At 40.0% G+C, this 58,762-nt stretch overlaps 1 protein-coding gene across 1 annotated transcript; it reads left to right on the top strand.

Annotated features, from left to right (window-relative positions):
- Window positions 1-25,513: 25,513 nt before the first annotated feature.
- SLC26A3 (solute carrier family 26 member 3) lies at window positions 25,514-56,616 on the top strand. The gene is made up of 20 exons (XM_049893061.1): window positions 25,514-25,644; window positions 26,170-26,309; window positions 27,578-27,688; window positions 27,939-28,111; window positions 29,412-29,576; window positions 31,462-31,614; window positions 32,271-32,353; window positions 36,423-36,570; window positions 36,681-36,794; window positions 36,911-36,988; window positions 43,738-43,833; window positions 45,536-45,642; window positions 47,322-47,391; window positions 47,485-47,577; window positions 48,904-48,999; window positions 49,305-49,538; window positions 51,214-51,268; window positions 54,547-54,689; window positions 54,817-54,882; window positions 56,593-56,616. Exons 1-20 carry the CDS (start codon window positions 25,514-25,516, stop codon window positions 56,614-56,616), a joined length of 2,280 nt encoding a protein of 759 aa, XP_049749018.1.
- The last annotated feature ends 2,146 nt before the right edge of the window (window positions 56,617-58,762 follow it).

Consider the following 58,762-nt stretch of genomic DNA (forward strand, 5'->3'; position numbering starts at 1 on the left):
TGCATTGATAATTCCTGGTGATTGGAATGTGAAAGTTTGAAACAAAGAAAGATTGGTAGTTGGAAAATGTGGCCTTGATGATAGAAACAATGCCGGAGAGCGAATGATAGAATTTTGCAAGACCAACGACTACTTCATTGCAAACACCTTTTTTCACCAACATAAATAGTGACTGTACACATGGACCTCACCAGATGGAACACACAGGAATCAAATTGACTACATCTGTGGAAAGAAATGATGGAAAAGCTCAATATCATCAGTCAGAACAAGGCCAGGGGCCGACTGTGGAACAGACCATCAATTGCTCATATGCAAGTTCAAGCTGAAACTGAAGAAAATCCGAGCAAGTCTACAAGAGCCAAAATACGACCTTAAGTATATCCCACCTGAATTTAGAGATCATCTCAAGAATAGATTTGACGCGTTGAGCACTAATGACCGGAGGCCAGACGAGTTGTGGAATGACATCATGAGGAAAGCAAGAGGTCATTGAAAAGACAGGAAAGAAAGAAAAGACCAACACGGATGTCAGAAGAGACTCTGAAACTTGCTCTTGAAAGTCGAGCAGCTAAAGCAAAAGGAAGAACTGATGAAGTAAAGAACTGAAGAGAAGATTTCAAAGGGCAGCTCTAGAAGACAAAGTAAAGTATTATAATGACATGCAAATTGCGGGAGATAGGAAACCCAAAGGGAAGAACACACTTGGTATTTCTCGAGTTGAAAGAACTGAAGCAAATATTCAAGCCTCAAGTTGCAACAGTGAAGGATTCTGTGGGATGCAGGAAGCATCAAAAGAAGATGGAAGGAATACACAGAGCCATTACACCAAAAAGAATTAGTCGACGTTCAACCATTTCAAGAGGTAACATATGATCAGGACCGATGGTACTGAAGGAAGAAGTCCAAGCTGAATCCTGGCTATGGCAGAAACAGCACGATATATTAGATACTGCTTCAGAGCACATACAGCCTCCTGCAGAATATTCCCCCAACCCTGAAAGGCATTGACACCTAGCTGGCAGCGTACTTGTGTCATTAGAAGGCCATTCCATCGTTATATCAAGTCAGCTGCTTCACGATGATGGGGAACATAGTAAGATCAGTGAATTGCATGAGCCTGGGCCTATTGCAAACTTCCTTTGCTGTGAAGTGAGTTCCTTGATCCGAGGCAATGCTGTGTGAGATATCATGATGGTGGATAAGGCATTCTGTGAGTCTATGGATGGTAGTTTTGGCAGAAGAGTTGCATGCAGGGAAGGCAAATCTGTATCTGGAGTGTCTATCCCAGTAAGAACAAAAATGCTGTCCTTTCCAGGATGGAAGCAGTTCAATGTAATTACCTGTCAAGACATTGCTGGCTGATTACCTCGAGGAATAGTGCCATACTGGGGACTCAGTGTTGGTTTCTGCTGCTGGCAGATTGGGCACTCGGCAGTGGCAGTAGCAAAATTGGCATTGATGAGTGGAAGTCCATGTTGCTGAGTCCATGAATAACCTCCATGCCTGCCACCATGGCCACTTTGTTCATGAACCCATTGGGCTATGACAGGAGTATCTGGGGAAAGAGGATGACTGGTTTCCACAGAATGTGTCATTCTATCCACTTGATTGTTAAAATCTTCCTCTGTCAAGATCACCCTGTGGTGGGAATTTACATGCGACATAAATATTTTCACTTATTTGGCCCACTGAGGGAGATCTATCCCCACATCTCTTCCCATCCTCCTTGGCACCGATTTTCCAGTAACATTCCTTCCAAGTCCCTCACCATCCAGCCAAAACACTGGCCACAGTCTATGAATCAGTATACAATCACACATCTGGCCATGACTCCTTCCAAGCAAAGTGAACTATCAGGTGCACTGCTCAAAGTTCTACCCATTGGGAGGATTTCTTCTCACCTGTGTCCATCAGGAAGTTCCCAGGAAGGGGTTGCAGTGCTGCTGCTGTCCACTTTCAAGTGGTTCCTGCATATCACATAGAAGCATCTGTAAATCAGGCATGAGTTTTCTTTTCCTCAGTCAAATGATCATAAGAACACCCCATGAGGCCATACATGCAGACTGTGAGAGGCATGGTAATGTGACAGGAGTGGAGATGAGGGGCATCTGGGCCACTTCCTCATGTAACTTACTTGTACCTTCAGGTCCTACTTGAGATGAATCTAGTATATACCACTTTCATTTAATGATGGAGTGTTGCCATCCATGTCCCACTTTATGGCTCTGTGGATCAGACAACACCCAGTTCGTGATGGGCAGCTCAAGCCAGATGATGACTTGGTGGCTGTCTTAGGCTGGGTCCTCTAGAGAAGCAAAACCAGTAAAGCATATAAATACATATAGAGAAAGATTTGTGCCAAGGAAATAGCTCACACAGTTGTAGAGGCTGGAATGTCCCTAGTCCATGGTTCAGGACAGTGGCTTCTCCTGATTCACGTAGCTGTAAATGGCTGACGAACCCAAGATTGGCAGGTCAGGGAGCAGAACTCTTGCTCACAGGCAGGAAAGATCAATGAATCCCAAGATCCACAGTCAAGATCGCAGGTAAGCTGCTAGCTCAAGTCCCAACAACTGGAGATCAGATGAACTGGAGCCAGCTGCAGGATTCAAAGCAAACAAAAGCCCCAGAGCCTTGCCAGAATGTCCATGTATATTCAACACAGCCCACATGCCCAAGGAAACTCCCTTTCAACTGATTGGCTACTCACAGCAGATCCTATCATGGAGGTGTTCACATTATATCAAATTTCATCATAGAAGTGATCAAACCGTGATACGACTGCCAAACCACTGAGAATCATTGCCCAGCCAAGTTGACACACAATCTTATCCATCACAGTGGCCCATGGTTAAGCATTCAGTCTCTACTAAGGCCCAGTAACAAGCCAAAAGTTGTTTCTCAAAAGGAATGTAGTTGTCTGCAGATGATGGCAGGACTTTGCTCCCAAATCCTAAGGGTCTACACTGTAATTCACCAATGGGGCCTGCTAAAGACTCCAAGCAGCATCTCTATCTGCCACTGACACTTCTAGCACCATTGGATCAGCCAGATCATATGGTCCAAGTGGGAGAGCAGCTCGTATGGCTGCCTGAACCTGCTGCAAAGCCTTCTCTTGTTTTAGGCCCAACTCAAAACTAGGAACTTATTGAGTCACTTAGTAAATAAGCCAGAGTAGCACACCCAAATGAGGGATATGTTGCCTCCAAAATCTAAAGAGGCCCATGAGGCACTGTGCCTCCTTTTTAGTTATACGAATGGGCTAGTGTAACAACTTACCCCTCACTTTAGAAGGAATATCTTGTCATACCCCCACACCACTGTACCCCTAGCAACTTCACTGAGGTAGAAGGCACCTGAATTTTTGTCTGATTAATTTCTCACCCACTAGCATGCAAATGTCTTATCAATAAGTCTAGAGTCATTGATACTCTTTCCTTACTAGGTCCAATCAGCATAATTTCATCAATGTAATTGACCAGTGTGACACCTTGTGGAAGAAAAGACCATCAAGGTCCCTTTGGGCTAAATTAAGATGGGGCTGGAGAGTTGATATGCCCCTGAGGTAGGACAGTGAAGGTGTATTGCTGGCCTTTCCATGTGAAGGCAAACTGCATCTGGTATTCCTTTGAAACCAGAATGGAGAAAAATGCATTGGACAGATCAATAGCTGCATATCAGGTACCAATAAATGTATTAATTTGCTCAAGCAATGAAACCATATCTGGGACATCAGCTGCAGTTGGAGTCACCATCTGGTTAGTTTTATGATAATACACTGTCATTCTCCAAGATCCATCTGTTTTTTGCACAAATAGGTGAGTTGAATGGGGATGTGGTGGGAATCCCCACTCCTGCATTCTTCAAGGCCTTGAGGGTGGCACTAATTTCTGCAATCCCTGTAGGAGAATAGTATTGCTTTTGGTTTACTATTTTCTTAGATAGAGGCAGCTCTAATGGCTTCCACTTGGCTTTTCCTACCATAATAGCCCTTATTACACATGTCAGGGATCCAATGTGGGGGTTCTGCCAGTTGCTGAGTATGTCTATTCCAATTATGCATTCTGGAACTGGGGAAATCACTATATGATGGGTTGGTTTGGGGACACACTGGACACACTGTGAGATGGACCTGAGCTGAGACTCCATTAATAACATGACTTCCATATGCCTCTACTCTGACTGGTGAGGCACAGTGACATTTTGGGTCTCCTGGAATTAGTGTCCATTCAGAGCTAATGTCCAGTAATCCCTGAAAAGTCTGATTATTTCTTTTTCCCCGGTGAACAGTCACTCTCATAAAAGGCCACAGATACCTTTGGGGTAGGCTAGGAGCAAGATCAACAATATAAGTTTTTTGAAATTCAGTGAGGTCTTTCCTCGCTTTCATTCAAGGGGTTGTGAGTTTGTAAATTGGTTCAAGTCTGGGAACTGATTGAAGGCCCATGAACCCCTATTCTGATGTTTCAAGTTAGACTGCCATTCACTTGACCTAGAATTCTTCTACTTGTTCAGATCAAATGAAGTATTTGGTAGATTTTCCATCTATATCATTCCTAGGATCACCATGACTAAGAAACCAATGCCATAAGTCCATATGAGTCACACTATTCTGATTACTGCTCTGAGTCTGCTGTCCATTATAGTAACCACGCCCACCCTGTCTTTGTAGATTGAGTACCACCCCTTGGCCCCTACCGCCAGGGGGTCCAATCAGCCCCATTGTAGTTAGGTGTCTGAATTTAGTTACGGCAGTTCCCACTGTCAAATCTGACTTACATAAAATAGCAATCCTAGCAGTCTTCAAGGATGCTATGGCTCCCTTCACAAATTTGTTCCTCGCCGTTGTGGTAAAATGTGTGTCCTCTGGACACTTCCATAGGTGGGTCTGTGGGTCCAATCTGATATATCCACTCTAACGTGCCAATTTCCCTAAGCCTTGGATACCTTCTTCTACAGTATCCCAAGACATATATGGCAGTTCAACTTGATTTAGTGTAGGCCACCACTTAATCCATGCTTCAGTGAACCATCCAAATAAGCTATTAGATCCTTTTCTAACCTCTCAATCTGAAATATTGAATGAGGAATCTGTGCTCAGTGGGCACATATCAATAAAACTTTGACTGATCCAACTTTATATTCTTTGTACCATTATCCCACACCCTTGATGGGCATTCCCACACATATTCCCCAGGTTGCTGTTTATACATATTAGAAAAATCAAGCAGTTCTTTTGGAGTGCAGCATGCCTTTTTCTGGGTCACACTTTGTACTTCACCTCTTGGGGCTCACTGGGATGTAAGCCAAGTTATAGGTATAGAAGAAAAAAAAATGGGTGGTGGGAGTTAGTCCTGGGAACATTCAGGAACGTCTTGCAAGGCAGGTGCCTTCAGTGATGCCCTAGGCAATGCCCCAGACACCACCCTAGGTGATATCTCAGGCAAAGGCTCTTCAGACACAGCTGGGTTAATCTCATCAGATGAGAGTGGAAGGAATAATGGTTTTACTAGGGAGGGTGGCTTATCCAACGAAGACAGAATAATCTCTTCAGATGGTAGTAAGAGAGCTGATTCTGTTGGCAGGAGTGATCAGTGTTCCCAGGTTCCTGATTATCTGCCCATATATCCCCATCCCAAGCTTCAGGGTCCCATTTCTTCTCAATCAATGTCCTTACTTTAACTTCAGACACGATTAGAGGCTGAGAATTCAAGTGGCATTGTAATTCAGCCAATCTTTAATAAGGCTCTGTGTTTGTTTTCAGCCATATCAGCTTTGTTACTACAAGAAATGAGACTTTCTTTCAGGGCACAAGTGGCAACTTTTGGGTTTTTTATGCACTCTTGAACTGTGACTCTGAAGCCCTGAGCTCATCTCTTTCTTTTACCATTTTGTTTAGTAAAAGCAGAACAAACCAACCAGCTTGTTTATAATTTTCATTCTGACAAACTTGTTGAAAAGTATCAAATAAGCAATCACCCAGAGCCTTGTTCCTCACAAATATTTGATCAATTTGTGGTGAAATTTTGCTTATTTCTAGTGCCACCTCATGCCATAGATTAGCAGTGCCCTCTTTACTACTGGAAGCAGAGTCATCAGTGCATTTAAGACTAGCCAGACTTGGAAACCCATTTAGAAAACTCATCCTTATGATTTTGTTTCTCTAGAACGACTCTTGGTACCAAACGTCTTAGGTTGGGTTTTTTAGAGGAGCAAAACCAGTGAAACATGTATACATACCTACATACACACACACACACACTTATATATATGTAGAGAGAGAGAGATTTATCTCAAGGAAATGGGTCACATAGTTGTGGAGGCTGGTAAGTCCCAAATCCGTGCATCAGGCTGGAGGCTTCTCCTGACTCGCATGTTTGCAGGAGCTGACAAATCCAAAATGGGCAGGTCATGTGGAAAGCTGCTGGCTGACAGGGATGCAGAAGCTGGCGAATCCCAAGATCTGCAGGTCAGATAACAGGCTGCTGGCTCATGTCCCAAGAACCAGAGGCCAGAGGATGACCAGTCAGATGCAGAATCCAGAGCTAGTGAGCTTTACCAGAACATCTGCACATATTGGATGCAGGACACACTCCCAAAGAAACTCCCTTTTTAGCTGATTGGCTGCTCACATCAGATCACAAAATGGAAAATGATTACATCATTACATAACTGACAAATTACATCATTATATAACTGCCAAACTACATCATTATATAACTGCCAAACCACTGAAAATCATGGCCCAGTAGTTGACACACAAACTTAACCATCACCATATCTCTTAAATATTGGTAAATACTGGCCAATTCACCTTCAAATAGTTTCTACTAATAAATATCTGTACTCACAGAACACAAGGGGGGCTGTGTTATTCGCTGTCATTAGAATAAATATTTTCAAAGGTTTTGCTTCGCCAGATTCACATATGAAGAATGTTGCTGTATTATTGTTTCAAGTTGCTGTGTAAAATTTTAGACATTCTGAGTTGGAGGAGCTGCAGGGTCACTTAAAAGGAGCATTTTTTTAAATTGTTGTTGAAAGTATACACAGCAAAACATACACCAATTCAATAATTTCTACATGTACAATTCAATGACATTGATTACAGATTCCAAGTTGTGTAACCATTCTCGCTCTCCTTTTCTGAACTGTTCTTTCCCATTATTATAAACTCTCTGTCCCCTAAGCTTCCTGTCTGACCTTTCAAGTTGCTGATGTCAATTTGATCCTATATAGTTGTTCTTCAAAGGAGCACAATGTTAAAGGCAAACATCCTTTACTAAATAAGCTAACTTATTTTTTGGTTTAAAGAAGACTTCAGGGGATGTTTTTGGTTTAAGGTTTAAACATTATCTTGAGGCAACATTTTCAGAGATTTGATCCAGCCTCAATGGCTCCAGAAAGTCTGGATTACATGAGAATTTGGGATTCTGTTTTGCATTTTTACCCCTCTTGATCAGGATTCTTCTATAGTCTTTCATCAAAATGTTCAGCAATGGTAGAAGAGCACCATCCAGTTCTTGTCTCATGGCAAAGGAGGCATGTGTTCATGGAGGCAAGTAGCCACACATTTCATATCTCCCTCCAATTCCCGACTCTCCTTCCTCTGATGATTAAAAGGAGCATTCTTATAGGCATCTGGAAACACGGGATCTGTGTTGGAATAAATGGGGAGGACTATTGATGCTGATTTGCAATCAAGAGCGTAAAGAAAATACAGTTTTCTAAAAAGTGAGTGTACATTTAGAAGAATGGAGGGACAAAAATAAGCCCTGGGAACCAGCGGTGACAGCAGAAAGCAGAGGAACCAGCTATAGGGAGACCGATGAGACAGGAGAGTCAACGGAAATTAAGATTACAGAAGGCAAAGGAGGAGAATTCCAGGATGAATGTGAAAAGTGTTAACATTTTGCATCAAAATTAGGAGAAGGCTGGAAAGGAGTCATTTGATTTGGCAGAGAAATGAAAATGGATTAATTCAGTCTTATTATTATCCAGATGTCAGGATTCATGTGGCTAATAGCCTATGTTAGAAATTTTACTAGAAATTTCCACCTTGATGGGGCTGTGAGAAACAGACAGCTCTTTAAACTCCCCCAAAGATGAAGTTGGCCCACTTCCAAAATGTTAAATAATGTTGACAATGAAGTGGAAGGTAATTTCAAAATGAGCAGTCCAGTCATCCCATCCCACTGTACTCTGCACACCCATTATTTTCCTGGGAGTCCCACCTTTTAAATGAACACTCTAGAAATGGGAGAGGGCCTGAAATGATGAAGGCAAAGGGTTATAATGTTATATATAAACATATAAAATTTCATCCTTCATTCCAATATTGCTGTAAGAAGTCTTATCGTACTGCTACACACAATAAAATGAATTGAAATAACAAGAAGCAATAAAGGTAATTTGATTTGTTTGGAATGAGAGTCATGAGCCCCAGGTGACTGTTTTCAAGATTGTACAAGGTGTACTTCCTGCGAATGTTTCAGCAACACCTTCCACTCCCTCCCTCATCGAGTCCTCCCATCCCCTTCACGTGCATCTGAGGTTGACTTATAGTCCACTAAAAAAAAATTATTGCCAATGAGCTGATTCAACTCATAAAGACCCTATGAGTAATCTTTATGGCATCAGACTGCCACATCTTTCTGCTGTGGAGCAGCTTGTGGGTTCAAACCCTCGACCTTTGGAGATCACTGTAATTTAAACTCTTCCAATGGATGGGGAATGCCTTAAAATTGTGTTCTACAGAGTTGTTTCTTGTTTTCCCTTTGCACTCATTTCTGAATCAAGACTCAAGTTTGAACAAAATAAATGAAATCAGTAAGTTTAATTTGTTTCCGATTGGTGATTACTGGCTCTTTTTTCTCCATTCTGAAATTTGAGTTTCTATTTGATGTACCTGGGATCATCTTGATACTAAGAGGAGTTAAAAGAAATTCACAATTAAACTGGAGAAGAACTTTCCTTGATGACTTGGAACCCTTTTGGGATCAGTTTTATGAAGTGCTGCTTGTGTGTTGGATCACTTTCCTATGGCCTTTCTAGCCATGGTCTTGAAACTCCCACCAAATGATCGAGTTTTTTTTTTGTTTTTTGTTTTCTGTTGCCATTGAGTCGGTTCTGGCTCATAACGACACTATAGGCAGAGTAGAACTGCCCCATAGGGTTTCCAAAAAGTGGCTGGTAGATTTGAACTGCTGACATTTTGGTAGCAGTCAAGCTCTTAACCACTGTGCCACCAGGGCTCCCTTTTGGGGATAGGGCCATGCAAGTAAGGTGTAGGGCATTGCTAGGCTTAAAATGAGCCATCCTGAGGGAAAACAGGGGGATCTGAGGGAAAACAGGGGGATCTGACTACCACCAAGAAGAAGAACCAGAAGTAGAGCACATCCTTTGGACCCAGGGTCCCTGAGCTGAGAACCTCCTACACCCAGGAGACAGAGAGAGTTGTAACATTGGAGATGGCACAAGACATCGAGAAACAGTGGCAGAGAAACAACGGCAACAGAACCAGGAGACCAGTGCAAGATGGTACTTTGGGCTCTCCAGCCCAGAAACAAGGCGGTTATAGCAGGCTTGCTGACCAACAGAGAACTAAATGCCTTCAGGCAGGTGGCTTCCTGGCAGAGTGGGATGCCTCTGGGCACTAATTAGCAGACCTAAAGAGCTTTGTAACACTTGCCAGAGCAGGGGAGAGGCCAGCCTGATGGGCCTAGGGCTGAAGGAGAGGCCTGCCTGTGGAAACAGCCGAGGAGCTGTCCCGACCAAAGAACTGTATCTTGAGTCGTTCCTGATCCTGAGTTGTAACCTGTTTTTTCTTACTTCCCTAATAAACCCCATAATCATGAGTATGGTCTGTGAGTTCTGTATGGTCATTGCAACGAATTATTGAACCCAGCAGAGAAGTAGATAGTGCTGTGGGAGGGATGGCTGTTGTCAGAATTGGTAAAAAGATTGGAGGATGGAAGTATATTTGACCTCTACATCACAGGGATCAGTCTTAGGCTGATGTTCATGGTGATTCTCTCTTCCACATCTGTGAGGTTAGAGGAGGAGGTTGATGACCCTGCTAACACGCCATTTTTACAAATACTTAAAAATAACTGTCTCATTTCCTAACTTCTCAAGGAAGCAGAAAAAGAGGCTCTGAATGGGCATAATTGGCCTTTGAAAGGGCAGCCTGGGGTCTATTAGAAAAATCGGTACAGTTTGAAGTCAATATATAAAAGTAAACCTAGGAGACGTGAAGTTTTGTTGATATCTCCATGACTGAGAGATTTGCCCCTGGTGCAATTTCTGCCCATTTTGTCAATGATGTCTGGGAATGTACCTGCGTTATGCCAGGAAATTTGTTTTGATCTATTCAAACACTGAATGGTCAACTCAGAAAGAAAAAAAGAATATATATCAAGTTAGTTATTTAAATGAGTCCACTGATTTTTTTGTTATATGCTAATTGTCATGCACACCCATACACACATATGTGCAGAGCTTAATAGATTCTCTGAATTGTAAATAGGCACTTCATTTACATTTAAATTACCTCTGAGTCATGAAAATTTTATCCAGAGGTTCTTACTCGGAACAGAATCCAGTACAGCTGGGAGGCTATGCTTTCTAGTGGCAAGGACGAGGAACAACTGGAATTCTCATATATTGCTTGTGGTAGTTTAAATTTGTCCAACTACTTTTGGAAAATTGTTTGGCACTTTCATATAAAATGAAACATCTCTATCCTATGACCCAGCAATTATTCTAGGGATTTACCCAAGAAAAATTAAAGCATATACACAAAAGATTTGTACAAGAAAGTGTGTAATAGTTCCAAACTGGAAATTCATCAGCAAGAGAATGTATAAAGAAACTTTGGTATATTCACAATAGAATACTACTATTTAACCACAAAAAAGAATGGGCAACTGATAGACGTAACAATATACGGGTAGTCCGCAATTTAGGACGAGGTTCTGCTCTGATGACTCTCCTTAGTTGTTTCTGACGGAAGTCGAATACCTCTTTTTTTTTTTTTAGTTTTCGTTATTATTGCCTTTATTATCAATATCTTTATAAATCCTGTCTTTATTTGTCTTCGGGGGTTAAAAACATTACATATAAACTTACAAATATATTTTAATAATACATACATTAAAAAATATACAAATCATAAAAATTTACTCCAGTGATGAAGAACAGTTGGATGACACTGGCATTTTTTCGGTTTCGATAATAACTACACTTGTGGAAGGTTCTGGATCACCTGGATTGTCCCTGGGATGGGGATGACATTTCTAGTTAGAAAATTACTGGGAGTTGTCTGTATGGTCCTTTTCTTTTTTTCTTCATATATTTCACATTAACACCTCATTGCTTCCCAAATCTGCCTATCAACTGTAGCAAAGCGGTCAGCGTTTGGGTCCACTTTTTCAAGCAACTGAAGCCCGTGATTTAGTTTAGAGAAAACTCCAGCTAATGCTTTCACTGTAAAATCTTTTGACAACTCTCTTTCTTCTTCCTCATTATTTCTTTCTTCTTCAGCATTTCTTTCCTCTTCGAAATCCGTTAAGTCCTGTTGTGTCAATCCCTATCCTTCGGGATTGTTGATATCAAGTTCTAAATTCAGCATTCTTGCCATATGAATGATTTTTCCACCGGTCTGCTCCATCACGTTATCCTTAAGATTGTGTTCACATAACTCAGCAATTTTTTCCATATCTCCTGCATGTATTTTCCCATACCTTCCTCCCAGGAAGAGGCAATGTTCCAGATACACTGACAGTCTCCAGAGCAGTTCGTCATAACTCATATACGTCATAAGTCAGGGACTGCATGTAGATGAAACTCAAAAGCATTATGCTGTGAGAAAGAAGCTAGATCAAAAGAGAACATACTGTATGTCCCATTTATCCGAAGTTCTAGAACAGGCTAAACTAGTCAAAGATGATAGAAATCAGAACAGAGGTTGCCTCTGGGAATGGGCCAGGGTTGACTGAGAGGAGGCACAAAGGAATTTTCTAGCAGGGTGGAAAGGTTCTAGGTCTTGATGGGATGGGTGTTATACAGTATAGTAGACAGTAGACAGAATAATGACCCCTAAATACATCTGTGATTTTTTCCTTGGAAACTGTAAATATGTTACCTTACATGGAAAAAGGAAGTTTCCAGATGTGATTAAGGTTAAGGACACTGAAATAGAGAGATTATCTTGAATTGTCTGGGTAGGCTGGATTTAATCTTATGAGTTTTTGAAGTGCAAAATCTTTCCTGGCTGTGGTCAGAGAGAGGTTGATGACAAAAGAAGGGACAGAGAGATGTAATGTTTCTAGCTTTGAAGATGGAGGAAGGGGTCATGAGCCAAGAAAACTAGGTCATCTCTAGAAGAAATAGATTCTTCCCTAGAGCCTCAGAAAGCAACACAGCTCTGTCAATACCTTGATTTTATCCCAATGCTACCCATGTTGGACTGCTGACCTCCAGAACTGTAAAATAATAAATTTGTACTCTTTTAAGCCACTAAGTTTGTGATAATTTGTTGCAGCAACAATAGCAGAATAATTCACATGAGTGTATGCATTTGTCAAAGCTCACTGAAACATATATTTAAGGCCTATGTATTCCACTGCATTCACCGCATGTAAATTATACCTCAAATATAAAAAAAAAAAAAAAAGAAGAAATCTGCAATAATGAAAAGAAACATTATGGATATTTGAAGCCCCCTCCAAATAGTTATCCCCAGTAAATTTCTTCCCTCTCTCCAGGTGGGCTATCACCATCCTGAATTTCTGATTCCATTTCATATTTTTATTAGAAAGCAAATGAAACTTAAGTTTTAGGACGCTTCATTTATAATTCCGTTTTCTTTCTCTTAGAAGAAGCTCCCCAAATTGCATAATTCAGGCCCTACCAAATCTGGCTCCACACATGCTGATGCATGTGCAATGTACTTCTCTGATTACTATGGAAATTAATCATCTCTTCATATATTTATTAGCACTTCAAGTTTTCTCTTGTGCCAGTTGACAGTTCATGTTGAGTTTTGGCCTTTTTTGTCTTTTATTGATTTGTATAAATTCTTTATATTCTCTGTGTGCAAATCCTTTTTAAGACTTAATTGAAAGTAAATACCTTGTCCAGACTGGAACTTGTCTTCATTATAGGGTATCTTTCCATTTTTTAATTTTAATGATATGAGATTTATAAATCTTTTCCTTAATGATGTGTATATTTTTATGACTTGTTAAAAAGTGCTTTTATCCCAATATTATGATGGTATTTTTTTTTCTTCTAAATTTAAAATTTTTTCCTTTTTAGATGTGGTGATCTGCTCCTGTAAAGATTATAGCCTAGAAAACCCTATAGAGCAGTTCTACTCAACAGCACCTAACACAACCACTGTAAGTGTGGTGGAATAAATTGTTTTATATGGCCTTTCTACGTGTGGTTTTCTAACTCCCACAGAACGATTAGGTGGGACTATGCAAATAAGGTGCATGGAATTTCGGGAATTGGACAGTCTGCTAATGCAAATAAAGTGCATGGAAGCCTTGCAGGGGGGGTGAGGGCAGGTATGTAAATGAGGTGTCTGTGGCCCACCAAGGAGATTGGTCATTTTTGCCATCCTGCTAGGCTTAAAAACAGCCAATCCCAGAGGTTGAGGGGGGACCTCACTGCCATCAAGAAGATGAGCCAGGAGTGGAGCATGTCCTTTGGACCCAGGGTCCCTGCACTGAGAACCTCTTAGACACAGGAGACAGAATTGTAACATTGGAGACAGCGCAAGATGGCAACAAGCAGCAGCAAGCACGGCAGAGTTCAGCAGCAGAGAAATGGCAGCAGCAGAACCAGGAGACCAGCAAGAGACGGTGTGATGGACTTCCAGGCCAAGGAGTGAGGTTGCTACAGTGGGCTTCCCAGCCCACAGGGCAAGAGAGGTGAGCACCTTCAGGCAGAAGGCTTACTGGTGGAGTAGGGTGCCTCTAGGCACTTATCAGTGAGCTGAAGAGCTGTAACACCTGCCCAAACAGGGCAGAAGCCAGGCCTGAGCAGGACCTGGCAGCAGAGGCCTGCTTGTGGGCACAGCCAAGAAGAAGCTGTCCTGATTAAAGAACTGTACTTCCAAGTTGATCCTGATCCTGAATTGTAACCTGTTACCTCCCTAATAAATCCTATAATCGTGAAAAAACAATTTTTTTTTCCTTTTTAAATATAGGTCATTATTCAACCTTAAGGGGCCCTGGTGGCACGGTGGTTAAGTGCCTGACTGCTAACCAAAAGGTCAGTGGTTTGAACCTATCAGCTGCTCAGAAGGAGAAAGACATGGTAGTTCGCCTCCCTAAAGATTACAGCCTTGGAGGCCTTAGGGGGCAGTTCTACTTTGTCTTATACGGTCACTATGAGTCAGAATCAACTCAATAACATGTGACAACAACAGTCAACCTGAAATCTTTTTTGTGCATATGGTGTGAGATAGGGATCTAAATTTTATTTTTTCTATGTGAATAACCTATTTTCCCAGCACCATTTATTGAATAGTCCATCCTTTCTTTACTACGATGCAGCCTCTATCATATATCAAGTTTCAATATATGTTTCTGAGCCTTCTGTTCTTTTTTTAAATATAATTTATTTTATTTTTTGTTGTTGAGAATATACACAGCAGAACATATACCAATTGAACAATTTCTGCATGTACAAGTCAGTGATATTGACTACATTCTTCAAGTTGTGCAACGATTCCCACCTTCCTTTTTCGAATTGTTTCTGGGCCTTCTATTATGTTTCATTGGTATATTTGTCTCTTACAACACAAATATAGCACTGTCATAATTACTATAGCTTTATAATAAGTCATTATATCTGGCAGAGGAAGTCTTCCTAATTTTTCTCCTTCAAAATTGTCTTGACTATTCTTGGCCAGGAAACTCTGGTGGTGTAGTGGTTAAGTGCTATGGCTGCTAACTAAAAGGTCAGCAGTTCAAATCCACCAGGCACTCCTTGGAAACTCTATGAGGCTGTTCTACTCTGCCCTATGGGTCGCTGAGTTGGAATCAATCCAATGGCAATGGGTTTGGTTTGTTCTTGGCCAAAATCATCTTGACTCTTCTTCCATTCCAAATGTTAGAACAAGCTTGTTCAGTTTCCATGGGGGGGGGGGGGTGTGGCTGGAGGAAGACTTTTAGATTTTTATCACAATAGCACATAATGTAATAGACTTATTTGGGGAAAATATTTTTATGACATTGAGCCTTTCACATCCAAAAGGATAGCATAGTTTTGCATTTTTTTCTGGTCTTCTTTTTGCCTCTTAATGACATTTTGCAACTTTCTCCATAAAGTTCTTATACGTCTTTTCATAAGACTTATTCCCAGTTATCTTTTAGCTTTTTTTTTTTCCCCCAGTGTTAACAATGGTATCTTTCTCTCTATTAAATTTCCTACTTGGGTATTGTTAGTATATAGGAATGCTATTTGTCTTTGTTGAGCTTATATCCATGAACTTTGTACAACTCTCATTTTTTTCTAAAATAAACAATTTTAAATCTGATCAGTGATTCTGAACTCTACCTTTATACACATTTTTCAGTTCTTTCAGAAGTCAGACTTAAAAACTCGATTTGATCAGTGCACCATGGTTCTGAATAAATGCTGTATATTTATTAAAATAGACAAAAGCAGTATTACATAGTAGTTAAAAATGTGACAGCTGGAATTAGGTTTTCTGGGTTTTAAGTGACTCTACCACTTGGAGCAAAACTCCATATACTCATTTGTAAAATAGGAATAAAATACTATATTTTATATGGCTCTTACAATGATTCAATGAGACAAACCCAATAAAGTACATTGCACAGTTCCTGGTCCATAGTAAGCACTGAATTAAAGTTAGCTGTTATTAATAAAAGTATGAAATAAATGCTGCCACAGCTAATTCAATTACACAAGTCATTCATGTGTAGGTCAGATTTTAAAATATATTATATTTATTTATAACAAACTCTAGTTTTGTCCAAATTCCTTTTGGAATTGTGCTGTGTCAAATATAATTCATTCATTTATCCATCGTTTAACAAATACTTATTGAGTGGCTGTTGTGTCATAGATTCATTCTAGGTACTAGGTAAAATAGTGAATGAGAGAGCAAGATATTAAAATAGTTGCAAAAATCATGTATTATAAAATTATGATGCTATGTTAGAAAGACACGAGATGCAATGAGAGAATACCACTATTGGGGTTAATTTAGACTGGGAAATGAAGACAGTTCTCTCTGAAGAAGTTAATCTGAGTAACAGCCAGAGAGAGAGAGAAAAAAGAACATTTTTAAGCAAAGAAAACAATGCATGAAAGAAGCTTGGCAAATTCAAGGGACTAAAAGGAGACCACTGTTGCTGGAGTTGAGAAAACAATAGTGAAAGTGGGGCCAGATGAGGTTGGAGAGTTGGGCAAGGGGATATCACGCAGGACTTTGGAAGCCTTTTATCCTAAGTGTAATCATTAGCCCCTGAAGAGTTTAAAAGAGGAGTAACATTTAAAGATCATTCTGTTGGGTGATGAAGAGACTGGGAGAGCTAAGAAAGGAAACAAGAAATACAACAAGCAGCAGTTATTATAAGAGATGGTGTGAACTAGGCTAGGGAGGTAAGAGTGAAGATGAAGAAAAGAGATGGCTTTGAGATATATTTTGGACATAGATTCAACAGGACTTGGTGATGGATTGGCTGGAGGTGGGGAGAAGGTTCTGATATGAGTGAAGGGGGTTGTGTTCTTTATTGAAACGAAGAAGACTAGAGATCAGCAGACTGGCCAAGAAAGATCAACAGTTCAGATTTGGGTGTGTCATGTTTGAGATGTCTCTGGCATCAAGCAGAGATGTTGGGTAGGCAGTTAGATACATGGGTCTGGAGCTGGAGACATCATGCCAGGACTGGAATAAGAAATATACACGTTCTTTGAACTGTGTGATAGGAAGCTTAGGGTGAAGTGAGTTTATGCCAATGGCAAGGAAAAATTCAGAAAAGGAGGGTGAGAATGGTTACACAATTTGAAGAATGTAATCAATGTCACTGAATTGTGCATGTAGAAATTGTTGAATTGGTATGTATTCGGTTGTGTATAATTTCAACAACAAAAACAATAAAATAGATTTTAAAAAGAAAGAAAGAAATATACATGTTTCTGTGAGCCACAGCTCTTAATTAGGGTAAGAAGGTAGGGAGAGAGAAAAGAAGGGAGCCCAGGACAAAAATTTGGGAAATGCCAAGGAAAAATAAGAAATGCTGGATAGAGGAGGAATTGGCAAAGATGTATGAGATGAGAAACCAAGAGAAATTTGGTAAAATTTCTAAAACATTTTGGAAAGAGAAGATTTCAAAGAAGAGTAGTTAGCAGAGTCCAATGCTTAGAGGTTAAGATCAGAAATTGGCTTTAGCGACATGAGATTTATTGCTCTTAGCAAGAGCAGTGGTGGGGACAGAAATTAGTGTGCAAATAGGAGCCTGTTGCCTGGAGTTGGGAAAGCTTTCCTAAAAAGGACCTTTATCATACCAGAATTTAACCTGTACACCACTCTTTTGCAGCTCATAGGGGTTCCATGCAGTTATCCAGCCAAGAAGCAATTCCTCTGAACTCTCATCTAAACTTGTAATACTGGTAGGTAAAATGTCAGGGACATAACCCTTGCTGAGATTTTTTTTTTTTTGTACTTCCATGTACACATCTGCTGCATAAATCTCTGCAAACCAATGAAATCCACACACACACACAAGTGCAATGAGTGGTTTAATCTCACAAGGAACTTGAGGAAGCTGTTGTCATCATCACTTCTGCTGGTCAGAGTCTCAAAGGTCAAGACCACACTGGAGTCTTTGCATTGTTGTAAAAGTTAATGAAAGTTAATTATTAAAGCTGACAGAAAGGTAATTTCAACCAATGCCTTGCATACCCTATATATGGAGAAGCTTATATATATGGATGCATTCAGAGTCTATATATCTGAGTGGATTGACTGTCTCTTAGCAATACTGCGCTACTTTATCTTGAAAATTTTCCACTGTTGTGAAGGGCCTCACTGACCATGTATCAGGTAGGAACCAATTTTATGAACATTTTATTCAGACTTTTTTTTTTTATTATTTCTTTAAAACAGTGTATTTTCTGAAATCAAAACCTACTTAGAAGTTACTGGTATATGAGTCAGAATCAACTTGATGGTGATGGGTTTGGTCTGGGGTTTTATTGTTGTTGTTGTTGTTGTTTTGGTGTGTTTTTAAGGACCCATGGTGGCACAGTGGTTAAGCACTTGGCGGTCTGAACCCACCAGCCACTCTAGGGAGAAAGATGTGGCAGTCTGCTTCCATAAAGATTTACAGCCTTGGAAAGCCTATGGGGCAGTTCTACTCTGTCCTATAGGTCCTATAGGGTCACTTGGAGTCGGAATCTACTTGATGGCAGTGGGTATGGTTTTTGCTGCCTTCTTGAATTTATCCCATGAGCATTAGATTTTGAACCATTCCACTAACAATAGGTTAAAATTTTATGTCTGGAGCACTAATAATGTGAAGTAAATATTTGAGTAGTCTTTAATTGGACCAATTAATAGTTGTATGGATTGTTTAGGCTTTAACAGCCTTTTCAAAGATAACAAAGGTTTTTGCCTTCATTATTCAAATAATTCTTTTAGTTCTCCAACTAAATCTGCCTTCATAGGTAGATCATCTGTCCTGAAGTTTGAGAAACAAAGCAAACTTTTTGGAAAAGGTTTCTGCAGGAAGAGAATCATCTGTTAGAAGGGCCTTAGAAAGGCCATCTGGTCCAGAAGTAAGAGACTTATCTTCCAGATACCTCTGAAAGTCCAAGTTAAGAAAAAAGGGGGAGAGGAGAAAAAGGAATAGAAGCAAGAAAGACAGAGAGTGAAAGAAAAACAAGGAGGAGAGAGAGAAAAAAACAACTGTCATTGGAATATGGCAGAGTACCCTATGTCCACAGTAATACTAGATGATGCAGGGATACCTATCCCATAGATTAACAGCCCTCACAAGATAATTTATTTTGTTCTTTAAAATGTCAAGAAAAGACTTCACAATGTTCTTTAAATGTGCACGTGACAAACGATTTATAAATCGTTGGATTAAATAATTCTCTTTTCTAAGATAAATTTGCACTTCAGAAAAACAGAGTAGTGAAAGTTGATCACAGAGAGATTATTCCTACTGAGAAATTATGAGGCAACTATCTGATGTTCAGAAACAAGTAGTTTGCAGTGATTTAATAAATGAACAAAGCACAAACCTACTAAATAACCTATGCTTGACAAAGAACATGGGTTTACACAATGAGAATGAATTTTTTTAATTACTGAAATAAATAATAACTTAGTCCAGCTTCTCTCCACAGTGAAGGACTTTGATTCTCCAAACAAAGAGAAAAGGGCCTCCTCTGGCCTCTCTTTCACTTTGGAAAGAAACGAAGGGAGAATAATCCATGTCACATCAAACAGATTGAGCCCCAGGTTATCCAGGCTTGTATTTTGTGTGTGTGATGTTTAGAATTTGAGTATGGGTAAGGGGATGCTTATGCTCAAAGGAGACGGCACTGAGGTTCCTCATTTGTGGCTCTTTTCTCTTGCCCGTCTCTCTTGGGGATCAGGGCTAACAGGTCCCCCACATTAACACCCCAGAACATAGCAGAGAAGAGTGGATGGTGTAGAGTCCGACAGTCTCTCACAAGGTCCGGCTTCTACTCCTGGTTCTGTGACTTGCTAGCTGTGAGACTTCTCTGAGCTCCATTTCTTCACCTGGAAGGTGGTGATAATAATGCCTACCTTCTCTATCTTGTTATTATTGTTAGGTGCTGTCAAGTCGGTTTCAACTCATGGCAACCCCATGTAACACAGTAGGACTGCCCCATAGAATTTTCTTGGCTGTAATCTTTAAGGGAACAAATCACCAGGTCTTTCTCCCGTGCAGTGACTGGGTGGATTTGAACTGCCAAACTTTCTTTTAGCAGCAAAGGACTTAACTAATGTGCCACCAGGGCTCTTGCCTTCTCTACTTCTTCATGAGAAATAAGCGAAAGTGACTTGAGAGCCATAGAGGCATACAGAAATGTAAGAGATTCTATTTATTCTTACATGAGCCTACTAGGTCGGAAGCACCTTGCTATGGCACATCTTACCGTTTCTTTAATGGTCTAGCCTCTTCTCCAACAAAGCCTTCTGGTCCAGTTTTTGGATTCCTCACTACTATAACATGGAGTAGAGTTGGCAGCAGTAAAATTTTCAGACAGTTCACTTTTGTCATGTAGGCACGGTTGTAAATAGGGTCTACATAGTCAATATTAAACTCAACCCTGGAGTCCCTAGGTGGGACAAATGGTTAAATGCTTGGCTACTAACTAAAAGGTTGGAAGTTTGAGTCCACCAAGAGGTGCCTTGGAAGAAAGGCCTGGCGATCTGCTTCCAAAAAATCAGCCATTGAAAATCCTACGGAGCACAGTTCTACTCTGACACTCATGGGGTCCCGATGAGTAAGAGTCAATGGGACGGCAACTGGTTTGAGGTCATTACCTAGAAAATCAAGGTTAAGAAGGCTCTCTTTACACATCTTGCGTTCAATCTTGACAACAGCCCTACCAGGAGGGTAATGGCATCCCACTTTTACCATTAGGGAAACAAAGGCTTGAATCGCTTGCCTATTGCAACACACCTAAGCAGTGGCAAAGCAAGGATTAGAAGCCAGGTCCACTTAACTGCCAAATTCTCCCTTTATTCTGTTGTGCCCTAACTAAATTAGGCTTGATTTGGTTTTACATACTATGGAAATAGTAATGATAGTAATAGAATTGACTTTGAAAAAATTTAATGTCTGAACTAAGATTAGGCTAACAATGAGCTAAATTCCTAGAAGATGTTATATGGCCACTATAAATTAAATAAGCCACACAAACAGAGTTCTTGAATTAGCAATGCAGGTCACATTTTATGTTCCTGCCCACAATGGCTGTGAACTAGAGCTGTGTGAAGTATCCATGTTATTTTGGGGGGAAAAATCCTAAACTTTTCCTTTTACCACCTTGCCTTGGGACTCTGTGGGGCAACTGCCTCCACACCCTTAGGATCTTCACCCCAGTCCCACCACTTGTGAACCCTTTCTACAAGTCAGCTTATCCTCTCTCTCCAGGGAAAGACTCTGGCTTCAAAAATAATCTGGAAGGGCTTGTGAGGATGCTAACAGCTTCCCAAAATCACCACTACCAAAAACCAAAACCGTTGTGCTGCTAGGTGAGTCTAAACTGCCTACTTTTAGCATAGGGAAAAACAGAAGTGTTTTTCATGTTCTAAACGATTATGGGTTCATTTATTTCTCCTGTGTTTTAAAAGTGACTGAAGCACACGGGAAATCATTGCCTGCCCAGCCCTAGACCCCTTCTGACCTTTCTTCATCAGTATCAGCACTGAGACCCACTTCACCCTCCAGTTAGCCCTAATCACCACTCTGGCCTGCTCTGATTTTGGTACAAGGGTTTCCCTGCTTTTAGCCAGCTTGACACCAACGAGAATGTAGGGCTTTTTGTGCCCTTGATTTCCAATCTCTCTTCAGCTTCTGTTTGGGGTCTCTCTCAAGGTACTCAAGGGAATAATTTTGTTTGTTCTCCTACCTTTCACCCCTTCCTTCAAGTACAGTTGTCAGGAGACTGTTGCATTTCTCATTGTCCAAGGACTTATTCATGAATAGAGTTGGCTGACCTCTTGTTTTTCCTGACTGGCACAGGGGAGTTCTGAGATCCATCAAAGGAGTAGTGTTTTCAGCAGATCTCCAACATAGCGTGGCATTTTTAGTGGCGTTTCTATGAAGACCCTCCTTAACTTGAAGAGCTAATGAGGGGTGGTGTCTTTGAGAGGCCACCTGCTACAGGAGCGGTGGACGTGTCTAAAACAACTAGGGAAGGGCTCGGAAATGCTCTTCTGCGAACCTTTTGGCCTCCTGGTTTTAAATTACAATTAATTAAAGACAAACGCTAATTATCAATTATGAGCATCTGGGCTCAAAATAGCTGTTTCCCAGGAGAAAACAGACCCCTGAAAGACTAGAACACTGAATAGATAAATGTCGAAGAGCAGAAAGGTCAGGGCCATAAGACACTTCTCAGTGGAGTGGGGCCAGCAGAGTGGAGATTCTCAGGCAACTGGAGGCCAGGCTTGGGCCGTAGGTTGGAGATAGGTGGAAATTGGAGTGAGTGGTATGTACATGGCCATCCCTAGAAATATCTAAAAGTTATTGGAATAGTTAAGTTGAGAAAACCAAACTTCAGAAATTAATCCCAGGATTAAATTTCTGCTCAGGAGAAAAAAAAAAAAAAAAGCAGAGAAAGACAAATGTGTATGACTAACCCACAGCACCGAGGTATATATGTATATGTATATGTATGTGTACGTGTATGTATATGTACATAGATTCACACACACACATATATATATAATCATAAAAGCTAAAAAAATTAAAACGAGCACATCATAGGAAATGAAATAGAAGTGGGAATATGTGCAAGAAAGAAAATAAGCCTTGGACTTCTAAATCTCCCTGAGGGTAAATTTCAATCCCCCCAAAGTCACTAACACACTAAGGACACCAGAGAAAAATTTAAATCAAAAAGATAAAATAGAATATGAAAAGGCACACATTAATATGGGTGTAATAATTGAAAATGGAGTTGTGATTCTAGAAACTGGAAAAAAAAATTTTTTTTCCCCAAGAGTTGTTGGGGAAAGATAACTTGACCAGATGAAAAAAAATTAAGAAAATCTCTTTGAATTCCTAACTAAATTAGGTCATTCCCAAGAATCCCAGAAATTATGAAACGGAGAGTGACATTAATTTATGACCATCTGGAGCTTCTCTTTGGCAGAGGCACCACCAGGGTGGTCACTTCAGGGGCTCGCTTGTTACACATGGAGGATGAGGCAGCAGCTTTTAGGAACATGGATGGGAGCTAGGAAAAAATTAAAAAGGACTGGAAAGTGGCCCTTAAAGTTTCTCTCTCCAAATTCTGGAAAGATTTCTAAACTGCCCTTTGAGCCCTTTCCTTTTAGGCAGTGCTTGAGCACAAGGAGGGGGTTTGTCCAGGTCTCTGCCAGGATAAGCAGAGCTCAGGCCCTTGTTTCAGCTGTAGGCATGAGGGGCTCCCTAGAGAGTAAGCTATGGTCATTCTCAGAGAAGGAAGTTAAATAGAAATGGAGTTATTCCTGCCATCACTGTCACTGGCAAAAAATTAGACCATGACTTAAAACACACAACAGCAAAAGGAAGAAAAGAAATACCTTCAGGGCCTTTTATTAGGAAGAAAACTGATGAGTTTACTCAAATTCCTTGGTGAAAATATGAGCAAAGCAACCAAGGAGTGGAATCTTTTTGATGTTGTTGTTCATGGCAGGTATAAAAATATTCAGGGCTTCTTCACCTTGAGGTTGGCTAGGTTGGATACCTCACAGAGTTAAAGCTGATCTTGAAAGATACTCTGGAGAGCTTTAGCAAGATATCCAAGATGTCAGGAGTCATTGACACGGGTTAGATCGAATGTTAATGACCCAGCTGTATTGCTGGTAATTGGTAAAAAAAAAAAAAAAAAGGGCAAAACCCCAGGCCATGCATAGTGATGGGCAAGCCAACTCTACTTCAAGAACAAATTCTTCTGATAATGGTAAGTGCTATAGAGTTAATGGAAGGTGGCACCTGGATCTAGGGGTGGGAGGGAGAGGGGATAGAGATGGGAGACAGAGAAGACTAGCAGCTGGGGGCAGGAAGCTCCTCAGAAGGAATAGCTAGCCAACCAGTGTGGATCTAGATGTCATAACAAAGCTCAGAGGCTCAAATTCTGGAGGTCAAGCCAGAGGGTGGGGCAGAAGCACTACAGTACTGTCCAAGACAGGCAGCGCAGGGAAAGCTAGAGGAGGCTAGGGAATGGAACTGCGGAGAGAGGTGGGTGGTCAGAGAGAGATCAGGCAAGGCCAGGAGTTGGAGCCAGCTTCTGATTCCTGCCTATAACTTTGAGCTCTGCAAACAAGCTAAAAATCCCTTGATCTATGAGAGAGCACCGAGTAACAAGGGGCGATCTAGTGTGAGATAATTTAATAACTGTGGTGGAGGTCAGGGAACAAAACTCTGGACATTATTGGTGGTAGGACAGAACCAGGATTTTTTTTTTTTTTAATGGTAACAGTTGGAATGTTCCTCAATTATATTCATGTCAGTAAATAGAAAAGCCAGGTGTTATAGAAAAATAGCAAAGGAAGTCTGAAAATAGAGTTTCATTTTTGACAGCTGTATGACCTATATGAAAAATTCCTTTTTTTTTTTTTAGGTGGGGGGAGTGTGGTAGGATTTTCTCATTTGTGAGAAGAGGAAAATAATAATAATGATGTATAGTAAGTGCCTCAAAGAATTGTGAGGGCTAAACAATAATGTGCATAAAAAGGTTTTGTCATACTTTGTAAAAATGAGTTTTTTAAGTATAGTAGCAACAGAATTGAGACAAGAGTAAAAAAGTTAAACATTTTGTGCAGAAAATGCTAAGAGTTAAAATAATAACTACCATTTAGTGAATGCCTGTATTCACTTCATGTCATAGTTTCCTCAACTAGAAATTGTAAAACTTTCTAACTCCCAGAAACAATAGGAAAATAACTCAAATGGATGATATCTTTGAGTTTCATGAGTTAAAAGTATTTTATAAGGTATGACAAAGATTGTTGTGGTTGTTAGGTGTCAATTTTGACTCAAAGCCGCTCCACGAGACAGAGTAGAACTAGAACTGCCCCACAGAGTTTTCTAGTCAGTAATCTTTATGGGAGCATATCGTCAGGTCTTTCTCCTTTAGAGCCACTGGGTAGGTTCGAACCACCAACCTTTCAGTTAGCAGCCAAGTACTTAACCATTGCCCTACCAGGACTCCTTATTACAAAGATTACAGCAGGTAAACTGGAACACCTTTGACTGGAATTAGGGGCAGTGACTAGACTTTAAACCTAATCTGTTCCAGTACTCCAGTGCCAAACTTTGGATACTTTTCTAGAAAAAAGAAATTAAAAGCAAATGCCTTTTCGTGATGAGAAGAGCTCACTTTACAAGCAAAAAAAATTGACTTAACCCAACCCAGTGCCGTAAATGGAGTCCATTTTTTTTTTCTTTTTGGCAATCCTTTTTAAAAAGTAAAATAAAAGCTCTTTCTTACTTACCCAAAGGAGCTCTGTCCAGCTCATTGGAGTAAAAAAGTCCTATCACTGTGGCAAAACACAATCTAGGTCCCTTAATCCTTCCTCTTTTGATCTCAAAAGGTGGTAACATTCAGTTCGGAGCTCACTCATCTGTAAATTGCATCACATTATCTCTGAGTTATTTAAGAAGCAAGCTCTGTTTGGTTTCAGGCATTTTAACCTTCCAAAGGCAAGAAGAAGTGTTCACAATTGTTCCAAGGGTCTTCCACTCGCACAGCCACCAGAGAAGGCAAAATGATTGAACCCTTTGGGAATCAGTACATTGTGGCCAGGCCAGTGTATTCTAAAAATGCTTTTGGGGAAGAACATAAGAAGAAATGCAGATCTCATAAGACATTTCTGGATCATCTCAAAGAGTGTTTTAGGTAAGACATTTTTTAAGATACTAGCCTTAGGAATAAATGAAGCACTTTCTCCTGAATTTTCAAGATTTCAAGCTCTCCTTCCTGGCTCTAGCCCACAGCCTACAGATTTTGCTGGTTTCCCACAGATTCTTTTCATCTTTAGTTTCCAAACCTTCCCCTCCCTACCAGAGTTGGGAAGGTAGTCTCTAAAACGAACACAGTCTTTTCAAATCAGAAGACTTACAGATGGGGACAAATTCTCAATTGAAATATTCCACAATTCAAGCTGACAAATCAGCTCTGTTACAGCTGAAGACAAGCAACACTTTTCTTTAAAAAATCCTTTGGTGGTATCCAGGGAGCGATTGACTTGGGTAAGGAGGTGAATGTTTGTGTGAGTGAAAGTGCTAATTAATGTATTAATCGTTAATATATTATACTCTTTACCAATGCACCTACCAATTCTTCCAGTTTTCCACCTACAATTAGGTACTAAACTTAAAATTTAATATTAGTTGGCTGATCTGTGACTTTCGATGTTTTCAGCTGCTCCTCAAAAAAGGCCAAGAGAATTGCCCTGTCTTTGTTCCCCATAGCATCTTGGTTACCAGCATACCGGATAAAGGAATGGCTACTCAGTGACATTGTTTCTGGAATCAGTACAGGGCTGGTGGCTGTACTGCAAGGTAATTTTTTTTTTAATTGAGATATAATTCACATACCAGAAAATTCACCCTTTAAAATGTACAGTGGTTTGTAGTATATTCATAAAGTTGTACAACCATCATTACCATCTAATTTCAGAACATTTTCATGACCCTCCCCCAAAAACTTTTACCCATTAGTAGTCATTCCCCATTTCACCCCATGTGTCCATCCCTGGCAATCACTAGTCTACTTTTTATTCTATGGATTTGCCTATTCTGAACATTCCATATAAATGAAATCATACAATAGATGGCCTTTTGTGTTTGGTTTCTTTCACTCAGCGTGTTTTCAAGATTCATTCGTGTTGTAGCATGTATCAATACTTCATTCCTTTTTATGGACAAATAACATTTTATCATAGGGAAATACCACCTATTGTTTATCCTTTCATCAGATGATGGATTATTTTCTTTTGGAGGCTATCATGAATAACGCCATTATGAACATTTGTGTGTAAGTTTTCATGCACACACAAGTTTTCGATTCTCTTGGGTATACACCTGGAGTGGAATTGTTGAGTTATGTGGTAAAATTTTGAGCAATTGTCAAACCGTTTTCTGTAGTGGTTGCAGCATTTTGCATTCCCACCAGCAGTATATGAGGGTTCCAATTTCTCCGCATCCTCACCAACACCTGTTATTCTCTGCCTTTCTGTTTATAGCTATCCTAGTAGATGGGAAGAGGTATTTCAGTGTGGTTTTGATTTGTATTTCCTGATGACTAATGATGTTGAATAACTTTTTCATGTGATTATTGGCTGTTTATATATCTTCTTTGAAGAAATGTCTATTGAAATACCTTTGTCCATTTTTAAATTGGGATATTTGCCTTTTTATTGTCAAATCAAAAGAGTTCTTTATATACTGTAGGTACTAGACCCTTATCAAATATTTGATTTGCAAATATTTTCTCCCACTCTGTAGGTTGTCTTTTCACTTTCTTGGCGGTGTCCTTTGAAATACAATTTTTTATGAAGTCCTATTTATCTGTATTGTTCTTTGATTGCTTATGATTTAGATGGCATATCTAAGAAACTGTTGCCTAATCCAAGGTCACAAAGGTTTTTACCTATATTTTCTTCTAAGAATTTTATTTTTTTTGCTCTTGCATTAATGTCTTTAATCCATTTTGTGTTAATAAGGTAACCTGTTTTTAAGACCCAATCTTAAATACTTTAAGAAAGAAGAGGGAACTTTTCTGATTCCCCTTGCACAAAATAAGGACTCGACTGCTTGTGTGTTTACAGGTCTGGCATTTGCTCTGTTGGTCAACATCCCCCCAAGCTATGGGTTGTATGCAGCCTTTTTCCCAGTCATAGTCTACTTTTTCTTGGGCACTTCTAAACACATATCTGTGGGTAAGTGAGTTACTGAGCTGATTAATATTCACATTGCTTTTTCTTTATGAATTTCATTAGCCACTAATGCTATCAACTCCAAATCCAGGAGAAAAGTCAAACATTTCCTGTAAGAATTAGGACCGGAGTTTGGGAAAGGAGGGCAGAGTTACAGACAGCAGCCTTTTTGCATGCTCACATTGTGGCTGGAAGACAACTATGCTTTAGGAAGGCATATACAGACCACGACTCATCCTCCGATGTTAATTAGGTCCATTTCCGGTTCTGAGTATGATGGTGGGAGCAGTAGTTGTGAGAATAGTCCCAGACATCAGTGAATCTGCTGTGGAAGTCCCTAATAACTCAACGAGTAATGGCACAACACTAGACGAACAGAGGGTGTTGGTGGCTGCAGCAATCACAGTCCTTTCGGGTATCATCCAGGTGAGTACTTTATCATGAAATCTATCACCCCCAATCTGCTTGTCCTGACTGGTACACATCTTTCTGATTTTTTCCCCCTCCTGCTAGCCCTCCCATTCTTCCTTTTGGTTGGTATCTCTTTTTTGGTGCCCTACAGCCAAGTAATTTAAGAAGGGTCACTCACCACTACCAGAAGTAGAGGGGCAGATCCACCACATTGCAAAAATGAGTGAATGCAGGTATGGATAGGAGGAAGAATGGGAACAGGGAGGCACATATGGTGAGGAGGAAATGCCCAATTCAATAAAATACCTGAGGATTGATGGTCACTAAAAATAGCTATATGCAGGTAATAGTGACAGGGGAGGCTTTGAAATGTTTTTCTCTCTAATTCTTTAGAAACTGTAAACTAAACGAAAGGGGTGAGGACTTTGTACTTTAAGCTACGCACATCAAAGATTTGGGAGAAGCTGACAAGGACTGTGGAAGAAATTAAAGCCTCACTTCCAAGCCACACCTGACACAGTAGTTGAATAATGAAAATTTCATAGACACTTTAGGATGTGGCCTAAGTTTATGGTTAGTGATATTATTGCATAAGATAGTTCCCTAAAGAAAGAAAAGGTCAATTTCTACAAGGATATAGTGTGGTTTCCTATTGACTAAACAAGTGGTCAGGTCTTCAGAATACATTTCTGGACCTAGTGCTTTTGTGTCCCCATAGCTCCAGCTGCATTCCATGAGACTTGAGTGGAAAGACAGGCCAGGTATCCACGATTATGGCAAAACACCAATATTGTGGGGGAATTAACCACCTCTGTCCCCCAGTTAAAACTGAGTACTTCTAATCTCCAGAGTACACTTAATGATGTCCAGAGTACACCATTAGATATCTCATATGCAAGTCAGCAACTTGTTTGAGGGAATATGAATGGACACTTGCCCACACATGCTACAACAGCTAGAGAGTGTAACTTAACATCATGTGGGCAAATGTATGAGGGCCGATGCTAGATAAAATTCTGCTATACAAGGTTTATGAATGAGCTTCTAAAGATATTGCACTTCAAAACAAAAGAGGGGTGGGAAGAATAAACTTGTTACTTCTTGGGGCCCTACTAGATTTACATCCTACTGAACACCATGCAACATTCTGTGGGCATGGGGAGAGCCCTGAATAGGACTCCAGGAGGCAGGGGACCTGCTTCTTCAAGGCATATAACTGCAGGTTGAGCTTTTACATTTTAAATCATTTAAATTGCCTATCCTTGGCTTTGCTTAAGTGTCCTCATAACAACGGCCTTTGTCCTTCTCTTCCCAGTTGATCATGGGGGTTCTGCAGATCGGATTTGTGGTGATATACCTATCCGATTCCCTAATCAGTGGCTTCACCACAGCGGCTGCTATTCACGTTTTGGTCTCCCAACTCAAATTTATGCTTCAGCTGACAGTCCCGGCACACACAGATCCATTTTCAATTTTCAAAGTAAGTATTCCTTTCCCTTAAAAAATATTGAAATATATGAAACTTACTATTTTGATTCTGAGGACCTTTCCTTAAATGGTTTTCCTGTGGGTCTCACCTACAACCTGCAAGAAATTAATGGGTCGTGAAATTTTTTCACATCAAGAAAAAGTAAGTGGCAAAGAGAACAACACTGAAAATCAACCACCTCTACCATACAGCTAATGGTAGCAACAGCGATTAAGTGGCACTTCTTAGATTTGACTCTTAAGTACTTTAAAAATGTCTAAGTACCTTGTTAAAAGCTTTAATATTTTGTCCCAATTTTTAAAAATTTTCCCGTTTGAAAATTTGAAATAATTTTGCTAATTGCGTTATAATGTTTTCCTACATCTCAAAAAGCAGGTCTTGTTATTTTAGAATTGAGGTTCTTCTGAACCTTGCACAAGTCCCTGTTTATGAAGCAAAAGGAAACGGGCCAATGTGTAAATGGAGCAGATCATGTTCTTAGCACTGCTGTCAAATAGTCTCTGGGAGTTTGAGCGGAGCTTGCTTCAGCCTGGAACCAACTTTCTGCTCCCATCCAGAGCTGCTCCAGAAGCAATTTGGGAGTTAGCTTGGACCTGCCTGAGGTGTCCTGGGCCCCAGGGGTATGGAAGTCAACTGGTATCTAGAAATCAGACTATGCCCAGGGTACAGTTAGCCAGAAAATCATTTCCAAAGGTGACAAGGAGTGTCAGCTAAGAAATACAAAGAGTCTAGACCTAAGAGGCCAGGAATTAAGGGGATGCATGCTAAGAAAAAAACTATCAGGGACCAGAGGTTATTCCCTGGACAGAGCAATAGTGATTACTGTGAAATAAAGAAATGATGACTCTCTTAGTTATTTAGTGCTGCTATTATAACAGAAATACCACAAGTGGATGGTTTTATCCAACAGAAATTTATGTCCTCATAGTTTAGGAGGCTACAAGTTCAAATTCAGGGTGCCGACTTTAGGGGAAAGCTTTATCTTTCTCTGTTGGCTCTGGAGAAAGGTCCTTGTCTCTTCTGAATTTCTGCTCCTGGACAATTGTCATGTGGCCTGGCATCCCTCTTCCCCCATCTCTGCTTACTCGCTTGTTTGTTTGATCTCTTTTATACCTCAAAAGATATTGACTCAGGACACACCCTACATTAACCCTTCCTCATTAACATAACAAAGACAACCCATTCCCAAATGGGATAATAACCATAGGTATAGAGGTTAGGATTTACAACACATATTTTGGGGCAACGCAATTCAATCCATAGCAATGACCAAAGGGACCTAAGAGCAGAAGAGACCAGTTGTAAAAATGGGAAAAACTATCCAATAAAATTTGGCATTAGCCTAAGAGATTCCCAGTGAAAATGCCAGAAGTACCCTTAAACCAGTGTGGTGCCCACACTATCTTTACTTTGTTGTTGTTGTTGCCATCAAGTCAGCCTCCACCTCATGGTAAACCAACGTTGTGATCCGTAGGATTTTCCTCGACTGATTTTCGGAAGTAGATTGACACACCTTTTTTCCTAGTCCTTCTTAATCTGGAAGCTTCACTGAAACCTGTTCAGCATCATAGTGACACACAAGCTTCCACTGACAGATGAGTGGTAGCTGCACATGCAGTGCATTGGCTGGAAAGCAAACCCTGGTCTCTCACATGGAAGGGGAGAGTTCTGCCGTTACCCACCACTGCCCTCTCTGTGCTTGCTTAACCTGCTCACAACTACATGCTGGTCGCTACGATCTCACATTCATGGTTAACGCGAGCAAAACTGAATCGCTATCAAGAGTTAATTTTTATCTATTTGGAAATAATTAAGTGTTGAATCCAAATTATACATTAATATAGGACTTGAGTTGTTTTTGTTTTTATAATTTTAGGTTCTACAATCCGTATTCTCACAAATAGAGAAGACTAACATTGCAGACCTGGTGACATCCCTGATTATTCTGTTGGTAGTATTTGTGGTTAAAGAAATAAATCAGCGCTACAAAGCCAAACTTCCAGTGCCCATTCCAATTGAACTAATCATGGTAACTGAACGTCTTAAGACTTTCTTTCATAGTTCACTAGTCTAGGGTGTTTACATTGAAAGTCCTTCACCATTTGTAGATCAGGAAGTTTTTGTGGGACTGAGATGCCATCTCTGCAATTTCTAGACATAATGTTTAGTCATTCAGAATTTAATAACATTCTTTTACACCTTTCCATTTGTTTTTACCATGTAAGACATGAATAGTGCAGAGAGCAAGACCTCTGAGAGGACGTGGTGATGGGCTCATTTGAATTAGAGCTGCGGTTTCACGACCTTGCACCACTACCTTGGAATTGCCAAAAACATAGCAAATTAAAACCAGTTGCCCTGAGCCAACTCTAACTCATGGAGACGCCTCCATAGGGTCTTCAATGGCTCATTTTTGGCAAGTAGATCACCAGGCCTTTCTTTTGAGGTACATCTTGGTAGACTTCAACCTCCAACCTTTCAGTTAACAGCCAGGCATGTTAACCATTTGCATCGCCCAGGGACTCCAGAATTTCCTCGAGACCTTGTAAAAAAAGTAACAAAGCTTGGGCCTGTAGATCCTTATTTAAAAGGTCTAGGGATAGGGTCTGGCAATAGTATTTTTTCAAAGCAAGACTCTTCATTTCATCTCAGATTTCTAATTTGGGCAATTTTGCAACTTTGCAGACTGTGATTGCAACGGGTGTGTCCTATGGCTTTGACTTCAAAAACAGGTTTAAAGTGGCAGTCATTGGGGAGATGCCAAGTGGGTAAGTGAGTCTTTCTCGATGGTGTCTCTAAACACTAATCAGAGTGTAAGCAGTAGTTACTGAGAGAGTCTTAGAACTGAAATGCATGAACCCATGTCAGAACTCTCTCTGCAACAGGCGTCTGTGAGAAAGGTTTGCTTTTGCCCTGGGAAAGGGCCACGAAGAAGGTAAAAGTTCATAGTTCTTAATATCAGAAAGTTTCTCCTTGTGGAAGAACTCAGATGCCAGACTACAAGCAAGCACTCACATTTGAGTAAAAATTAGTGAAAGTAGAAAGAAAAGGCAACATAAACCCATTTCTTCTCATAAAGAAATACCAAATGAAACCAGATTTTCTCATCCGTAAATTACTATAAACAATAAGCAGTGTTTCGTTTGGGGTTACTGGAGCCAAGTTCTGAAAGTTCAAAAGAGATCCTGAAGGAAGGCCCGCAGAGTGCTTGAATAGTTCAGAGAGGCACGCTCTGTCCTTTCTTATGATCGCTTTCAAAACAAGACGAAGGCAACTTACTGCTGCGAAATGTTGGGAGGCCAGTGTGTACAAGGAATGTGAAAATGTATTTCATTATATTTCATGGATTGAGATGGGTCAGCCAGTTTTGTGCCTACTTCTTCCTCTTTGCCCTCTGACCAGAGATAGCATCAGTTTCTTCTTATTTGCTTACCAAGGAAAGGTTGCTTTCCTGTTTAAAAACAAAAAAAATTCTCTCTCCCTCCACTACCCCCTACCCTGCCTTAACAAGCATTTGAGAATTCTAGAAAATCAGCATTTGTATATATTTTATTAGGTTGATGTTAAAATACCCAAATTCTTTTAAAAGCAAATACCAATTTTTTTTGGAAACCCTGGTGGCGTAGTGGTTAAGTGCTACAGCTGCTAACCAAAGGGTTGGCAGTTCAAATCCACCAGGTGCTCCTTGGAAACTCTATGGGGCAGTTCTACTCTGTCCTAATAGGGTCGCTATGAGTCAGAATTGACTCGACGGCACTGGGGTGGTGACCCATTTTTTTAAGCAAAAAACATTTTTGTCACTAGCTCTTTGTGTGTTATACTTAATGAATATAAACCATCACTTTAAAGAGTTTTTAAGTGGAAATTAGGCTGATTTTTCAGGTTGAAGCTGAAAGACAATTTCAAAGGTTTCCGCCTTTTAACTTTTAAGTGATTATAATTTAGTTAAATGTATTGGGAGACATAAACTAAATAGGGAAAAAAATGAGTAAATACATGTATAATTAAAGTGGATTTTGTCAAAAGGGTTTTGAAATAAAAAATAAACTTAACATCACTGAGTACTTAACATCACTGAGTTATAATCTTAGAGGCCCTATTTAGCACATATATTTTAAACATCAGTGACCTCTTTCTACAAGATGCATGGGTAGCGGGAAGGGGCAGTTCACATTTGTTAAGCATTCCACTCTACAGACAGACAGTGTCACCTAGCAGATAAGCAGCATATTCTAGAAGCAGGGCGCCTGGGATTATTCCTGACTCACTTCATAACCTTGAGCAAAACTAGTAAACTCTGCGTGTCTATGGCCTTGGCTGTAAAATAGAGCTGAAAATAGTAGCTATTGCAGAGCATTCTTATAAGGATCAAATGAGATAACACATGCGATGTGCTTAGAACAGTGCCTGGCCTGTAATAAATGCTCAACCTTCCTTACTCCTGTTGCTGATTTAGCACCTAAATTAGGTACTAGGAGCTTTACATGCTTTCTATGCTCTAATATTTTCCTGGTTGATAATTGTGGGCATTTTACATTTCTGATCATTGCAAATAGAATATAACTGAAGGTAATGGTTATTAGTTATTGCCAATCAGTGGTTGGAACCCACCAGCCACTCCATGGAAGAAAGATGTGGCAATCTGCTTCCATAAAGATTACAGCCTTGGAAACCCTATGGGGCAGTTCTACCCTGTCCTATAGGGTGTCACTATGAGTCGGAATTGACTCAATGGCAATGTTTTTTTTTTTTAATCTGCCATTAATGAGTATGCCACCTTAATAGTTATTTTGTGAAGTCACACACATTGAATGAAAATGGCAGAAGGGAACCAAGCATTGAAAGGAAACACAAAGAATAATTCAGATTCCTAAGGAATTCTGTAATACTTGCTAACAGGCACATTATATTTTATGGTGTATAAATAGTATTTGCATTCTTGATTTTATCTGACCCTCCCATAAAACTACGAAGAAAAGAGAACAAGTGTTATTGTTTTCACTTTACAAATGAGGAAACTGTGGCTCAGGAAGAGAAGAAGCAGAGCCAGGAAATAAACCCAAGTTTTGAGACTGTAAATCTCCAATATATCACTCTGTCTATGGTGTTCACTGGTGGCGTACTGGTCAAGAGCTACGGCTGCTAACCAAAATGTTGGCACTTCGAATTCACCAGCCGCTCCTTGGAAACTCTATGGGGGCAGTTCTACTCTGTCCTATAGGGTCGCTATGAGTCGGAACCAACTCGATGGCAATGGGTTTGGTTTTTTGGTTATGGTGTTCAGAGGCCAGAACAGAAGAATAATAGTAGTAGGCTCCTTGTTGTCGTGGTATAAAATGCAAAATTTAATTGTATTATCAATTTCAAGTTAAAAAAAAAAAAATTCCAAGCTAACTTTTTGATTTATGGTAGCAGAGGCGTATGGGATAGTAGTTGTTGTCGTATGCCATTGAGTCTATTCCAACTCATAGAAACCCTACAGGACAGGGTAGAACTCCCCATAGGGTTTTCTTGGGTGTAATCTTTACAGGAGCAAATTGCCATGTCTTTTCTCCAATGGAGATGCTGGTGGGTTAAAACCACCAACCTTTCAGTTAGCAGCCAAGCGCTTGACCACTGCGCCACCAAGGCTCCTTGAGATAGTAGTACTTCTTAAAAATTAGAGCTGAAATTTCATTAACATAGACATTCACAAAACCTGGAGTATTTCAGGAAAAAGTTGAATGGATTCAATTCCCCCTCTTCTAATAAGTTTTAGATCAGAGATACATGTTTACAGGACCTGAGCGTTTCAGTAAATGAATGTTGAGTTTGAGATATTTGTACCTTTTGTCATACAATTAGTAAATATCACTTAACTGTTGTAAGTTCATGAGGCATAAACAGAGACTCATTCTCTATGAGTTGGAAGTTTCTCTGACACTCTATCACTTTAAACTGGGACCCACTCTTCATCAGAGCTACAGTTGGCTCCAGCACAGGGCAGAGTCCAAGGCCCATCTGTTTGCCAGGGTTTTCCGTGAAAGGTTATTGTTTTCAATAGAGGGAGGACTTTCTTGCTTTCCTTGTCTCAGGATTGTATTTGCTCAAAGAAACATCAGCCATGGATAACGATTGGAGGGATTGTGGGTACTGCTTTGCAACCCCACATAACAATATGAGTGGAATCTGATATTTTGCATGAGCTTTTATGGGGATATAAATGCACATTATAATGTGGTTATACTGGTGAAAACATAGATTTACCACTACCATTGGACTGGGTTTATAATCTTGTATCTAATTCAGGCAGTACGGCTTTTCAACAGATAGCAGATTCCAAAGTTTTCAGCAGTACTAAATGCTTTTAGGTGATACCTAAAGTATCCAAAGTGAGGTACAACTCAGTCTAGATTTTGCTCATTGCCCAACAGTCACCTACTATATGCCAAGAAGGGTATCTGACCATTGATGTAGTATAGTGGATCAGACAGTCACAGTAACTCGGGGGAGAGTTACTTGGGTGTATGTGGAATACCCAGCAGGAGCTGGGGAAGCACAGACGATCTCACCTAACCCTGAATTTATGGTCAAGGAACACTTTCTGGACAGAAGGATGGGGATCAGGGGGATGGTTCAGACAGATGGAATTGGAAATTAGAAGGCTCCAAGGTGAAAGAGTGATACCTTCAAGAAACAAAAAGAAGCTTAGTCTGGCTGGAGCATAAATTTGGGAAATGGTAGCAATTAAGCTGGAGAGGTGGGGTTGAGTTTGGACTTTTCCTAAGAGCAAATAGTTGCCACTGAAGAACTATAAGCAGGTTGGTGACATTCAGGATTGCTTAATTTCTATTTTAGATTCCAGGCCCCTGTTCCACCTGACGTGAAGGTTTTCCAAGACACCATAGGAGATTGCTTCGCCATTGCAATCGTTGGCTTTGCGGTGGCCTTTTCAGTTGCCAGCGTCTATTCCCTCAAATATGATTATCCAATTGATGGCAATCAGGTAAGTATACAATCTACACTGGATCTCTTATAGCCAACTTAAAATAATATTTTGTGTACGTAATAGTAATGGTGCCACTTCTAAAAGTTCCCTCCTTGTTCTTCTGTCAGGAGTTAATAGCCTTCGGATTGAGTAACATAGTCTGTGGATCCTTCAGAGGCTTTGCATCCAGCACTGCCCTCTCCAGATCAGGGGTTCAGGAGAGTACAGGAGGCAAAACGCAGGTACTTCAAGGTCGTTACTGTGTGACGATCCTAGCATCGCTAACTGGACAATCTGAGCCAGGGAAAATGCCAAGTTTGTGACGAGAATTTTTTTTTTTTTTTTTGTCTTTTCACAGATTGCTGGGATTCTCTCTGCCATCATCGTGTTGATTGTCATCGTTGCCATTGGATTTCTCTTGGCGCCACTACAAAAGGTAACGCTTTTCTCTCTTTGGATAATATCTCAATCCTTTGGGTAACGAATCAAGGACCCTGATTCTTAAACTCAGGAGACTATTTGCTGTTGGTCCAGTTGACTCCAACTCATGGTGACTCCTGGTGTGTCAGAGTAGAACTGTGCTCATAGAGTTTTCAATGGCTGCTTTTTTCACAAGTAGATCACCAGGCCTTTCTTCTGAGGTGATTCTGGGTGGACTTGAACCTCCAACCTTTCAGTTAGCAGCCAAGCAGGCTAACCATTTGCACCACCCAAGTACTCTTTAAACTGTGGAAACACAAGCTAAACTAAAGAAAATGAGGTAATTACAACTCTCAAGTACTCTTCTTACTCAATATACTATGGGCCAAAAATATTTATTTTCCCTTGGCATTTTATGAATGTTGGGAATGCAGATGCCCAAACTACCTTATCTGCTCTACTCTTCGCATGTTTGTAGCCCCAAATATAATTAATGTTTAAACAGGAAGGCACCCTGGCACCGGAGGATGGGCTGAAATGAAGATTTTCCTAAAGGTTGAGGCAATTAAGTTCTCTATCTAATTCAGGGAATGGTGCTACCAGCCACACAACCAATCCTTGGGAATACGCCCCACAGCTCTCATGGCTTGGTTTGACTCCAAGACCAACACTCAGATTGCAAGAAGGGAACCTGATTTCCTGCCCGGACATAGACCTCACACCTCCCTGCCACATGTTACTCATCCACATTTCCTGAACTGTAGTTTTTCAGGGCTTAGTCTAATGCTGTGTAAACTTCTGCAGCACTCATTTATAAAATAAAATATCAGTAGACAGTGGAAAACATAGGACCTCTAGGAAACCAAACCCATTGCCATTGAGTCAATTCCAACCCATGGTGACACAGTGTCACTGGTTAGGTGGGTGGGTTTGAAGTGCCAAACTTTAGGTTAGTTGTCACAAAAACCATTTGCACCACCAAGGGACTCCTCTAGGAAACCAAAACCAAACCAAACCCATTGCCATGGAGTCAATTCCAACTCATAGTGACCCTATAGGACAGAACAGAACTGCCCCATAGGGTTTCCAAGGAGCAGCTGGTGGATTGGAACTGTTGACCTTTTGGTTGGCAGCCAAAGGCTTAACCACTGTGCCATCAGGGCTCCTCTAGGAAACTAAAAAAAAAAAAAAAAACTAGACACTGGCAAATACATTGTTCTTTGTGATTTTAATATGGTTTGAGGCAATTCACAGAGCACTGGCTCTGGAAGCCTGTAGACCTAGTTCGAATCCTGCCTAAATTTGCTTTGGGGTATATTCCCTAACGTCTCTAAACCTCAAGTTCCCATTTGTAAAATAGGGGTGGGAAATATTATCTACCTTACAGACTTGTTATGAAAATTAAATGAAAGGATGCATATGAAGTACTTACTCAGGGCCTGCCACACGATAAGCACTTGGTAAATCATAGCCATTATTGTTAATATCGTTATCATCATAACACAAATATTCTATTTCAATTCTCATGTAGAGCTATGATCCAACCAACCAATGTCTTTCAGTTGTTATCTAGGCCTTTTTTCCTGGTGGGTTGGTAACTGAACTATGAACTTGGTCCCTGGTTTCTGGACTCCCACGTGTGGTTATTCCAAAGGAGCCTCACTGGCAAAATTGAGCTCAAGCAGGGCAGAGTTCTGTTTGCCAAACATGCGTGTTCTCCATACGCTAAACTACTAATTTCAAAATGAATGGCATTAAGGGAACCAAGAAGTCACCACTAATGGAACAGAAGAAAGTGTATTGCAGTAAAAACAAATGCACGCACACTCACCTTGACGTAGAGATGAATTCCACCCTGGCGTGCTCCTTCGCACGGGCGCACTTGGGCACTATGCAGCCAATATCCATTTAGAGAAATGAAAGAAGCAATTACTATTTAATCCTAGCTCCCTCCTAAATAAGCCACACGTGAGGACATCGTGCATGGTGTTAATCAAAATCCTTTCTATAAAAGATCAGAGTTTGGGAAACCCTGGTGGCATAGTGGTTAAGTGCTACGGCTGCTAACTAAGGGGTTGGCAGTTCAAATCCACCAGGTGCTTCTTGTGAAACTCTATGGGGCAGTTCTACTCTGTCCTATAAGGTCGCTATGAGTTGGAATCAACTCCATGGCAGTGGGTTTTGGTTTTTGAGTGATAAGCTCTTGTGAGACCATTTTATTAGAAATGTCTTTGTTTCAACTAAATAACTGGTTTGCTTCTGCTTATCACTTGAGGACAACATAGCCCACAATAATAGTTAGTTAGAATTTTTGTCGAGTGCTTACTAACCATCGGCAGAGTTCTAAGCACATTAAAAAAAAAAAATATGTATTTAATGCTTTACATCAATTGCAGAATGGATCCCAGGTTCCTGGTGAAATTGTACCCCTTTTCCTTTCTACAGTTTCTCAATGCTCTATAATCTTTTTTTTTTTAAGTTTTCTTTTCCTTTTAATTACTGTGCTTAGATGAAAGTTTAGTCTCCCATTCAATAGTTTATACACAAATTGTCCGGTGGCATTGGTTGCAATCTCCGCAATTGTCAGTACCACCACTCCCGTCACCACCCTGAATTCCTCACTTCCTTTCGTCTGGTTCTCCTGCCCCTTCCTGCCTTCTCATCTTTGCTTTTGGGCCGATGTTGCCCTTTTGTTCTCATTTAGATGATTTTTATAATGACCACGCTCCTCATGGATGTTATTATTTTATAGGCCTGTTCATAATTTGGCTGAAATGTGATCTCTGGGAATGGCTTCGGTTCCAAGTTAGGAGGGTGTCTAAGGGCCATAGTCTCAGGGGTTCCTTCAACCTCTCTTGGACCAGTAAATCTCATCTTTTTGATGAATTTGAACTATGTTCTACATTTTTTCCCACTCTAACTGGCACCTTCTATTGTGATCCTGGTACCGCCTAGTTCTTCTGGTCTCAAGCTAGCAGAGGCTGCGGTTCCTGTGGTCCATTAGTCCTTTGGACTAATTGTTTCCTTCAGTCTTTGGTTTTCGTCACTCTCCTTTGCTGCAGACAGAGAGACCAATAGTTGTATCTTAGACGGTGGCTCTCAAGCTTTCAAGAGCCCAGACGCTACTCACCAAAGTAGGGATGTAGAACATTGTCTTTATGAACTATGTTACTGCCAATTGACCTAGATGTCCTCTGAGACTAAGGTCCTTAGACTTCAAGCCCAGTAACTCAGTCCCATGAGATGTTTGGTTATGTCTAGGATGTTTCCATGGCTGTGCCCCTTGTGTGCTCTTATATATATGAGTAAACATGCAGCACATACAAATATGTACGTAGAAATAGCCACAGCCAAACCTATATATGCACGTGGGTGTGCTCCCGTACGTTAAAGCACTCGCTCGGCTGCTAACCAAGAGGTAGGCAGTCAAAGGTCAAAAGGTAAGCATTGGAAACCCTGTGGGGCAGTTTTACTCTGTCCTATAGAGTCGCTATGAGTCAGAATCGACTCGGTGGTAGTGGGTTTTTTGGTACTCCCATACACCATGCTGTGTACTTGCCTTTCCCTTCACCGAAGTTAACACGCATCTACTCTCTAGTTAGTGATTTTCCCTCCCTCTCCCTCCCATCCCTGGTAACGATCAAAAAATGTTTCTTTCTGTGTGTAAACCTTTTCTTGACTAATTAAAATAATGATCTCATATAATATTTGTCCTTTCGTGATTGACTTTTTTCACTCAGCATAATGTTCTCCAGATTCATCCATGTTGTAAGATGTTTCCCAGGTTCATCATTATTCTTTATTGTTGCATAGTGTTACATTGTGTGTATATACCACGGTTTATCCATTCATCCATTGATGGGCACTTAGGTTGTTTCCATCTTTTTGCTGTTGTGCATAATGCTGCAGTGAACATGGGCGTACACATGTCTATTCTTGTCACGACTCCTATTTCTCCAGGATACACACTTAGGAGTGGGATTGCTGACTCAAATGTTCTTAAAGGTTTCTGTTGAGCATTTTGTTATAAATTGTTTCCAGTTGTTTTTCTATGGAGTGCTGATCAAGTGGGAAATAATGCTAAATGAAAAGAAAGATGATGTGTCTCTAACAGGTGGCATTTAACATGTTTTATATGAACAGTAAATTTCCTCAAAGGAAAAACCTATTGTCTGAAAGGATAAAGATACTAATTTTTAATTATGAGTTTGCTGTTGCAATTCCTTTTTATTCTTTTTTAAAACTTTTCATTTTGAAATAATTATAAAAAAATTATTTTATTTTTTTTTTTAGGAAGTTACAAAAAATAATACACTCAGCTTCCCTTAATGGTAGTATCTTAATAGCTGTAAAAAAAAAAAAAACTAAACCTGTTACCGTCAAGTTGATTCTGACTCATGGCAACCTCATGTTTTTTCAGAGTAGAACTGCACTCCATAGGGTTTTCAATGGCTGTACTATTTTCAAAAGTAGATCACCAGGCCTTTCTTCCAAGGCACCTATGGGTAAATTTGAATCCTCAACCTTCCTGTTAGTAGCCATGTGCTTAACTATTTGTGCCACTCATGGAACCATTATTCAGTAAAATCTTCAAAAACCCAAACCTGTGTAAGGTGGAAACCTGTCAAAGAAGGAAAACTCAAATATTTCCCACTAAAACAAGCAACAGAAAAGTGGTAAGATTGCACCCTGTCAAAACCAGCAATCTTGTGAGACCTGGAAAAACAAGGCAGTCTCTTTTAGCTCTGGCTCTCGCAGTTTTCACTGCATAGCTATGTTGTTGTTAGGTGCCACCGAGTCAGTTCTGACTCATAACAACCCTATATACAACAGAATGAAATATGCCTGGTCCTGCACCATCCTCACGACCTTTGCTATGTTTGAGCCCATTGTTGCAGCCACTGTGTCAATCCATCTCGTTGAGGGTATTCCTCTTTTTTGCCATATTAAAACCAAGAAATTAATGTTGGTAGAGAACTGTTAACTAAACTACAGACCTTACTCAATTTTCACCATTTTTTAACCAGCATTCATTTGTGTGCTATTTCTTTTTTAAAGTCACTTAAGATAGTATTTTCTTTGAAATGATGACCTTCATTCTCACAATGAGTAAAATTGTTCATTAGTTAGGTATAAAATTATAAGTTACTTATGAAAACCAAAAATACCTAAATCAGTTAAAACTATCTTAGAGGTATGAATATAAAAACTATGTTTTTTTGTTGTTGTTGTTAAACTGTGCTTTTATGATACAAAAGCAGTCTATACAAATTTCAGAGTCCATTCAGAATGGAACAGCTTTAACTGGGAGACAAATCCCTACAATTGTGTTAAAATCTAAATGAGTCAGAAAGTATACTTAGCTACTCAGCATTTGCCGTCTTAACTATCCTAATTCCTGCAAAACAAAACGTCTCATTCTGGCACATGATGAATCAGAAGTCTGAGATGCTGCTGGGGCAGAGCTGAGTCTACCACCCGGACTGTCCTTACTGAACCACCATTCAGTGGTGCCAGTATCAGGGCTTCTTAAAAAAGGCTGTGTTCCTGAAGGGTTAGTAAATGGTGTGGGACATGTTAAGTCATTAGCTCATTCTCTCACTCACTGAACAGTTATTAAGCCCCTCCTATATGTATTTTGGGGTCCCTGGTTGCACAGTGGTTAAGCGCTCGGCTGCTAACCCAAATGTCGGCAATTCAAAACCACCAGCTGCTCCTTGGAAACCCTATGGGGTAGTTCTACTCTGTCCTATAGGGTCACTATGAGTCGGAATTGACTAGATGGCAACGGATTTTTTTTTAATGTGCATTTCGAAGGAGTCCTGGTGGTTGCGATGGTTAAGTGCTCAGCTGCTAACTGAAAGGTTGGCAGTTCGAACGCACCAGCCACTCTGCACGAGAGAAGACCTGGTGAATTTGCTCCTGTAAAGACTCCAGCCTAGGAAACCCTATGGGGCAGCTCTACTCTGTCCTATAGGGTAGCTTTGAGTCGGAATCGACTCAACGGCACACTGTAACAACATCATTTGCATTTGGGAGTCCCTGGGTGGCACAGTTAAGTGCTGGACTACTATCTGAAAGGTTGGCATTTTGAACCCACCCAGAGGCACCTTGGAAGACAGGCCTGGTATTCTGCTTCCGAAAGGTTATAGCCTGGAAAATCCTATGGAGCAGTTCTACTCTGCACACATGGGGTTGCGGTGAGTTGGAATCGACTCAACAGCAACTGGTTTTTATGGGCGTTTGACCACGGTAGTTCCCAGGGATACCACAGGGGAAGAGATGAACAGGGTTTATGCTGTCCCGGAGAGTCTGCATCAAACCTTTGTTAATGGCTCTGTGATCTTCAGCTTCCTCTTCCAAAGTGGCATGATTGCTGCTACTCATCAAAGGTTTGAATTTAGACCCAGGTTATTTTTTACAGACAGCAGCCCCTGCCCCCACCTCCAATAAACAGACACACATTAGACTGTGTTTAGGAAGGTCTGCCTCCCTCTGTTCCAAGTTCATGGCTCCTAAGTGCCACCAGATCATCCAGGGAAGGTCAGCCACTATCACTGTGTTGGGAACAAAGCCACGCAAGGGGACAGGTCAGAGTCCCATTTCTCCAGTGTCTTGCTTGGCCTCTGCACACTGGACAAGGGTGTATTCTTTGATATGCTTTGAGGCCCTTTAAGGGACTCACTTATCTACAACCTTCACCTTTGCTTCTATATGGTTTATTTGACTAACTTAAAGTACATCTGGTGTGTATGTTTTTAACAGTCCGTTCTGGCAGCTTTAGCACTTGGAAATTTAAAGGGAATGCTGATGCAGTTTGCTGAAATAGGAAGACTGTGGCGAAAGGATAAATACGATTGTGTAAGTAGTGGTAATGGTATATTAAAAGAGAGATAAATCAGGGTGGCATTTTAATGCTGATATAAAGTGCATATTAATATTTGTAAGTCAAGTGAAATTTTATTCCTATATCTGTTCAAAGCAATCTTAGTTTTAGTTGCTGGCTGTCTTTAAACTGCATATTTCTAAAGAACACTCTCTGGAATTTCAATTTAAAAGGATGGGCAACTTGCAAATACAGAACTTTCTTAGATCTGTCCTAGAAGTTCTTGCAGTCATTCTGAGCACCACAGAAACTCTGAATTTTAGGGTATGCATTGCTTCTGTTCTTCATTACAGAACATGTTAGTTTCCAGAGAATCTGCAACTCATAGTGACCTTATAGGACAGAGTAGAACTGCCCCACAGGGTTTCCGAGGAGCGGCTGCTAGATTTGAACTGCTGACCTTTTGGTTAGCAGCTGAACATTTAACCACTGCACCACCAGAGCTCCGCGAAGAACTTAAATTCTAAACCTTCCTTTTTGGACATACTTTATAAAGGTTCCCCCTTGCTCTCAGTCAGCATGCCTTGCTATAAGAAACAGTCCATAGTTATTAAAAAAAAAAAAAAAAAAAAAAATTTTTTTTTTTTTCAGGGTCAAAATCTGTGGCATAAAAACCCTCTTAACACATCCTATGGTACTTAACAGGTGTCAAGTAATAATGTTACACTTGGTTTCCTTTTGTTCCCAGTAGATTAATTGTTGGAGATGTGAACACCCTTTTGGCATGCTAAAATTTTTGTAGAGATAAAAACCAAAAACAAACCTGTTGCCATCAAATCAATTCCAACTCACAGAGACCCTATAGGACAGAGTAGAAGTGCCCCACAGCGTTTCCAAGGAGCAGCTGGTGGATTCAGGCTGCCGACTTTTTGGTTAGCAGTCAAACGTTTAACCACTGTGCCACCAGGGCTCCTTTATCCACTGCCGTCGGCTCCTTTATAGAGAAATCAAAACCAAAAAAACCAAACCCACTGCCGTCAAGTCGATTCAGACTGATAGTGAACCTACAGGATAGAGTGGAACTGCCCCATAGGGTTTTCAAGGAGCAGCTGGTGGATTTGAACTGCTGACCTTTTGGTTAGCAGCTGAGCTCTTAACCACTGCACCACCAGGGCTCTTTTACAGATACAGTAGCCATTAATTAAACCGACAGACCAAGAATAAGAGGTTAGTATAGGGAACGTTATAGGGAACAACCAAGAAAAGGAGAGTGGGAATGATTTCACAACTCGATGTAATCAATGTCACTGAATTGTACGTATAGAAATTGTGGAATTGGTGTATGTTCTGCTGTGTATAGTCTCAACATCAACAATAAAAACAAAATAAATTTTCAAAAAAGAGGTTAGTATAGGGTCTACCAATTAATTTTATAGTTTTAATGAACAGCAGCTGGTTCTGGAATTCTAGCTGTGACAGAAACACAATCGGTTCTTTAACTGGGACAGACACAGGATTAGAAATACACTCTGTGGCTCATTCTATATATGCTTGTGTTTCTGTGGCTCAGAACCTGAGGCAGGTCCCTTCTCCTTTGCACTTTGCTCCCTGACCCAAGATTACAACTTCCAATCTCTGTTTTTGGCCCTAGAATGTTATGCTTTATTACAGTTCTGGACCTAAGACATTGTACTTTAATCAAAGTAAATTGTAGTGTATGTGTTGTTTTCTTTTTAGCTCATTTGGATCGTGACCTTCATCTGTGCCATCGTCCTGGGACTTGGTTTAGGACTGGCAGCTAGCATTGCATTTCAGCTCCTAACCATCGTGTTCCGGACACAATTGTGAGTGTTCACTGTGCCCTGCATCCTTGCAGGCTTTGACCTGACCAAATCAAGAGAAAAAAAACAGTCACTGCTTATGAGAAAAGTAGTTTTGTTGATAATCATGCATGTCCATTAAGCTTGGCCAGTATATTCCTCCTCAGTCACACAAAGACCTGAAGAGTAAAAGAATGGCTTGGCTTTAGAAAACCCAGCCAGTTAGCATACCTGCTGTTGGTCTGCTCCCTGCTTTGACACCAGTTCCAAGAAATTATATAAATCTCTGAGTCTGTTTGCCCAGCTGTAAATCAGAAGTAATTATATTCTAAGAGGGTTTAATGTCTCTACCTTAGACTTGTTAAACATGAGAAAGTGTTAGGGATTCTCCATGTATAGTGGAGGATTCCATTTATAGGTAGATTGTAGTCCCACCTTAAAAACATGGAGCTGGAGTGGAGTGCAGAACTTTTCAAAGGCCCCTCTTGTCCTAAAATTCCACAAAGATAGACAAATGGTCAAATTCTTGGATGGATGGGTAGACAAGACAGACAGACAGGTAGATGGCTGTCATTGAGTCAACTCCAAGTCCTAGAAACCTTATGTAAATAGAACAAAATGTTGCCTGATCCTGTATCATCCTCACAATTGCTGGCATGTTCAAGCCCATTGTTGCAGCTATTGTGCCAATCCATCTCACCAAGGGTCTCTCTCACCCTCGTTGGCCCTCTGTTTCGATGAACATGATGTCCTCTTCTAGTGATTGATCGCTCCTGACGATGTGCCCAAACCAAGCAAGGAGCACAATGTTCTATTGTGATCCACAGGGTTTTCATTGGCTAATTTTCACAAGAAGATCGCTGGGCCTTTCTTCCTATTCTGTCTTAGTCTAGAAAAAACTACTAGAAGCTCTGCCAAAACCTGTCCATCATGGGTGACCCTGCTGGTATTTGAAATATCGGTGGCATAGCTTCCAGCATCATAGCAACACACAAACCACCACAGTAAGACAAACTGACAGGTGATTAAAAAAAAAAAAAAATCTGTAAAAGCCAACAGAATTCTTAACAGTCATCCAGTCCAAGCATCTTCTGGATTCTTAAATCTCTGCTGTAATATCACCACCATGTGGTCACTCAGACTATGTTGGCTTACACGGTGTGTCAGAGAAATAAGGCTCCTTGGGAATTAAAGAATTTGAGAACAGAAAGTATTATCATAGTTAAAGCTAATCCTTGACCGATGGAACACACTTGTATTAAAATGTTATGTTCCCTTACTCTTTTATTCATTCCCATTTGCACTCATTTCTCTACTGGTGACCTATCAAATGTTGAGACAAACTGAGTGGTCAGAGGCAAGTCATTTTACTTCTCCATGTCTTCATCCATAAATTAGCATCTGCCTTACCTCACCAAATTTTCTGATATTCAGAACCAAAATGGCAAAAGCATATGGAAGTTGTTTTGTAAACAGTGACATGGTAGGTGCAAGGCATTGTTTTAGCAGCTGTGTGGGAGGACACAAAGATAAGTAAAACAAGGTGCTTGCCCTGTGGGCTCTCTGAAGGCATAATGATTCACCAACCTTCCAAATTTTGAAGAGTGAGCCTGCTCTGGTATGCGAGGACAAAAATCAGTGTTAGCCTTCCAGACCTAACAAATATGCATGAATGATTCATTTGGTGTTGATTTTCCCTACAGTCCAAAATGCAGCACACTGGCTAATGTTGGAAGGAGCAACATCTATAAGAATAGAAAAGATTACTATGAAGTAAGGAAAATTCTTTTTTTTTTCTTTGACTTGCTAAATGATGTTAATATGAGTTTGATGGACACCATCTAATCTTACTTCTCTACTTTGTAGACATATGAACCAGAAGGAGTGAAAATCTTCAGATGTCCATCTCCTATCTACTTTGCAAACATTGGCTTCTTCAAGCAGAAACTTATTGATGCTGTAAGGTTTGGGGTTATTTAATGTGTATATGTGTGTGAGAGAGATACTCCACTGAATACCTGGGAAAGAAATTTTTGTTCTTAAACAAGAGAGTCACTGACTTCACATATGTTGGGATGGATTTTGTCGTGTTTTTGTGTTCCATGTCCCAAAGTAGATGAGACTAACTTATAAAGGGTTTGTTGGTATATGGAAAATAAGCCTCTTTCTATGAGGTCAAGGTAGAGTCAGCTTTTACCAAATTCTGTTGTAAAGATATCCGGGGGTGCTAGCTTTTATAGATCGTATCCTACAGATTTTCTTCGGGCAAGTTCAAAAACAGTGAAGGAGCATTTGATATTTGAATGCATTGTTGAGGAGGTTGAGAATAACAATTATAAATGAATATTTAACACTATAATAACTATAAATACTATGTGCCTGATAAACCGGAGATAACAAGGAACCGGTTTTCAAAATTAAGAAACAACATGCCTTTTGGATTGCTCTGTACGTTGCATAGAGCTTCTGCCTTAAACCCTTAACTATTAATATTACTTTGGTATGCATCGGATATTTTTCTTCTGTTCACTTTGTTCCCTGGCCCAAGATTACAACTTTTTACAAAACGGGACCATATTATATATATGGCTTTATATACTGCACTTTTCACTTAATCTATCTTTTCATCTGACTATAATTTTTGTTAAGATTTTTTTTACATGATTTGATCCTCCATATTATTCTAGAGCTAAATATTGCACCAATAAGAACACATGTGTTTTGAAAAAGGGAAAATAAGAGTTACTCCCAAATCTAGCACTAAAATTAGAAAGTAAAAGCATGCAACAAGAAATATCATAAAATAAAATCATATAATTTTAATATAGTGAAAATTATACAGAAGCGGAATACTAATTATAAACCCATTGCCATCGAGTCGATTCCGACTCATAGCGACCCCATAGGACAGAGTAGAAATGCCCCATAGAGTTTCCAAAGAGCGCCTTAATGCCTCCCTTATTCAACAAATAAAAAATAAAATTTCCTAAGACTTATGTAGGCCAAAAATGCAAGCAGGTTTAAATAGAGTTAACATACATAAGCGGATGGTTTATGGATAAATCCTAGACTGTACAGGGTTTTAGGGCGTTGATAATCACATACAAGCTGAGCAGACCATAGTTGTGACACAATGTTGTCGTTTTTACCACTTTTAAATTTTATCAAAAATATCTTGATTATTGGTCCTAATCCCTCAAACCATCTAACTAAAGTTATTAGAATTATACTATATAAGTACCAAAATTATTCGCAACTCTTGTAACACAGAAATGGGCTTTTCAGATTGGCTTTAGTCCACTTCGAATTCTACGCAAGCGCAATAAAGCTTTGAAGAAGATTCGAAAGCTACAGAAGCAAGGCCTGCTACAAGTGACACCAGTAAGTTTCTTGGTCACATTAATGTGCATTATAACTAAGAGCTTAGTAAAATATAGTTCCGTGTGCTAGTTCCATTTCCTTAAATGAAACGCCGGCTAAATAAGGTATCTCTTTTGTCATTTAATGTCAATATTTTTAAATGGTGTCTTTGAAGGTCTCCTTAAAATGTTTATTCTCCTGGAAAAAGTACCAAAGAAGAGTCTACAACCCCGTTGCTTGGCCCAACTTTGAATCTGTCATTGATTACCTGACATACACGATTTTTTCTTGGTCAGAGTTATCATGTTTTCTATCCCCTCCTACAGAAAGGATTTATATGTACTGTTGATGGCTTAAAAGATTCTGATGAAGAGCTGGACAATAATCAGATAGAGGAGCTGGATCAGCCCATCAATACCGCAGACCTGCCCTTCCAGATAGACTGGAATAGTGATCTTCCTGTCAATATTGTGGTCCCCAAAATCAACCTCCACAGCCTCATTCTCGATTTTTCAGCAGTGTCATTTCTTGACATTTCTTCAATGAGGGGTCTCAAAACGGTAATTTCTTTTTTCTTAATGGAAACAACCAATCGGGGACTAAGGGTAAAAACTGTATTTGTGGCAGGATGCTCCTTTCGATAATACATGCTTAGTTAGAAGAAAATTATAATCTCAGAGTATTCCATGGTGGCGGGGGTAGCAGGGGTAGGAGAGAAGGAGATATTCGGTGAGCTCTTTAAAAGTGCATTGCCCATGGGACTGCATATAATTTTGAAGGCAACGACAACTACGATCCTAACGGATGCTGAACCTGCTGCTAGGCAACTGCACTCACACGCCTATCAAATTTCAGTTCTGTGGTGTCTTCACATTCTTATGGGCATTGTACCTAAACCGTCCTGAAATCAGAGAAGATTGGGAAAGGCTCTGGGGAAAAGTGGAATCGTTTTTACCTTTATTCCTATGAGCAGATAAAATTTCACTTGGCTGTTTAACCATCTGTCTCAAAAAAAAAAAGAGCCAAGTAGATATATAAAAGAATCAATGTCTCGTGTGATTTAAAAACAGGACTGAAACAACCAGGTTGAGATCTGCTTTATTTCCATAGTTTCGTCGGCATTCCTAAAATAGTTTCTAACAGAAACGCAGAAACAGATGTAAAGAACATTTAAGAAATTCTACATTTGCCCCTCTTTCTTTGGGGTTTCCACAAAAATCTGCCTAGGTAGAAGCTGAGCTAAGAATACAAAATTAGAAAATGGGATTAGTTTCCTTAAAGCTTCTATTAACATTGCATAACTCTCAAGCCTGCTTACTTTTTCTTTTCTTGTTTCTGTTTCTTTGAGCTGAGAAGGGAAAAAATGTACATGCCCACACGGGCACTCACCCACACATACACCCTTGGTTTTTAGTCCTAGCAATACAGCACAAAAGATAAGGACGCTAACTTGGGTTTCTTTAGAGCCTTAATTCTTAGTTCTGTGCCTAGTAGAGGTTCTACAAGTTTATTGATGATGACGGTATCAATGATCATCTAAATTGATCAGCAGCAAAAGCTGCTTTCTTACCTTTTATGACCTAACTCAGCATCACTGCTGGTATTTTCTCTTAGCCTAAACCAAACCCATTGTCTCTGAGTTGATTCAACTCATAGTCACCCTGTAGGATAAAGGAGAACTGCCCCATAGGGTTTCCAAGGAGTGGTTAGTGGATTCAGACTGCCGACCTTTTGGTAAGCAGCCCAGCCCTTAACCACTGCGCCACCAGGGCTCTTCTGTTAGCCTAGAGACCAGGAAAAAGTGTGAAGGTACGTTGGTGCTACGTACGTCTGGTCACTGTGGAGAGAAATGCAATAATGAAAAATTTATGAGCCATAGGTTTTCTTGTTGTCTTTTTTCCTTTTTATATAGAAATCTCTAGATCATCTTATAGAAGGTCTTATTTTAAAATTAATTCAGAGTTGATTTTGTGACTTTGAGGCAGAACATTTTTCCATAATACTTGCCTGAAGAATAAGCATTTTAACTGCTTACTGAAAAAAAGGGCTCTTTCCTTTATTTCTTTCTGCCATAGATTCTGGTTTTGAATATTGCTACCTCTTTATATGATTACCTTCTCAAAATGTAAACGGGTTTTGGAAAGCAACTTATCACCCGTAAGCTGTAATTGTGATAGTTTATGTTTCTGACAAGTAAAACTGTTCCCTAAGGAAGATGTCCTTCCTTTTTAACAGATTCTGCGAGAACTTCTCAGGATCCAGGTGGATGTGTACATTGTGGGAAGTGATGGTAAGTTGTTCTACTTTAATTTTTATGTTCTGACAATCACTTCAGGCTCACTGCCAATTCACAACATAAACCCAAAAAACCAAACCCACTGCCATTGAGTCGATTCCAACTCATAGTGAACCTACAGGACAGAGTAGAACTGCCCACACGGTTTCCAAGGAGTGCCTGGTGGATTCAAACTGCGGACCTTTTGGTTAGCAGCCGTAGCTCCTAGCCACCACACCACCAAGGTTTCCATTTGCAACATAGACAATCTCAAAACAGGTATTTTATATGGTCATCAAAAAGGTGATCTAATTGAGAATTGAGCCTCTAAGCATCCCTATGGAAATAGCATTTATATATTAGTTGTACTGATATATAACTTTACAATTTGATTTCTAATAGTCAGCAGAAGAGTGAATATGCAACTTCTTTTTTACTCTAAACTTCCTCAAAAAGTAGCCTTGTCTTCTGTCACTCTTCCTCTTCTCCCACACACTCCTCAGCCCATAACAACCTGGTTTCTGCTTTACTTCATTGATGGAGGCTACCCGTGCCAAGATCATTAGTGATGTCCAGACTGCCAAGATCAACTGCCTCCATTCCAGCCTCATGCTATCAGAGATGTCCTTTGCATTTGTATTTGAAACACTCTCTTTTCCTGACTTCTGCAAGACCATTCTCTTCAGATTCAACTCTTGCCTGATAGCTCCTCAATTTCTGATATTAGCTCCTCCCTACCCCTTAACAGTTGGTCTTCCCCAATCTTTAATCTGAAACCCTGTGGTTTTATTTAGTTCCGTGGACTCTTAAATTCCATGGACTCCGTCTAGTCAATTTCCTACATATTTATGAGTTCAAGTGTATCTGCATGTTAATGAATCCCCAAACCACACCTCCAGTCGATTTCTCTTGGTTTAAGACTCACGTATTCAACTATCTGGATGTCCCCCAAGCACCTCAGATACACATGTTCCAAACTAAACACATGATCCTCCCTCCCAAAACTGCCCTTCTCTTTTCCCATCTCAATCACCGCAACCCAGTTGCCCAAAGTAGAAACCCTAGAACCATCTTTAATTCCTCCCTCTCTGCTTCCCTTTATACTCAGCGAGCAACCCACCAGGCCCTATAAATATTTCCTCTGAATCGGTCTCTTCCTCTCCATTTCTACAGCCTTAATCCAAACCCTTATCATTTTCCCCTGGCCATCTGGAAGAACTTTCTAACGAGCGTCTTTGTTTGTTTCTAGAATGGTCTTCCATTTTGATTAGAAATCTCCCTTGAAAATTTATCCTTTAAGGACTGTGAAAAGTTCCTTGCTTCTTAGGCAGAGCACTGTGCTCTTGAGGCTTTTGCATGTGCAGAATACACACACATTCCATTATTCTGCAGTTGTGTTTGTGTCCCTACTAGACTATAATCTCTTCCAGGGCAGGTACTGGTCTTTTTTACCTCTTTATTCTCTGACTCCTAGTTCCTAGCATCACAGACGTTCAATAAAGACTTAGTGCGCACCTACTCTTTGTCAGGCACTTATTCTGGGTGTAGAGAATAAGACAAGCCCCTGCCCTCATGGACCTTATAGTCTAACAGAAATGCCAGATAAAAAGCAAATACAAACACGCTTTTGGGTAGTGATAAATGCTGTGAAGAAAAAAGCAGAGTTAAAAAACCTAGTGCAAGTGAGAGTGTTATTTTAGACAGGCAATCAAGAATGCCCAGTAATGTGACATTTGAGCTGAGTGGAATAAAGGGAAGGAGTCAACCGTGACAATATCTTAGGGGTCAGCATTTTAGGGAGAGGGGACGGCAAGTGAACAGGTCCTGAGGGAGGCATGAAATGGGCATCTTTAATCCTTCTCTGTCCCTTGGTTCCTACTCTTTAAAACTTACAGTATATTCTAGCTTCAAGGCTTCCTTATAATTGAAAACATTCTCTTGATCCTGTTATTGATACCTGCCATTGAGTCAATTCCAATTCATGGTGACCTTCCCTATGTGTTTCAGAGTAGAACCGTGTGCCATAGGTTTTCAGGGCTGCGAACTTTTGGAAGCAGATTGCCAGGCCTGTCTTCTGAGGTGCCACCAACATTTTGGCTAATTGAGCACTTAACCATTTGTGCCACTCAGGAATCCTAGTAACCCCTTAATCTACTAAGTAATTTTACTCTATCATCTCAGATCTTGAAAGTGTCTGTTCCTGCCATCTTTGCTGCCTGACATCCCCCTCAGTCTTTGGCTAAGATCATCACCTCCATCCCTGGCTCTTGTGGCCACAAAGCCCTACTCTCTCTGCGTCCGTCACTGCTAGGTCCTGTCAATGTTAAGACGCTTGCCTGTGAGCAGACTTTCCCACCTTCATGCTTTCCCACCTTTTCTCCCTCCAAATCCTAGTCATTCTTGTAAATGCTATCTGCTTTGTCAAGTATCCCCCAATATTCACCAACAAGAAATAATCTTTACTGACGTTCTCAGAATTTTCACAGCACGTGATCTGTACCTGTCTTACTCAACAAAAGTGTGAGACCCTACTATATGGTGGGCATCATCTTAAGAAAAAAAGATCGCCCCTGTGCTCATTGTTATACAACTCTTTTCCTTTTAGTTCTATAATGATAAATATATATAAATATTCTACCTTATGGGCAAGATGCATGTCTAATTTATCTTTTGATCCTTTATATTACCCAGCCAGGGATTTACGGATAGCAAGCACATGGTAATATTTGGTTGGGTGATCTATGCAAGTGCTAGTTTAGTGCTTGAGACCCCTCAAAGATGACTGGAAACGTAACGCAAGGTGCAAAGATGTTTTCTGATGGAACCTAGCAGCTTTGAGAAAATCGGCTACTGATAACTGGCAAATACAGGTCCGACGATCAAGAATCACAGTGTATCTCTAGTCCATAAGCATGTGTTCTATTCTGGCAGAATCCCAGGGTTTAATAATAAGCCAAACTTGATGCTTCAATCTAATAAGCAGGAAGATTAACATACGGGGTTCCTGTCTAACGGGGAGTGTATTGGTTTTCTTCTAGGAGCTACTACAGTTTTTCTCATTTGAAACTTTTACTTCTTCCTTTTAATGAGCATTAAATATATATTATTAGAAAGGTATCCTTCCAGAAGACACTGTACTAATACTGCACTGGTATCGTACACCATCGCAAGCCACAAACACTTAAACAACCAACCATGAAATGCACGTTCGCAAACAGAAATTCAAATCATCAGCCTCACAGAGAAATCTGTGGCCAGTTACTTCTTCCTAAATGTTATTCTCTTCTCTTCAGATGATTTCATTGAGAAGCTTACTCGGTGTGAATTTTTCGATGATGAAGTCACTGACTCAATATTTTTCTTAACAACCCACGATGCCGTTTTGCATATTTTGATGAAGAAGGATTACAGTACTTCAAAGTTTAGTCACAGCCAGGTACCAGCTCTTTGATGACTTTCACATTTGTATATTCAATTACCTGCACTTCTTAAAATTTCCTTTATTTTTCAACATTAAAAAAAAAAATTGATCCTAGCCCACAATTCCATTCTATTTATCTTAGGAAAAAGAAATGGAACATGACTTTACCATAAATACAAATGGAGGATTACGTAATCGGGAATGTCAGGTAATACTCATCAACATTCTTTAACCAGACCCCACAACAAAAAAGCCTCTTCCAATATGCTGCAGAAAGCTCAGCACTCATTTGAGCCTCTGTTCCCCATCCCTGAAAAATGCCAATCAACCTCATAGAGACTTTGGGGGAAAATAAGATTAGTACAAAAAAGGAAAATAGTGATACTAGATCTCTATTAATGCAGTACTGAGCATGTATACAGAATTTTTTGCTTTTCGAAATACTGAAAACCATTGTCTTTTATGGCCTTTTAATTATCCATGAGGCAGGGAAGCTATTGCTATTTCCATTTACAGATGAATTAGTGATGGAGCTGAGAAGCTAACATACATCTTCTGACTCCCAGGTGCATGGCAAGTATTTAGCAGTGCCTTGCCCAGCAGTTTTTTTTTTTTTTTTTTTTGCCCAGCAGTAAGTTACTTCCCTTCCCTACTAGAATAAGTTGCCAGATCATCACTTACCTGGATAGATTTCATTCTAGAACATTCATTTCTAGACTATTCCATCCTTTAAGGCAACGTTTCTAGTTTGGAAGAAGCAGGATCACAAATCAAAATGGGTATCCACTGTAGACCAGGTATGTGGTAGGTGCATTACATTTATCTTCTTAATCCTTACAACAATATACAAAGACGATATCTTCATTTTGCAAGTAAGGAAACTAAGAAACATGTTCATGAAGGTTAACTAATTTGCTTAAGGTCACACTCTAGGTAACAGCAGCAAGATCTGAACCAAGATCTGTCTTACACCAAGACCCATGCTCTGTTTATTATGCTATACCACCTCCATCCTTTGGTGAAAGACTGCTGGAATTGTGGGTCCTGAAAAGAATCTAATGACTGTCTCCAAGCATGGGAGGTGGCTGGTGGCACTTCTCTGTTAGCTGAAGGTCTAGTAAGAAAGCAAAAGGAATTTCAATTATGAGTGAAGAATTGCATACCATAATGCTGGACCATTATCCAGAAGAAAAAGTTTAGATAAAAAAGACATTCCCAAAAGTTCAATAAAACCAAGGGGAAAGGAGCACCTACATGAGCCCCATTGTTTTCCATGGCTGCCTTCCAGAGAAACCTAACTCTCCATCTTGCCTGAGCACCCTACAAGAACCTCAGACCAGAAACTGTCTCCCCAGTAGCTGGATCCAGAATTGTCATCAAGTTTTAGGGTATAAAGGAAAGGAACAACATTTAAGCCTGGTGTCTGGTCAGAGCTTTAGAGCCAGTCTAACAGAACTTGAAGTCAGCATTATCCTGTATCTGTTTTCCCATTTTGAAAAAAAAAGGAAAATTTAACAACTGCTTTTTGCCTTACTTAAAGGAAGATAAATGAGCATTTGTGGATAGGCCGCCTCTGGTGATTCCGGCAAATGCTAAATATCAGAAGTGCCTGGCTACCACACAAAGCCCCTTGGAGTTCCTTGGGTGGCCCTGAGACTAATGTGAACAAACTGCTACAACAGAATGTACTGTTATTTTAAGTTAAATGAGATCTTTGAAAGACACAGTAAAACTACAACATGGTTATCACATGGGTCTAAGTTAACCAAGTAGCAATGAAAGATATTTAATCACTAAAAAAGACAAAATATTGATGACTGGTAAATTTTCGCTCCTAATTCTGATCAGATTGGCCAACTTAATTTTTTTAAATATGACTTAACAATTTTTTTTAACTTTTAACTTTATCTGCTTTCAGGTACCACTTGAAACAAGATTTTAATCAAAATGTAATTCAGAGGGATCATCTGACCATCATATAAAAAACAACTTTACGCCCAAGAAGTTATTGATACATTCATACATTGTATGAAGAATATTTTTATTTCACAGAAATATGTCTCAAACTTTGGAACGAGATTGTTCTAGCATGGTATATTTTTCACGTATCTGGTACAAAATTGTGTAAATACTCTTTAATTTTATATCTTGTAGATTTACCAAAGGAATAAAATTCTGTCTATATGTATTTTTGTAGCACTGAGCAATTTCCATCCAAGTCACTACGTTGACACGTTTTGCAGTGTATTTACGCCAACGCTTTGGATCTTGTAATTTATAAAGTTCTTACTAATATATATTCATTTAAAAAAATAGATTACGTTGTACAGTGGATGTGTCTTGTTTTGTTAAATTTCTTGTTAGCGTGCTGGAAAACGCCTGCGTGTGGATCCTCTTTATAGTGGTCCAGCTGGAAACATGCTTCAGGAGGATCTTCTAACAAACCCTCTGTAATGAGATGTCCTTGCCCAGATTTTACATGGTCATCATTCCAGCTTCTTAAAAGCATCCTACTTCCTATCCAGATTAGACACAACCCTTCTAATGCCAAATGTTACTATAACTAGTTTTTGATTCAAATCCTTCTCCCCCTACCCCCATATAAAAACTGTAAGTTAATGGAGCTGTAAAATAAAAAAGCAAGAAGATTGAGTCGTAAAGAGCATGATGGGTAGCCAGTTCTTGGACTCACTGGGAAGAAAATCGGTATTAGGAAAAGTCATGATTCTTTTTTTCTTCACTACTGGTCATTATTTGCCACTCATAGGGCAGAGTAACAGCACTAGGACTCAGTTTAGCTAGAGAATGGGATTCAGCAGACAAATCCTTCTCTTGTTTCACTGGCATATCCTTGGTGCAAACAGCATCAGCACCAAGAGAAAAAGATTCAGTGGCCTCTCTTAAATATCAAGCCACTTTCTTAACTGGAAAAACTGTTCCAATTGCTTTAGAGCCCACCCCTAAACGTTGCTGTCAAAGGACTCCTCCATCCTGTGTAAGTGTCTATTGAGAGGGGTTGTCTGTTGGACTTAAAACCAAAATGCAGGTTTATTTACACAGCTAATCTTAATGAAAAACTAGAATAGCCACACTTTTTATAGCAGTGTTTCTTAAACTTTCTGAGTCATGGACATCATACATCTCATGTACCCTACGGACTTCAGGGGGAAAAAATAACACACACACATACATACATTTATATATAATGTCCTACAAGTTTCAGGTTAAGAGCTCTTCCTTTATAGAGAGCAGGGAGTGGAACTGAACACATACATGAGCCTATTTAATGGATCCATCTGGCTTCAAGTGCAGCAAAAGCCTTATATAGGATTGGTGCTGATGCCAGCATTCTCCCATACAAAGGTGTCCCTTTACAATTCCTTACCAACCAAAATAACATGAACCAGGAACAAGCCCTCCAATTCTTATGCCCACATCACAATATATTCAGCCTTAATATCTTAAAGGTTCATTTATTCTCATCCTTAAATGTTTTTTCTCTTATGCCTCTAGGGTGGATTACTCTGGATAATGGGAATACATGGCCTCTACTCACACCTCGAAGTAAATACTGGAAATTTACTAGTACAAAAATCTGATCCCTGATTTAGGAAGAGGGCAAGAGACTGTGTTGGAAGACAAAAATAAAGCTTATATAAACTAGAGCAATATTAAGGGAGAGAAGATATCCAAAGGTGCAAATGAGACAACTTGGGAAGAGATTACTGAAATTATGAAAGTAATACATGCAGAACAATTTATCTCTAAAAATCATTTTCTAAATAGTTCTTTAAACATTTGATACATATTCTTGTCGAAACACAGTAACTTACCACTTATAAATGCAAATGAACGGTTTTACACATAAGCCTGACTCTGCACTATACGAACAAGAATTAAAAACAGGGACATTTAACTCTTTTTTCTGGTATCTCCATCTGGATGTCCAAAACTTGATATACAGATCTTCTCCCCCTAATCTGCTCTACCAGTACCTTTTCTACCTCAGTCAATGACAAAGTCCATTTTTCCAAAAGTCCTAGAATCATCCTTGACTGTTTTTTCTCTCTACCTCACATGCAACTCAG

The sequence above is a fragment of the Elephas maximus genome, chromosome 8, assembly GCF_024166365.1.
Source record: "Elephas maximus indicus isolate mEleMax1 chromosome 8, mEleMax1 primary haplotype, whole genome shotgun sequence".
NCBI classification, from domain to species: domain Eukaryota; kingdom Metazoa; phylum Chordata; class Mammalia; order Proboscidea; family Elephantidae; genus Elephas; species Elephas maximus.

Excerpts from the sequence above, each read along its gene's own strand:
- SLC26A3 (XM_049893061.1), top strand. The coding sequence starts at position 25,514 with ATGATTGAACCCTTTGGGAATCAGTACATTGTGGCCAGGCCAGTGTAT. Across the intron at positions 26,310-27,577 it reads GCTGGTGGCTGTACTGCAAG|GTCTGGCATTTGCTCTGTTG; the intron begins GTAATTTTTTTT and ends GTGTGTTTACAG. Across the intron at positions 51,269-54,546 it reads GTACATTGTGGGAAGTGATG|ATGATTTCATTGAGAAGCTT; the intron begins GTAAGTTGTTCT and ends TCTTCTCTTCAG.